At 38.6% G+C, this 72,089-nt stretch overlaps 2 protein-coding genes across 2 annotated transcripts; both read left to right on the top strand.

Moving 5' to 3' along the window:
• The first annotated feature begins 30,390 nt into the window (after nt 1-30,390).
• On the top strand, nt 30,391-56,426 carry LOC149152120 (beta-mannosyltransferase-like protein). Its single transcript, XM_089438709.1, has 2 exons — nt 30,391-31,702; nt 56,129-56,426. The coding sequence occupies exons 1-2, from the start codon at nt 31,523-31,525 to the stop codon at nt 56,300-56,302; spliced, it is 354 nt and encodes a 117-aa protein (XP_089294835.1). The 5' UTR covers nt 30,391-31,522; the 3' UTR covers nt 56,303-56,426.
• LOC149152121 (uncharacterized) lies at nt 47,158-50,261 on the top strand. The gene is made up of 2 exons (XM_089438708.1): nt 47,158-49,295; nt 49,424-50,261. Exon 1 carries the CDS (start codon nt 48,461-48,463, stop codon nt 49,001-49,003), a length of 543 nt encoding a protein of 180 aa, XP_089294834.1. The 5' UTR covers nt 47,158-48,460; the 3' UTR covers nt 49,004-49,295; nt 49,424-50,261.
• Nucleotides 56,427-72,089: the final 15,663 nt, after the last annotated feature.

Genomic DNA, 72,089 nt, shown 5'->3' on the forward strand with positions numbered 1-72,089 from the left:
GCTCCCTTGCCCTTGCTGTGGGAGCTTCTACAGCCTCCCATACGCACCCCTATCCATATCAAAGGAGCGTCCAGGGGTTTGATGCACTAAAACTTTAGTTGGTCTCAGGGGCTGGTTACTTGAGTGGTTGGGATGGCTCCTGGGAGTTTTGTTGCTAATGTGGAAGGTCTGTGTGATGTGTTCTATCGGTTCCACTTCCTTAACTGACACATAGGGAGTCAAATCATATCATAGTAAATTCTCGTCACATGTTTACCCTGGTTGGCATGTTACTTGGGTAGATGTGGGAGGAGGGTGTTACATACAACTTTTCCTAAAACATTCAAAGATACTAAATTTGAGAGACACAACTAGATTGTGCTCTTTACTTATGATCCAACTTTGTCCAATTTTTTGTTGGCATTCCCATAGGTATACTTCCCTGATCCACAATGACCCATTGATTTATGTCTACCAAAATATCTTCCATCTCGATTTTAGCTTAAAACTTTTCCCATTAAATTCTTTATCCTTATTTTTGAACTACTCACCATTATTTTCCAGCATAAGAATGACCATTGCAAAAAATCCCACTACAATAAAGTTTATCACAAACCCTTAGCCACAAAGGCATCCCCATGAAGCCCATAACCACTCTAATGTTAAATGTAAGTTTTAAACCTTATATAATAATGAAATGCATGCACGAATTCCTAATAAATAGAAAAGTAACCTATGGTTAGCACAAATTACACATGTATTTACACTACAAACCCAAATCTGAAAAATTAGCAAATCATTTAGAGTCACAAATCTATTTTTTAGGATTATTCAAGTTCATTATTTACAATAAAATATAGATGATCCCACGACATACAAAACCCCTAATCCATTAATCTATATTAGATTACAACCTTATTTCCTTAACTAGAATTAGAGAGACATGGGAAAAACCATAAAAAAAAAGCAATAGTTATGTGTTGTAAACCACCAAAAATTAACTCAAAAACAACTCAGTTTCTTTTTGTTCTCTAAGGGATACACCTCCTCTTCCCCCCCACAATGGCCCCACTGTGACCCCCTTGTTGTGCATGATACATGCAACTTGCACGTGGGGCTATTCATGAAAATAATAGATCACATACCCAACAAAATCAATGTTACAAGTTGGCCTTATTTCTCATAGATTACAACCCCTTACAACATGGTCATTGGAAATCTTCTACCAAGGCTAAAAGAATTCTCTCATATGACTTTCCCCTTAAGTAAAGTGACCAAGGGTGGAGCCAAAGCCCAATTTACCCAGTATAAGTCACAACAAAGGGCATTCTGGGATGTAAAACACTGCCTCTGCTTGACACTAGTCCTCTTTGTACCAGACCTACAACAAATATTTGAGATTGAGATAGATGCCTTCGATTATGCTATCGATGTATTCCTCACTCAACATGGACATATGGTGGCCCATCATAGTGAAATTGTATTTGATGTTGTTCATAGACATCCCACCCATGACAATGATATGTACAAACATGTCGAAAGTGGAAGAATTATATTTTGTGAAAGGAAATGAACATCCACACTGATCAAAATTCACTATAATTCATGTAGACGCATGGAAATTTACTAAATTAATATCATTGGAAGTGATCCATGTACTTGCAACATCCAGACACATGGAAAGTTATGGAATACTATCATTAGAAGTGGTACATGTACTTGCAACAATTCCACTTGAATGTAAGGTATAAGAAGGGAAACACAAACCATATTACAAACCACCTCAGTCAACGCCTAATTGTGTTGTTAACCATAGTTCTTAACTCATATGGGCACAAGACCTCTAGGTGTCCCAAACTATATGATAACTACCCTAACTTCCCCCAATTATATGATAGCTACCCCGACTTCATTGCTACATATTAGACACTAGGCGTAGGTAAACAAGTTCTATACTTTCACCTCTAGGATTCCCTTTTATGTTATATAGGCGATCTTTGTGTTCCTTCAAATGAACATGAAAATCTAATTTTGGAGGCACATCAAAATGGAATGCTATGCAATTTGGTGTGGAGAAGACAATAATAGTACTTCATAATTATTTTTGTTGGGAAAAACTATAGTAGGATGTCAATAGGTATATTCGATTGTGCATTGTTTGTGCCATTACCACACCTCCTATTAAGGAGCACAAGCTATACTCTCCTCTACCTACCCCTAACAAGCTCTAGGAGTCAATCTCCATGGATTAGGAGTTAGATTTACCCTCCCTAAAGCATGGTAACAATTATATCTTTGTGGTTGTTTATTGGTTCTCTAAGATGGTTATTTTGGCACCTAGTAAAAAGAGTGGCATAGATAAATCCATTGCTAAGTTCTTATTTGATTATTTTGGGTTGCCCCATGCCATTATTTCAAATAGGGATGGTATGTTCCTTAATACCTCTAGTCTATCCTTTGATCTCTAATGGATGTCAAGTTGATCAAATTGATTGCCCTCAACCCCCAAGTAGATGGACAAGGAGGCATGGGCATTAATATTATTGTGCATATCCTATGCATATATAAAATGCATATATAAATCCAAGCATTCATATAGTACATGAGATGAAATTGTCCCATATGTTCAAGATAGCTATAACATAGTCTTCCACATCTATATTGGCCACAACCCCTTTTAGGTGTGCCTCGAGTTACAATCATTGGCCCCCATTGATGTAGCATTTCCCGTTGCATCTTCACAAGAAGTGTCCTCCCATGCTAAATCCATGGAAAATAGAGTAACCAATTTTTTTTAACAAATCCAACTTCTCAAATAACAAGTTCATGATATCTTATAAAAATCTAATTATAATTATAAGTGATGAGATGACCAACATTGGGTTCCGCAAAAGTTTTAGCTTCGTGATAAGGTGTGGTTTCATTTATAGAAAAAGAACCAAATATATCCCCATGGGAAACTCAAAACACTTCAATATGGTCCTTACACCATCACAAAGACTATGGGTGAAAATTCCTTTGAATTGAACATTACCTCTTTCCTTAATTTGCACCTAGATTATAATGTGGAGCTACTTCCACCACATTCTCCATGTCTAACGGATACGTTGGAGGTGGCTAACCATTTGTTCCTTATAGAGCTCAATCATAATTACTTTGAGTAATATATAGTGGATTGGATCATAGACACTAAGACAAAGGGCACATGCCAGCAAATCATACAACTCTATCGAGTTTTCAAGGTAGGATAACTTCTTCACCAAGGCAAATGGCTCACTAGGAGTCAAATCCAACAAAAGTTTCTTCTCACATGAGGGAACTTGATGCAATGGGAACCATTTCTTCCTAAGAAGGTAGGACTAATATAGGTTCACATTGATGGCTACCCACCTCTTCCATTGACTCAATACGGTTCTCCATCTTGGAAATTTTCGAGTCATAAACTTTTGGGTCCATTTTGAAGCCTTAAATGATGTTCTCTAGCGATTCAAGGGCCAAGGTTTTTCATGGATTTCCTAGGCCTACAAACAATTGTACTTCTTCAATGAGCTAATGTGTGCCCCAAATAGAGATTGTAGGCAAAAGTTGCACCTCCAAGAAGTTGATGCATCAATAAACCATCTTGGGATTTGTAACACCCTCCTCCCACATCTACCAAAATAACTGGGGTAAACGTGTGATGAGAGGCTACTATAATTGGATTCAACCTCCTATGTTACCTTAAGGAAATGGAATTGATGGAAACACAACATACAAACCTTCCACATCAGCTACAGGACCCCTAAGAACCATCCCAACATTTCAAGTAGCTAACCTCTGGGTCCCACTAAAGTTTTTAACCACTTGATATCTAGACGCTCTCATGCTATAGGCCTGCTAATGTCCAGGAGGCTCTGGATTCTCTCGTGACAAGGCATTATAGCATCCAGGGACTATTTTGCTCAGTGTTGTTCCGTCATCCCTGATATTTGAGCCACTTTTTCAGGCCCATATCCCACGTCACTGCCCAGAATTGAATGACACCTTTAGAACAATAAGATAACAAGGAAACAATGATGCAAAAGCAAATACTTGAACAAGTCCTTAATTGGACCCCTACTAACCATGACAAGCATTTCGTCAAACATATCACAAATATGTAATCTACATATGTAAACAATAGATTTAAGCATAGGGATCTCATACTTATTTGAGAATCGCTTAGAACCATTTTTCACTCATATCATTTGTTGCATTATAATCTATTAGGTCATAGATACATTGCCCATTCATTTACAAGTAAAAACATGATGAGATCCATACATAGTCACTGTCATAAAACACATACCTAACTAGCATAATAGCAGTAGAAATACCAATGAAATCACAACCATATGATCCACATATAAATCAGTATAATACTCATAGAAATACAAGGAGAAATAACCTCATATTAATGATACAAAATCCAAACCCGAGATGGGACTACCACGTTCCACCTGACCATAGAATGGCTAAGCCAAATCTCTCTTCATCCATTCACCCCCATGTGATATTCCAAGCATGAATGTGGGACTCAAACCAAAGAACCAACCAGGGCATCCTGAGGCTAAACCACCTCACCATCATCAATAGAAACCAGGCTTTACTGTGATCCATCCCAGATCACTAGGCCAACATAATAAACATGTCATAACAACCTTTACCATGATCTCCACTCGATCACTAGGCCAAACAAGCATGGGTGCCACCAAATTTCTCCACCTACACCGTCAAGACTTTTCCTGTCTCCTAGTCTCTCAGACTTTACCTCAATCCAATCTCAAATCACTAGGCCCTAAACCGAGACCCACTTTCTTGGTTTTACCGCATATCCCAACCCGAGATTACTAGGCCCAATGGAGAGAAAACCGCCTCTTGGCTTTACCGTATATCATGTCATTCACCGGCAAGGATTCCTAGGCCCACCGAGGAAACACAATATCCAGCTTTACTGTAACACACAGTCTTGTTTAGGGGTTACTAGGCCATGTGTTTTATCATTCAAAGATCCACCTCACTCAGCTTCGAATCCATCCAACAATACAGTTCAACCAAAACATGAGAACCCCATCACAACATGGCTAACCGGAAATGGTAAGGCTAGGCTGAAAACACTGTCACACTTGGCAAAACCCATGCCATAACAACAAAAGAACCACATGCAATACCATGCATGCCAAATATAAAAAGGAAAATACACATGCAAATCGATACCTACAAGGAATCCTATTGTAGTTGTTTGATCCTGCTCTTCCTTGCTTGATCTTTGCTTCCTCTTTCCTTCTTTGCCTTTCTTGATCCAATGCCAAAATACTCCAAGAAAACTCTAAGTGTCCAAGAGTGAGAGAGAGAGAGAATAATGAGAAAGCTCCAAAACTGAACTGACAAAATGTTACCAACTGATCCTCAGAAGCTTTCTTATTAACGAGGCGTCTATTTTCTTCATTTTCCATTATTTTCCTTCATTTTACTCCTCACATGCAACCTGTGACCTTTCACCTTCCTTTTGACCTAATTTCCATTATTTTCGTAAATAAATGGGCCAAAAATACCATTTTTCCTTTCCAAAGCCTTAGCCATTGCCTTTGCCAATTTCCTTAGCCATGATAAATCAATGAACACCCACACTAGGATGTTGTGTACAACATTCAACTTGGAATAAGTGTCCCATCAACTGTGGTTATCATTTTTGCCTTTGTTAACTTTTATTACATGGAATTTTCACTAGGGTTGTTACAGGATTCATAATCATTTGTTGCTTTGTCTCTTATGTTTAGGGTTATTTCCTCTTAGGGTTTAGTACTTTATGTTAAAATATAATATTATACCTCTAGTAATGACATCTTGCGAATAACCATAGCCAACACTTCTCTCTTCAAAGACAAGCTAGCACCATTTTAGTGGTTTGTACTGATTTACATTTTATAGTTTTTTCCTATTCCTTTCATTAATAGAATATGGTTTTCAATGTATCACTATGCTTCTACCATATTTCTATGTGTCTATTTCCATTCATATTCCCACCTTTCATTTCATTCTCTATACAATCTAGATCAAGTGTGAGCACTTCTAATCCTATTATTGAACTTAGAAAAATGTCCAAAAATATTTATAGTCTAATTGTGTCTATTTCCATTCATATTCCCACCTTTCATTTCATTCTCTATACAATCTAGATCAAGTGTGAGTACTTCCAATCCTATTATTGAACTTAGAAAAATATCCAAAAATATTTATAGTCTAACTTAATTCAAAATACCAAAATGGGATTAGTTTGATGGGATTGTTGATTTATTTTTTAACCCATGTGGTTCGTGTTTTGTACGTTAATGTGTAGAAAACTTACAACAACTACAAAGGAGACTGAATGACCAAGAAAGAGACTCGAATAGTTAAAGAAAAGGGAGTACAAAGTGATAAATGAAATTGAAACCACTAGATGGCACATGAATACAAGAAGTTTGAATGGGTAACAAATGAGACAAACCCCCCATGCGAGACAAAGGGTTATTTGGATAAAGAAGTTGATTGGAATAATGGAATCAAAGCTATTAAAGGAGTTAGAACTAACAATGAAAATGAATCCCCACGTGGCAAAAAAGATAGTTGAGTGAAGAAAGTGAACAATTAAGAAAGGAACTAGAAGCCAAGTGAAGAAATCAAAATGATTAACCTCCCCCCCTCTGTTATATAAATAAGATAAACCCAATAGAGAATAGGTATTTTTGCTTCATCGATTTTGTAAACATTTTTAAGGAATTGATGAATGAGTAGGCATTGTCGGCCAAGCCATTTAGAGAAAAACTTCTCTTTTGAAACTTATGATTTATGGAACTATTTCTACTAGTTTACTAAGTTTTTGAAATGGTGGGAGCATTTGCTTTTACATTGTATACTCTTCTCATGTATGAGAAATTTGTTTTATTTTGTCGTCTCTTAGATTTTCTATCTACAACCATAAGCATTGCATTGTACTTAATCGTTCATTTTCAAACTTTTCTATGATGCAACTAGTTATTTGAAATTTTGCTTTTATTTTCTTATTAACTAAAGGCATAAAGCAATAATATCTTAGATGCTATGTTTATCTCAATGGTTTTGTTAGTTTACCATGGGCATAATTCTTCACATTGCAATTATACTAGTTGCATCTCATTTGTTGCATTCCCAAAATCTTTAATAGTGGATAAAGCTACAACCAATAAAGCCACTCAAAACCATTCAAAGGTTGTTATGCCATAAACCAAATGGATTCCCTATTCCAAATAGTATAAGGTATATTTGGAACCTCTTGTAACACCCCTTTTTAAACCCCGAATTTTATAATTGTAATTTTTTTCCTCCATAATTTTATTTCGAAAAAGGAAACACAATTACATTTTGTAGATACTCATGAGCATTCGATATAAGCGACCTTTACGACTCTATAGCAAGAAACTAAAAATAAAAATCAAAACATAAGGGGTAAGATTAAGTAATGTAAAAATCACTTATATTCCCTTTCTTTCCTTTCTATATATGGACCTTTTGCCATTCCCCTGAGTTGGGGCCAACTAGTACCATATCCATTTAACTCATGATTATCTCTGGTATTTTTTCTTTACCTGACTCTAAGTTTTCTGAGGCATGAAATCACTTTGTGCCTACAGTCCCATCCTCCTTATTGGTGAGCACTAGTATTGCAGCAATAATGATGCAACTCCTGGGGCTTCCTACTTTACTTTTATCAACCCAGTAGTTCGTAACAAACTTGGAAGTGACGGTGCTGTATGCACACAAGTACTAGTTCTTACTGCAAGCTGTCACTTGGTCAACTGGTGCAAGATCACTAGGAGCTCAAGCCAACTTCTATGATTTCTAGAAGAATTTTTATGTGTGATTAAAGAAAGGAAAGCTCACTCTACAGAGGCTACTCTATTTGCAGAAAGGAAAAGAAGACTGAAATGTAAAGTAAACCTATCAAATCCTAATTAACCAACTAACCCTACTTTTGCAGAAAGAGAGATGAAAAACCATAAAATGAATGCCATTACCTACTTAGGAAGTAAAGAACATCTATTCAAGCTATTTCTAGAAGGAAATGAGGAAAAAACATCTTTTTGGGTTTTTATGTATTTTATGTGAAATTGTCATGCATGTACTTTATTTGTTTGTGGATGTGGCAATGATTAGGTGGCGATGGAGGGCGACTTTGGAGTTTGCAGAGGTGTAGGAAGGTGTGGATGGGTCCTAGGAGGCCTCTGGTAACCTTCTGGAGGCTTTCCCTGCAATTGGACTTCAAAAAGTCACCTATAGGAATTTCTACAGGAGGCTGCAAGGGATCTACAGGAGGTCTACCGGAGGATCTACAGGAGGATGTCGAGATCTATTTTAGAGGTTCTGAAAGTGGGAAAATGGTTGGAAAGGGTAGATTAGGGCTAGAAGGATGTGTTAAGGTGTTCGAGGTTCACCAGGGAGGATTAGGAAAGAGAGAGGTGGTTGGATTTGTTCAAGGAAAGGGAGGAAAGTTTATGAGAAAAGTGCAGAAAATTAGGACAGAATTATGAGGGGTTGTGAATGACCTGTGGAACATGTAGCAAAGAGAGATGGTGATAGATGATTTATTGACTTATTATGAGCAGAGATGTACTACAAGAGAGCTACAAATCAAACACTGAAACTAAGCAAGCAAAGAACTAACTACACTCAAAAAACATAACTCTATCTCATGTTGACCTAAATTCTGATCTAGGAAAATAAAATGTTGAACAATGCTATATGGAAAGGAAAGCATGGATGGAGATTTATTGCAGAAATAGAAATGAGCATGACAAAATACATCTGAAGCAAAGCATGATCCTCTAAATCAAACTACCACACTAGAAATTGCACGGAGAAGGCAAATCTGTGTTTTTGTGGCAACAAGCGGGTCTTGACCTCAGTTCATAGTCCCAAAGGGAGGAAAGGGGGTCAAGACTCTGTTGATGGCCCTTTTGTATCTTTCTCTTATCATTATTTAACCTACTTCAACAAACTGAAATGGAAGCAGCTATGTAAATCACCAAAAGCAACCTATTCTAACCAAAGAAGAAATCTATCTAACAGCAACTGATTCATAAACTGCAATAAAACATATAAATACAAAACAAGAGGTGTTGGGCAGCTTGGGTTGGGCCCTAACCCAAGAGCTTCAGCCCTCTGAGATAACTCAGTGTGGGCATAGAAAAGATTTCATCTTCATTATCAAAATAATAGTCACATTACATGAAACTGTCCACAAAAGTAAGATCGAAATGCGCTGAGAAGAGCTACAACAAAAGTGCGAAAATTTGACTAACATCCAACAACCTACCTCTCTATTTATACAACTGGAGCTCCCAACTGCTCTCCTAAAATTAGGGAGGCTTGGCTCCCAGGACTTGAGATAGACAGCAGTTAACCTTCACTTGCTCGGCTACCCCTTTGATGTAGTGATGTAGTTGCTTGTGCTCTGAGCTTTCTGAAGGAGGATTCAAAGTAGGGAGTCATAAATGAGGGGGACACCCTCCTACAAATCCTCTCCCTTGTCTTCCTTGAATATTAGTTGCCAAATGCTCATTAAACCTTTGACTTTGTCTCAAAATTGACCAAAAATCTGCATAAAGCACACATTATACTTCATGGCATAATGACTAACACAACTCACTCTATTAGCATAAATATAATAAAAAACATGCAATAAACTAATGAGAATGATGGATTAAGCTAAGTTAGGAGGCAAAATGAGCCCATATAATTACCCTTTTATGGGGCTCATCATCACCCCCTACTGAATGTGTTGCTCATCCTCTAAGCAACTAGTTTATCTCCTCATCTTTGATGGCCCTGATGGTCTCCCTGACATCCCATGCTTCTGATGTGAGATCCTCTTCCTTATCATGGAATCCTGCCTTTCTGTCCACCTCTTCCCACTGTTGTCGCTCTTCTTCCTCTTTTGTGCCCTCTAGCAGTCCTAGCAGCAGTGGGGGACTTAGTTTGAGGCCAATCCAATTGACCCTCAAACTCTGCATAGAGTGCTTGTACAGTGGCACTCTCCTCAATGCTTCTTTCATCCTGGTCGGGGAGTGATACTCCCTGATCTGCAAGCTATGTGGCAGTGTATTCCACCTCCTCATACAGGCATGAATACAGTCATCTCCAAGTAATCTTTCCATGTCCTCAAAATGTGCAATAGCCTAAGCCTGATCATTGATATACTTAGGGGCACTTTGAGGATCATTTGCAAGTAGTTGGTGGGTGATAATGAGAGCCATAGGGTCTGATGGCTCTGCTCTAATCATTAGGGGTTCATTTTGTTCTCTTGCCATCAACTTCTTGATTTTTGTTGCCCTTTTCTCCTCATGATTCATCCATGATGCCATGGCCATCAGCTGCAAGTCCCCTAGCCTAGCATTGGGGTCCCATAGGTTCATATCAGTTAGGGCCATGTTATGCAAATAGAACTATGCTATCTTTGCCTTGTCTTCTGTTGAACTATGGTCACATAGGTCCATGAACTGTCTATAATCCTGAAAAGGCGTGGTGCCTCTCTGTGCCAGAGTCTTGATCTGGAACTGTAGCCACTGGTCTTTGAGGTATACTCCATATGATTTTGTTGGTTGTCTGCATTGTAGTACCTCCATAGACCAGCTGGCCATGCATGCCAATTGTGTTTCCTTTTCTTGCAGTTGTTTTCTTAACATTTCATTTTCTGCTTCCAAGTGAGATCTTCTTATTGCTTCTGTATGTCTTATAGTGGCCAACTCTCTACCCATTTCTCTAAGCTTTCTCTCCATGTGGCCAATGTCTTCCACCCCTTTGGACTTGGCGATTTGCATCCATCTATGGCTCCTTATCCTTTCTTTTTCCAGTTCAAAGAAAAGTGGGACTGAAAATTTTTGTGGAATAATTTTCCCCCCTTCAAGAAGGTTGTAATAAGAGCCCAAACTAGGCTGGAGATCAGGTTCTTGTGTCTCTGTTGTTTCATCCTTCCCCTTGGTCTGCTCTTCTGCCCTTTTCTCAAGTTTCTTGGTCTCATGTAGCTTTGTTAGGGTCTCCTGTAGAGCAGTATGTACCTCCTGTAGGATTGTTTTTTAGTCCTGTAGTTTTATTCTTTCCTTCCAAGTGGAAGATCTAGGACTTCCTCTTTCATAAGTGATGGGGGTTTTGGAGGGAGATTCTTCGCTTTCGTCAGTAGGGCAATCTTCAATTATGATAGGCTCTTTTGAGGATGGTTGTGGCTTCCCTGTTTTTATTCTTGTGCTTTTTCGAGCCCTGAAATACATTGATGGTTGCCTTTTCCTCTTTTGTTTGGGTTTAACTGGGGTGCTGAGGGTAGCAAGAACAACTGTTGCCTCCCTTTCTAGTGTCTCAGGAGACACTTCTGTCTTCTTTGCCCCTTTTTCCTCTTCTTTTTTCTTCTCTGCCTCTGCTAGCTTTGTTTCCTCTAGCTTTGTTTTGGTTTCCTTCTCATCTTGTTTAGTTTCTTCCTTCTCTGCTTTAGTCTTTTTCTTCTCTATTTTAGTCATTTTCTTCTATGTTTTAGCCTCTTCCTTCTCTGTCCTAGTCTCTTCCTTCCCTGTTTTGGTTTCTTCCTCATCTTCCCCTTTTTTCTCTTCCCCCTCACTTTCAGAAGGACCGAGGTCATATGTGAGGGCCTTTATATCATCTTCTCTTGTCATATTTATGAAGGTTTCCTAGGCTTTGGGGATTGTGAAGGTGTGGAGGGCTTCTTCCACCAACAGTTTAATTAGTCTATGGTGAGATAATTGATCTGGACCTCCTGCCTTCAACTTAATGCTAGAGTCTCTAAGGGACTGTAGGAGAAAATAGGGAATGCTGAGTTTTTGAGGTGTGGGAGTGTCCATGCCATATCTCAACTCATGAAGAAGTCTAAAATGGTAGCCATAAACTATGTTATACCTCCCTTCACATGAAATGTACTTGATGATTTGGTAACTGACCTCATCCCAAGGGTAAGGTATGCTTGTTCCTCTGATGCCATTTTTGTCTTCTATAGGATGTTCATCTGGTTGGAAGAAGGTTTTCTTGGCAACTTGACCTAGTGGCTTTTCATCTTTGCTCCAGGGTATTCCAAGTGGAAGACTGGTAACCCTACTGATAAGTTCTGGGGTGATTTCCATGGTGAGGCCTCTGAAAGTAATAGTGGCATGGGTCTTTGAGTGGGGAACCAAAGAAAGGGCAAACTCCTAAGCCACTTCTTCATCAAACCCTCTAAATTTTTCGAAAAATGGCATCCAATTAGCTCTGGTGAAAATGGCTACTACCTCGGGATGTTCATGGAGCCCAACTGAATTTATGGGCTCCTTCCTCATGAATCCCCCTGTCATTTTTCTTGCACCCTTTTGGAACACCTCAGGTGGAGAAGGAGACAAGAATTTTTGCAGAAACAGGAAATACAGAAAAACTGTGTTTTTTAAGAAACAAGCAGAATTTTTTAATGAAATTCCTCTTCTTTTCAGGCTTAATTCTTCCTTAAAATTGCATCACTCCTTGCACATATGAATATCCAAGGTGGGTTTGTACAAAGCCTACCTCTTCAAGTCCGAATTTGAGCGAAAACCCCATGTTTTCTCCTGTAAAACTGCTTACTGCCCCTCCTGTAGAAATGGCTATAGGTTCTCCTGTAGAACCTGTTACTGCTCCTGTAGAACCCGATAATGCTCCTGTAGAATGCCAATAGGAGGAGGAGGATTGAAAATGACAGAGAATGATGGTTTCGAGGCTATGGAGGTGGTATGGAGCTTGCTGCAGCTACGAGGATGATGATGAAATAGAAGCAAAGGTGGTGGAGGAGTTCGAGGGAGAGTACTTATGTCTATTTTGAGATATTTCCGGTGATGATGTGAGTTGGCAAAAAGGATACGTTGCCATTATTCGAACTGTTGGTCCCCACTACCGTGTCATCATGACTCCTCATGACTTCTACCTGCAATCACTTCCCATCATTTGCATCGAAGTTTATACACCCGCCACTACCTGTCTTTTGGATTTTCTGTGAGTTGACTAGGCACATGTGTGGTGGGATCTTCGGATGAGCGCAGTCGAATTGCATGTGGGTGGCCAATTAACTGTCCACCTTTTTGGTTTAACCCTAACCATCTCTTTCGTTCATGCAATTTTTGAATTATATAGATGCAATAGAGGAGAGGGTTAGACACTTGCCTGTAGGTCGAATGTTCGTGCTGCGATGTTGCTTGGCTCTGTTGCTGCTGCATGCTCGGATTTCAGTGTTGCATGCTTGTATACCTTCTGCTATATGCTTTTTGCTTCTTGATATGTGGCTCGTTTGTTTTGTACAGGTACCCTTTAGCTGAATCTTGCTTCGAACATCCTCTGCATTCCTGTGGTTGCACCTATTTCTCTGTTGGAGCTTGATTTTAAGGGGATCAATTGCTACAGGAAATCCTACAGTAGCTCCTGTAGCTGCTTTTCCCTCTAAATTTTTTAGCTGATTCTTGAGCTGGGAATTGTGAGGATGCTACTAAAGATACTGATGACAATGGAGAGGTATTTGGTAAGCTGCAGGTGAGTTGTGGAGGTGTTGTTCTTTTTATTTCATTATTTTTTAAAACTGGTTTCTATGTTTTTGCTGCAGGAAGGAAAGAGATCAATGGAAATGAAGTGGTGCAGGAAGGAAAGAGATCAATGGAAATGAGGTGGTGCAGGTGTGGGATGGAGGGTTAGGATGGTGGATAGCTATAGGATGGCCTACATGCTCTCCAGGAAAATCCCCAGCTCCTCAAACTGTTTTTAAAAGCTATTTCGGGCTCTCTGTGATTTCTACAGGAGCCTCCTGTAGAACACACAGGGCCTCCTATAGGATACACAGTCTTCAGAAAAAACACAAAGAGGTGGAAAAAAAGGTTAGAAATGATGGAGAAGAGGATAGAGGATGAGTAATAGGCTTTGTGGCATTTCCTCTTGCTTCCTGTGGTCCACCTGTAACCTGCAATGCATTTTAAAAGTCAATTTTCTCTTCCTTTTTTTCTCTGTTTTTTTTTTGAAAAGACAACTAGGGCGCCTCTAGGAGGTTTTCACCCTACTTGCCTGCCCTGGGCACCTCCAAGGGAGATTTTCACCCAGGGATCTTATTCTCTCTCTTTTTTTGTTTTTTTCATCACTGGATCGCCTCAAAAGAGCTTTTCAAACCAATGATGGGACTCAAGCACCTCATAGAGGTTTTCATTTGAGTCCTTTTTTTTTTTTTTTTAGTGAGTGGGTGGAGTGGAGGCTGAGACTTGCTCCACTACCAACATTGTCTTATTCATATCTTCAATGAACTCTCGCTTGGAGAGGGGCTTCTTGTAAAATTTCAACCTATGTCTATTGACAAGCATGGGGATGGCTTCCTTATCAATGGTTTTGATCAGAACTGAACCATTGTCATTACATTTTTCTATAGTGTAGGGTCCCAGCCATCTTATCCTTAGCTTGCCCTTGAAATCTTTATATGTTGAGTCATAGAGCAGTGCCCAATCTCTTTCTTGGAATTTCTTCTCCTTGATATTTTTTGTCATGCCATATCTTCCTTTGAAGCTGGACTACCTCTATGTGGAGAAGGGCTTGCAATCTTTGTTCATCCAATCCATTGAGCTGGAGTAACCTTTCCCTTTGTGCATGGCTGAGGTCTAGGTCTAGCTGAGCTACCATCCTTAGTGTATTATATTCAAATTCTATTGACAGCAAAGCCTTCTTCCCATAGACCAGTTCATAGGGTGTGAACCCAGTGGTGGTCTTCCATGTGGTGTTGTAGGCCCAGGTGGCCTCAACCAATCTATCTGCCCAATCTTTTCTGTTGTTGCTCACTACCTTGGTCAGAATTCCTTCCAAAGCTCTGTTAGTGACTTCCACCTGCCCATTGGCTTGTGGATGGTAAGGGGTGGAAGTCATGTGCTTGATTTTATGATGTGTGAGCAGGTCTTCAATCAAATTGGAAGTGAACTGACTGCCTTGATCTGTAACTAGTTCTCTGGGATACCCGAACTTGTAAAATATGTTTTCTCTTAAAAACTCAGCTACTTTTTCTTCTGTTGTTGCCTTGATTGCTTTTGTCTTTGCCCATTTTGTCAGATAATCGGTGCACACAATGATATATTGCTTATGTTTTAAAGGAGGGCTGATAGGACCCACAAAGTCCATGCCCCACTTCTCAAATGGTTCAAAAGTCACATGAGGTTGCATGGGCATTTCATCCTTTGGAGTAGGTTTCCCCATCCTTTGGCACTGATCACATTGGCTGGTATATCTCCTCACATCTTGATGAAGAGTGGGCCAATAGTAACCTGCTTGCAAGATTTTGAAGGCAATCCTCTTTGCTGCAAAATGGCCTCCACAAGGCCCGTCATGACAGGTCAAGAGAATATAAAAAACTTCCTCCTCCTTGACACATCTTCTCAAGATCTGATCTGGGCCAATTTTGAAGAGATTGCCCCTAATCCAGGTGAAAATGACGCTTTTCCTCACGATCTTGCTCTTTTCTTTTAAGGAAAAGTATGGTGGGAACTGTGTTGAAACCAAGTAATTTGCTATATCAACAAACCATGGAGAGAGTACTGAGATAGCAAATAGGTGCTCATCTGGCATTTGATCATCCACCATTCCTTCCTCACCTACAGGCAGATTTATTCTAGACAAAAAGTCAGCAACAACATTTTCTTTACCAGGCTTATCAACAATGGTTAAATCAAACTGCTGCAATAAAAGCAACCACCTAATAATGCGAGCATTTACATCTGGTTTGTTCATTAAATACCTAATTGCAGCATGATCAGTGTGTACAAAGGTTTGATAGCCTGTGATGTAATGTCTGAATTTATTTAAGGAGTGCACTACAGCTAGGAGTTCCTTCTCGGTTACCGTGTAGTTTAACTCTGCCTTTGACAAATTTTTACTTATAAAGTATATGGCATAAGGTAACTTTTCATCAAATTGCCCTAAGGCTGCTCCTATTGCTTTGTTTGAGGCATCTGTGTGAATGTGGAAAGGTAGGGCCCAGTTTGGGCCTCTCAAAATTGGGGTAGTCACAAGTTTGTTTTTCAAGGTATCTAGGGCTTCTTGACAGGTTTCAGTCCATATGAACTCGACATCTTTTCCCAAAAGACCAAACAATGGAGAGGCTAACTTACTGAAATCTTTAATGAATCTTCTGTAATATCCCGCTAAGCCTAGGAAACTTCGGACATCTCTCACCTTTTGAGGAGGTGGGACCCTTTGGATGATGGCAATTTTTTTGGGGTCCACCTGCAATCCTTGTTGATATATTGCATGACTTAGCACGGTCCCTTCAGTGATCAAGAATTCACATTTTTCTGGACTGAGGGACAGGTTCATTTCAATACACTTGTCTGAAACTTTTCCCGAGTTAGATAAAGCTTCCTGAAAGTTAGAACCATAACGAGTAAAATAATCCATCTATATTTCCACTGCATCATGAACCAGTTCAGAGAATATACTCAATATTGGTCTCTGGAAAGTGGCGAGAGCATTGCACAAACCGAAAGGAAGGACCCGATATGAAAAAGTACCCCAAGGACAAGTGAAGTTGGTCTTATCTTGGTCTTCTGGGCTGATTTGAATTTGATTGTACCTATTAAACCCATCTAGGAAGGATAACAAATTTTTCCCCGCCAGACCATCTAACACTTGATCTATGAAAGGCAAAGGAAAATGGTCCTTTTTAGTGGCCTTGTTCAGTTCTCGATAATCGACACAGATCCTCCACTTACCATTTTTCTTTGGCACTAGCACCAAAGGAGAGACCCATTCACTGTCAGAGATGGGGTAGATGAATCGTGCAGCCAGTAACTTTTGCAATTCTTCCTTGACAATGTCTTTAAGGGCTGGATTCATCCTCCTTTGAGGCTGCTTGACTGGTTTGCAATCTTCTTTAATGTAAATGTGATGAGTACAAACTGAAGGGTGCACTCCCTTCATCTCCTTATAGCTCCAGGTGAAGGCGTCTAAACGTTTTCTCAATAAGCTACATAGTTCCTTCTCCTGGGAGGTGGATAAGGATGAGTTGATTTTCAAGGTTCTTTCTAGGCCGAACTCTATATTCTTAACACGGAGAGGGGTTGGGTCAGCCCCACAGAGATTAGTTAAGGGATTTTCTTGGGTTTCTTTCACTAGATCTTCTAATGGCAAAATACTGGGGGGTGGATTCTGAATTAAATTTTCAATGATATCATCCTCATCCTGCCATTTCTCCCCATGGCAGTTTCTACTGCACACAGTGGTGCAGAATAGACTTCATCCTCATCCTCCTCCTCCAACCAGAGAGGTAGATCATATTCTACCTGAGGTTGGGAAAGAGGGTATAGGATTAGTTGTTTAGACATATGCCCGTTCTTGATTGTCATGTTCCCAACTCGACAGCTAATGTAGGCATCTGCAACAGCCAACCAGGGTCTTCCCAGGATGAGAGGATACCCAATGAACTTTGCCTTCGACTGGAGAACTAAGAAATCGGTAGGGTACTCCCAAGAATTAAGGGAGACCATCACATCCTCCACAATCCCTTCAGGGGTCACGGTGGAGCGGTCTGCTAGCTGCAGTACTGTCGTGGTCTGTCTCAAGGAGGCTTGGAGGTTGAGCTTGAGCATGGTGTCCTTTGTCATCACATTAATGGCAGCCTCCAGATCAATCAGGATATGGGGGATCATGGTGCCATTGATGTGGACATCAACTACTGGGCTTCCAGGGTCTAGATATTTCGGACAGATTATCTGCCCCAACATTAGGTCGGACAGTTGTGCTATGACATTGATAGTTGGGGCATCTCACTTGCGCCTGCTTGGATGCTGAAGCACTTCTCTTTGATCATCTTATTTTATATGGGCACATCCTTTATGGCTTGGAGAAGTGGTATATTTACACATAACTGTTTCAATTCTCCCAGAAGTTTAGTTTCTTCTGGAGTGGGTTGTGTTGTTCCAGATAATCTCTCAGGAAAGGGTGGAATTGCTTTCGGTTCACTTTCCTCTTTATCTTCCTCAACCTCCTGAGGGGGAGGTTGGCTATCTGGGAGAACCTTCCCAAATCATAGATTAATCTCCTGAATCTCCACAGCATAGGTTGGGCATGATGGTTACCCACTATATACTTGTTGAGCCTGTCTGTTGTTCGGGTTCAGGTTCGGTTGAGTAGGCATTTGGGGTTGCCTTGGTGGAGAAGGAGGCAATGGTTGTGGTTGAGCAGGTGGTGGAGGCAAAAGAGTGGGAGGAGAGTTGTATTAGGGCCTCCACCCCTGATGAGATGCATTCCACTGAGGTTGTGGTTGAGCATAGGAGTGAAATGAATGAGCGATTAATTGGGCATGATATTGATATGGATATGACCAAGGAAGAGGTGTGGACCAGGAAGGATGAGCAGGGGGGCCCTAAGAAGGTATGGAAGTGGCTTGATTGGGGTTGTAGTATGCTTGAGATGTCCCTTGCATTCCCTGTTGGTATGGTCTAGGTCCATGCGGTCTCCTTTGCTTCATGAAATAGAGTGGTTCAATGGCTCCTTCGGCCCCTTGGTATACAACTTTAAGTCCGGGCAAGGAAGGACACTTATCTGTAGAATGATCTTCTTCACAGGCTAAACAAACCTCTATAGAGTTCAATGGAAATTCGTTCCTAGGATGCCTTGTGGTGCACCTAGGACAAAAAATGGCCAAAGCCCTCTCTGCTTCCTCTTGTTTCCTTTTGATATGCAAGGTATCCATTTGCATGGCAAGAGTCTACATCATCTCACTCTTGAAGTCTTCCAACATGTTTCAAAGTTCACCTTTAAGGGATGAACTGGATGAGGAGGTACTGGTTGTGGGTTGACTCCCCCTACCCATCTTCCTGGTTGCCCTAGAATGGTTTCTAAAAATAATCTTTATGTTTTCATAAGGTAGTTGGTAGTTTTCTCCCCCAGCCAGTAAATGGAGGGTGTCTAGAAGGTCTTCTAGAATTCCTCTAAGCAGGACCAACTTCAGAGATTCAGGGTCAAGTGTGCACCTGGCCCTTTTATAACTAAGCTGGAACCTTTCTTCATAATCTTCCAAGGATTCATCACTTCCCATGGTCATTCGGAAGATTTCTTCCTTGGTATCTTTTGACCTACAATAGTCTCGATATTTGTTATTAAAGGCTTGCTGCATCTGAGCCCAAGTTGTGATGCTATTGCCAGGTAACCCCATGAACCAGCGCAATGTTGCATCCTTGAGGGTAGAAGGAAACAGTTTCAACTTCTGCTCATCTTCTACATAGTCATAGGTTCGACAGATAACAACAAACTCAAATAGGAAGGTGTCAGGATCTTCTGTAGTCAATCCATGGAAGTGAGGTAGGGTTGAAGGGCTTATGTTCTTCATTTTAGTGTCCCCATTGGTCTCTCGGATGGGAAAGGTACCCTCTACTCTTTCTCCATTCCCCCTAGCATTTCTGTTTTCAGCCATTGTCTCAGGAGGGATGTTTTCTTCCTCTTCTTCTCCTATAGGTTCTTCAAATATCTCTGGTTGTTCACCTAAAGGTTCTTCTAGATCACTGCCACCAAAGAAGAGAGAAGGGTGGCTTTGTGATGTGGTGGGGGTGTTGGGTAGGAATTTCCCTAAATTATCTCTGTTCCTACAAGGCATGAAAGGAAATCTCTTTTTGGGTGATTTTTTTTTTTTTTGCTTGTACTTGCAAAACTGAAATTGATTGAACAAACAAATTGCAACTACTGAAATGAACTTGCTGAAAGGAATTTGCAGAATTGAAATGAAAGCAAGGAAATGACTAATCTACCTTTGCTGAAATGGAAATTGCAGAATTGAAAGGACTAATCTACTTTTGCTGAAATGGAAATTGCAGAATTGAAATGACTAATCTACTTTTGCTGAAATGGAAATTGCAGAATTGAAATGAAAGCAAGGAAATGCAGAAATTGAAAGAAACAACTACTCTACTTTTGCTAAAATGAACTACTTAGCAGAATGTTGCAGTAGAAAATAGAAGAAAAGCAGTAATCACAAAATACTTTGATGCTTCCCCGACAACGACGCCAAAAAGTGGTGAGCACCAGTATTGCAACAATAATGTTGCAACTCCTGGGGCTTCCTACTTTACTTTTATTAACCCGGTAGTTCATAACAAACTTGGAAGCGATGGTGTTGTATGCACAAGTACTAGTTCTTACTACAGGCTGTCACTTGGTTATCTGGCGCAAGATCACTAGGAGCTCAAGCCAACTTCTATGATTTCCAGAAGAAGCTTTATGTGTGGCGAAAGAAAGGAAAGCTCACTCTACAGAGGCTACTCTATTTGCAGAAAGGAAAAGAAGGTTGAAATGTAAAGTAAACCTAACAAACCCTAATTAACCAACTAACCCTACTTTTGCAGAAAGAGAGATGAAAAACCATAAAATGAATGCTATTACCTACTTAGGAAGTAAAGAACATCTATTCAAGCTATTTCTAGAAGGAAATGAGGAAAAAACATCTTTTTGGGTTTTTATGTATTTTATGTGAAATTGTCATGCATGTACTTTATTTGTTTGTGGATGCGGCAGCAATTAGGTGGCGATAGAGGGCGATTTTGGAGTTTGTAGAGGTATAAGAAGGTGTGGATGGGTCCTAGGAGGCATCTGGTAACCTTCTGGAGGCTTTCCATGCAATCAGACTTCAAAAAGTCACCTACAGGAATTTCTACAGGAGGCTGCAGGGGATCTATAGGAGGTTTACAGGGGGATCTACAGGAGGATGCCAAGAGCTATTTCAGAGGTTCCGAAGGTGGGAAAATGGTTGGAAAGGGTATCTAAGGGCTAGAAGGATGTGTTAAGGTGTCTAAGGTTCATTAGGGAGGATTAGGAAAGAGAGAGGTGGTTGGATTTTTTTAAAGAAAGGGAGGAAAGTTTATGAGAAAAGTGCAGAAAATTAGGGCAGATTTATGAGGGGCTGTGAATGATCTATGGAACATGTAGCAAAAAGAGATGGTGATGGATGATTTATTGACTTATTATGAGCAGAGATGTACTACGAGAGAGCTGCAAATCAAACACTGAAACTAAGCAAGCAAAGAACTAGCTACACCCAAAAAACAGAACTGTATCTCATGTTGACCTAAATTCTGATCTAGGAAAATAAAATGTTGAACAATGCTATATGGAAAGGAAAGCATGAATGGAGATTTATTGTAGAAACAGGAATGAGCATGACAAAATAGATCTGAAGCAAAGCATGATCCTCTAAATCAAACTACAAAACTAGAAATTGCACGTAGAAGGAAAATCTGTGTTTTTGTGGCAGCAAGCGGGTCTTGACCTCAGTTCATGGTCCCAAAGGGAGGAAAGGATGTCAAGACTCTATTGATGGCCCTTTTTTATCTTTCTCTTATCACTATTTAACCTACTTCAGCAAACTGAAATGGAAGCAGCTATGTAAATCACCAAAAGCAACCTATTCTAACCAAGGAAGAAATCTATCTAACAACAATTGATTCATAAACTGCAACAAAACATATAAATACAAAACAAGAGGTGTTGGGAAGCTTGGGTTGGGCCCTAACCCAAGAGATTCATCCCTCTGAGGTAACTCAGTGCGGGCTCAGAAAAGATTTCATCTTCATTATCAAAATAATAGTCACATTACATGAAACTGTCCACAAAAGTAAGCTCGAAATGAGCTGAGCAAGAGCTGCAACAAAAGTGCGAAAATTTGACTAACATCCAACAACATACTGAGGCCCTAAGCCTCTCTATTTATACAACTGGAGCTCCCAACAGCTCTCCTAAAATCAGGGAGGCTTGGCTCCCAGGACTTGAGATAGACAACAATTAACCTTCACTTGCTCGGTTGCCCCTTTGATGCATTGATGTGGCTTCTTGTGCTGCGAGATTTCTAAAGGAGGATTTGAAGTAGGGAGTCATAAATGAGGGGGAAACCCTCCTACAAATCCTCTCCCTTGTCTTCCTCGAATATTGGCTGCCAAATGCTCATTAAACCTTTGACTTTGTCTCAAAATTGACCAAAACTCTGCATAAAGTACACATTAGACTTCATGGCATAATGACTAACCCAACTCACTCTATTAGCATAAATATAATAAAAAACATGCAATAAACTAATGAGAATGGTGGATCCAGCTAAGTTAGGAGGCAAAATGAGCCCATATAATTACCCATTTATGGGGCTCATAACTTATGTGTCACTTTTACCATGTGTTCAAATTCCTGGATTGCTAGTAAATCTTCCCCATTTTCCTTGGGGGTAGCATTGCCATTTTGAACTTGTGTACCCCCTTCTTCTTGGTTTGAAGGGTTATCTATGATTTTCCCTTCTTCTTCCTATGATTGGTAGGGGTCGAGAGGTTGCCACCCTTTTCTTTTACGAGTTGGCCCCTTTTTCGGTTTTGGGTGCTTTTATGCCTGAAGGGCATGCGTCCTGCAAGTGTCCAATTTAATAGCATAATCGACATCTGAATGTCGTATTTTCATAATTCAGTAGTTGGGTACACTATAAACTTTGACGTTTCATTTTGAATTCAATCAGGTATCCCTTTGCTAAGATCTATTTCCACATAGATTTAAGCAAAGGAAAATAACCCTTCCTCTCTCCTCTCAGTGTCCATCTTTTTGAAAGATCCCAAAGTGTTTATGATTTCCTTGAGAACCTTGTGGTGCCGCAAAGGGAAGGGAAGATTTGGTACCTCACCCATACTGGCTTCTTTGAGACCACCATTGTTGTGGCAATGAATTCTAGAAACAAAGGGGTAATGAAGAGCCCTACATTTCCCCAAAACCAGGGCCCTTATTTCAATACTCTCTCCTATTCCTCATGAGTATCAAACTGGACAATGAATAAGCCTTCTGAACAAAGGTATATGTCGCAGTGGAGGTCCAAGTTGTGAACACCCATTGATGCAGAGCATCAAATCTTGGCCAAAAACCATTAAATCTACAGATTACCGCCCTAGATTGAAGAACATAAATGAGTTATTTTACCTCTTTTAGGTGTAGTGCCTCCATAGCAAACACTTGTTGTTGTTGTTCAACAATGTAAGGTCCAGGGTTGAAATGTGGCATATTTGGAGGGTTATGGCCTTTACCCCACAATGCTTCCTTGTAGGAGGTTGATCCTCCCAGGTTCCTAGATCTCGAGGCACCACTACGCAACCACAATAACAAGATGATAATAGGTTTTGGACAATACCATAATCCTTTAATTGAGCGGAATCTTATAGCTATATCCCTTCACAAAGAAGTTGTTTCACAACTACACGAACCCTTAATCGATTCTTAATAAGCTATTTTAGATCATCCCTCAGGACAGATATAGAGACCGAAACTTGGATCGTGTTTCCTTCGAGGGCCTTTACAAAAATATGGAAATTCACCTTTTAAAGAGGATCTTCAAAATCCCCCAACGATCTAGGCAGAAATGGATCATGTGTCTTTACATCTTGATTTGCACATATCTGGGTAGAATGAGGCTATAAGGGAAGGCTACTTCCCTTAGCAAACCCATGCACAATCTTCCTGCTAGTGTTTGGCATAGAAAACACGACAACACAGTCCACTGGTGCCTCCCTTGCCATTATTCAAAATAAGTTGCACATTATGCATGTTTTCCTGCCTTTAACGAACAAGGTTTGTTCTTTTTTCCCATTCTAAGTATAGATTGTAGCCCTTACATTCCAAGACTCAATGCTTTGCTAGTACATTTTGTCAAACACTTATCTTGGTCTTAGTCCACAGGTGTATATCTCATTCATGCAAATCATCAAACACTTCACGAGCATCCTTTGCATTCTCACGTTTATCTCTCCTATTAGCAGGCGTGTACACCAGAGTCCACCCGAAACCATTGGCACAACATCAAAGCTGACGAACTTGTACTGGTAGCTAGGCAGGGTTATGGGGAGATTCAAGGTCAAAAACTTCGCGAGTATCCATTGCATTCCCGCGTTTGGCATCCCTATTAACTAGCATGTGCTCCAAAGTCCACCCGATACTAGTGGCACAACATTGGAGCCAATGAACTTGCGTTGTTAGCTAGGTGGGTTCATGAGGAGATTTAGGGCAAAAAATGATACACTTAATGCCATTAATCTATCGGGAAACGACCTCTATCTAAAGGATTTCTAGAAGCTTGAGTCTGCCATTCCCGGAGTGGGTTTTGAAGTGTACTCTTGACAATCCAAAGGAGTGAAGTCGCTGATGTTGCACTGAGAGAACATTCGACTCAAGGGATGGATGCAAGCGCATAAACCTAGAATCATGGATGCCATATTCTAACAACAATCCCTCCCATTAAGACTTATAATGCTAGAAATGACCAACATGAATATCTTGATAAAATTTATTCATTGCAATATGCATTTTATTTTTAATATATTGCTGAAAGATGAACACGAGAGAAGACTACATCGATCTTATTGCCCGAAGGAAGATGTGAGGGGAATTGGGAAGTTTCTTGCTTATACTAAATTTAATGTCTAGTTTTTTCCCATGTTCCAGATTTCAAAGTTGGTAATTGAAGCACCAACTGCCAAAAAATATGAGAAAGAATGGGAGTCGTATAGAACTACTCCAAATGTATGGGAAATGTATCTATTTGGAGCCTTCAAAATTAACCACACAGTCCTAGACAAGGACCCAAAATTCTCATATAGGTAGGTTGTGGTTCAATAACAAGGGGACGAGTAGAGTATGCATGTTGTTGTAGACAAAGAACAAAGGAGATTGTTGTTGCAATGTGAGTGTGGTTAGGAGTAGAGAGATAGAGAAGTGTGAATTTTTTAACTAGAGACAACTTGTGAAAAGAGAACAAAACCTAAAATTTATAACTTATATTGATTAAAGTTTAACACTCCATGAGAGATTCAACTAAGTTAGATCCATAATCTACTTCAATAATGATTTGTTTATTCATGCATTGCTTGTGTGCTTCCTAGAAAACATGCAACTATGTTATTGGAGGAGTTATTCACTAATCAAATCCCAAGTTAAACCCTTTGAAGTATCTCTCGCTGTTGAGGGTGCTTGTCCTTGTTTATTTAACATAGATGTACGTTCTATTATAAGAAGTGACACTTCACATAGTGAGGTGTATAATCCATAGTTTAAACAAAGCTGACACCACACCTTTGCACTTTCTTAATTGCCATATTCTGATTTGTTCCATACTTGAACATTTCTCTCTTATTTTGTGAAACCGTGTAAGAATCACTTGCGTGTTTAATGATGCTACGAGGTTTGTTCCTAAAATTGTTTCTACATTTGGTAAGAAAGTTAACCATACTTTATTAGGTAGGAAATCTATTGTTATACTTCCTCACCATGTAGATTTCCCTATCATTTGCCCCATCATTCATCTTTCATTACAACAGATAAACGAGTTTCATTGTAACAAAAGCGTTAGCATATTAATTAGCATTAAGTAGTATCTCACTGCCTATGACAAGTAGCAATGCATGAAATATGATGATAGTTGCAACAATGGAAGTTATGCATTAATGTTATCTCCACACAAGGAATAACAATCCCTACTAAAATTTATGTAAACAACCATTAATGACAAAACATTCAAATAATAACTTAAGTAAGATACCTAAAGCAAAGATCTTGATTGTATTGCATGTCTATGTATGTTTTGGTTGCTATGTATGATTAGACTTTCAATCATGAGATAGTTATTTTTTCATGCATATAATATCCATGTCATTAATATAAAAAAATAAGCAAAGAAAAGTTATTATTATCCAAACATAGGTACTTTGGCAAGGAATTCTTGAGAAAGAGGGTCATTGATGTTATCACATCATCACATCATACCACAAGTAAAGGAGACCCATAGATTATCAATTCAAAACAAAGATCAAAGCAGTGGGTCATATGCATTTAAATAACATACAAACAATAGAGATACTCAAGCAAACTAATCAAATAAATTGAAGTTACTGGTGGTGTTGATCACATCAAAAACTTAAATCAGACAGATTAGAAGATGTGATTGTTGAGGCTTTTTGTTGTTGTTGTTGGAAAGTCCTTAATCCTCGGGGCTTGGGGTTTGTTTAGAGCTGAACATAGAGTTGGATCAAGAAGGTAGGCTCATGTTTAAGGAGCTTTTGAAGGCATTCTCCTTATCATACATGGGGTCTTGTGCCAACATTCAAGAAGCTACTAGAGATGCTCCATATCATATCGTAATTTGCATGTATGTATATTGATATATGATAACAAATTGGTAGACATCAATGCTACATCAAACTAAGATAATTGGTGTAATGATACAATAACATTAAACAAAACATCTTTCATATTATCCTTATCCAAAAGAGGGATTCAGTTTGGAAGACCATCAAAACAACTTGAAATTCAATGGCCTATGGCAGATGGTTCTCTTGCAAGGTAACCCACTAGGTCAAAGAAGCAAGCAAATATTGGTTAGCAATAAACTCTACCTTGGTCCATCCATTCTAAGCAGAAAAACACAAACTAAAACAAATACTTTACAATTTTTGCACCCACATTATAACAATGCGGATTTTGCAATTCCATGTATGTGAGTCTTTATGCCCAAAAGACCCCCCTCCTCTAAATTGCACGAAACAAAAGCTTTTTTAGGTTTGAGAAGAAAATTCTAGATGGTATTTTTTTTCCTTTTTTTTTTTATGGAGTAAATATTGTATTTCCTTCTAAACTTGAATATACATGGACATGTTGGATACATTAGATCACTCTTTCACTAGGAATACTGGACAATAACTAAAAGTGCACTCTTTGCAGAGAAGCATAGGAAATCATAATATTCAAAAAGACTAAATAGATGATACATGTACTAAAAGATGGGTTAGATTGGCCGTTAGGATGAATCATGAAATCATAATGCAAAATAAATTGGAGCATAGCAAAAGACTAAGATGAGAGATTAGAGTCAGTGGCGACAACTTGAATGGGGTCTTCATTGTTGCTAAGGGTTCTACCTATCAAGGGAGGAATGCTAAGATGCTACTCAATGCAATCGAAGCACTAATCCATGTCCCTCATGTGAATATGTATATGCTCTAGGGGCGTAGGATGTATGACCAATGCTTGAAACAATCCATTCGAATTATACCAAAGAGAAACTTCAAATGCTAATATAGGTTGATGGCGTACATGCATTGGTTAAATGACCTTGTGTGTGTGTCCAACATTCAACACCCAATCAACCAATTCAATGAGAACCTCTGTGTCTGAAAACCGTTGCCGTTGGGAGGCCCCTTCACATTCCATTTGAGCTAGCTCTTCCTAGATGGTCCTTAAGGTGAGATCTCTACACTAGGTAGTTGATTCCTCTAGTGGATGGTGGGCACATGTGTGTCCTCAAAAAGCTCTCTTGTGGTAGTAAGATGCCCCTTAGTGGACGCATGCTTGTTGACGGGGCTTGGAAAAAGGCTAGACAATGACATAAAAACGAATTGTCGGCGAGGTGAGCGAACAAGTGACAAGCTTAGGGAGGTGTGCCATGTAAAGAGGAGAAGAGCCATAATAACAAAGAGTCAGATGAATCCAAACATCATAGGAGGGGAAGATAATCAACATACCACACCAGAATGTTAGTGTAAGGGAGAACATGGAAGAAAATGCTAAGCCTGGCAAGGAAGATGGAAAAAGGAAACCAAAGCTCGCAAATGATAGACTAGAGGAGGAGCACAGAGCCTCAAGAGTAGACTGAGAAGTGCAAGGAGAGAGACTAGCAAAAATGTAGGCCAGAGGTGTAACAATTAAAGAAGCAAAACCACAAACATAAATCAAGCAAATAGATAAGTGCAAATCAGAGACAATCAGGACGAATCCTGTTGAAGAGGTCCAAAGCCCACAAGGTCTGTTCACTGGCATGCAAAAGGAACCCATATTGTGAGCCACAACAACAAAACTATGCCAATAAACCAGGAGGCCGACTGGAATGCACTGTCGAGTCTCTAGTTGAGGAGGGGAGACTAGCTATTCCTGAAACAACCAAATGAGTCCTAAATTGGAAAGACATGGGCATGCCTAGGCTCATAGAAGTGGGTTGGCCAGAGCCCCTGGTTCATGTTGATAAGAGCCAGGAGGAAAGTTGCAGAATAGGGGAATGCATACTGAGTTGCTCCAAATGAAAGTATTGCCACTAGGGGGAGATCTATGAATTGAAACAATCACCGCACGAGCAAAAACATGATAGAACTGGTGAGATGACGAAAATTCAATACTATGATAATGTTTAGACTTGGGATTGATGATCTTATAACTAGCTTGCTTGAGGCGAGATCTCGAGGGCACAATTGTCATAAAAGCTCATTATGAAAATGTGGTACCACATCCCTTAATCGCTTCACCAGATGGAATGGTGGCAATGAGTCCCTTGTAATAGTGACATCCCATTGAGACAGTTCTAAATGCTATTTAATAAAAATAATCAAGTCCTTTAATGGGATTTAAACATCCAACTTTGTTTAAACAACCTTGTAATAATTTTTTTAATTCATTTCTTCCCCTACCAAAAAATTAATACAACAGAGGCATAAAAAAGCATATGTTTTCGCAACTCACAACAATTATGTGAAGTTACATTTACTCACGGTTTCACATAACTTTGCAAAGTACCCACCATGTGGTAATGCGCTTGTACACCTCCACGCCTATTTGTTGATGATTTGGTTACCAGGTTGGAAGAGCCTGACTGCCACATGGAAGTTAAAAACTCTTGGAGTGGACAAATGATGTAGAAGTGCGGTGCAAGCTTTATTTCCACGATCCTTGTCTTTCCAGATGGAGGCGTTGGAGAGGGCAGATTCAGGAGAAATCGTTTGGGCGTGCTACCGTTCTCTGATAATGCGAAAGAGTGCTGTAGGAATGCCGTTTGAAGTTCTCGCATCTTCCCGAAGTCGACGCGACCTTGGCTTTTGACACACGTGGCATGGCGGGTCGGGATTTTCAGATTAGACGAAGGAAAGAGGAAAGTTTAGGGTTCGAATCTTCGTAGGCAATGTCGTTGCACATCAAGGCCATGGTGGATAAGTTCGTAAAGGAGCTAAAAGAAGCTTTGGACGCTAATATTCAGGACAGGATTATGAAGGAGAGGGAGATGCAGAGTTACATTGAGGAACGAGAACATGAAGTCGCTGAAAGAGAGGCTGCCTGGAAAGCTGAACTTTCCCGTAGGGAGGTAAATATCTTCATTTAATTGTAAATCTCTTTCAGTCTTGGATATCTTACCTTCGCAATGAGTCCAAACACTTATTCCTTTTTTTTGATGAAATAAAACAATAGAAACCAACTTCTAAATAAAAAGTATACAACGAATAAATACGTATGATACAGTCTTATTGCAGAGATCAATACAAGATCCTTTGCAATAATGCCTTTACAACTTGCTCTGTCTCTTATAGTCCATTGTTGGTTAGGGTTTCACCCTAAATTTTTAGGGGAATTATTCTAACTAGAAACCATTGCCAATCTTAGAAAGGTCGTAAATATAAAACAAAATAAATAATTATTTCTTATTTTTTCTTTTCTAAGTTTGAAGATTCTAGACGTTTCTTTATAATATAATTGGCAATTTCTTTCACAATCCTATATAACTTTGGGCTAGAATTCGTTAGATCCTACATCAATTTTGTTTGCCAATGCTTTTGGCTTACTGAATTCTTTATAAGACCTAGCTTCTCTTTTTTCTAAAGTTTGTGAGCTGGAATTCCATTTATTAGACATCTATTAATTTCTTCTTCTCCTTCTCGTCGTAGTAAGCGCCACAGAATGATTTTCTGCCGAATGCATGTCTTAGTGTAATATAACTATGTATTAAAGAAAGAGGCTTGGGGCATAAACAGACGTAAGCAGTCCCTCTGGTCATCATGGCTTGTCGAAGGTCCTTGAGATACCTCTATAATCTCCTTTCCCAGACTTTCAACAGAGACATTTTATCCCCCTAAATATTCCTTAAGTTTCTCTACGCCTCTAATGCGTCTTCTCCTTCCTCTACCTCAACTAGTTTTCCTAGTTATGTCCTAATGTTGAGTGAGGGCCTCAAACCTATTAGGGTTTTTCAGCTTTGCTTAGCTTAGCTCATGCTTTTTTCCTTCTTTTAGTGTCATTGATATCTCTTCTACTTCGATTTTATTTTAGCATTTAGGAGTGTTCTAGAACTCCCCTGGTCTTGTGGCGAGTGTATTCTTTTGGCCTATTCCTTAGTCATTTGTGGAAATCAATAAAATTATGTTGTTTTCTCTTTATTTAATATAAATTCCACACCACTGTTGTTTGCATATTCTAGTATTCTTGCAAGTTGCACGTTCTTACCTAGCACGGTTTTGATTTCCAAGAGTCATGAGTCATGTGTATTTTAAGCTTAGCTACTCGTCTATCTAGGAACTCACACCCTTACTTCTTATAAGCCAAACGCAAAGCCAATGGAAGGATTTGGTCGAATGAAGTAAGGGAACGGGAAAGAAAACATCTTCTCTTCATCGCGCGCTAACCGAGCAGGCGAACAACACGGACACTATCTTGAAATTCTACCTACAAGGACATCATGGTGATCTAAATCACCCCGACGAACCTAACCCCATGAAGCAGCCCTGTTCTTAGACCACTTACACAGAATCGGTCACCACAAACAGAAACCATAGAGTATGCGGTCCAATTCAGTGTAGCAAAAGATCCAGATACCAAAACCGCGGACGCAAGGATGGATAGGTACGGTCAAGTTGGTTCGAACAGGACGGTATAGGCCGGTACAGGGAGGGCTTCAACTAATGCATCTGCTGCCGTTTCTGCTTCTAAGGAGGATAGGGATGAGCTTGATACCCAGTCTTCAGGCACCCGCTTCCGATGGATCATATTCTGTAGTTTGAAGGCACGTCGTAGCCCGAGATTGAGGAATTTCCGGACCCACTCGTCTATCTAGGAGTCACTGGAGACTTTCGGAGTTAGCCGATCAGGAATTGTCTCCTTCTTGAGGATGTGAAAGTTTCTGATTTCGACGGCAAAGAATTCTTAGTATTCTGAGGATCCCGATTCTGAACTTTTTGATGGTGTGTCAATTTGGTGTAGTTGGTGTAGTTTGAGCGGTTGTGAGGAAAAATTGTTACCATCCTCACTTGGGTTCAAATCCCACTTTTTGACATGTTTGTTCTGAGTGAGCCCATTGTTGATGAGATATATAATCTATTCAATGTATTTATGAGTTGTTGACCTAGTCTTGTGCCCTGAAAAATTTAAGATTTACTCCAGGTACTATCCTTAAAACAAGGGGCAAATGCCCAAATGGTTTTTCGCAAGATATGTTGCCCTTAGGATATGCTGGCCTCAGTTTCCGTCTCAATTCTGAATTAGGAAATAATCCAAGCTATTTAGTTCCCTCTCTGAATCATTGAATTTCTGGAGTTGAGACCTTCTCATTAATATTGGAAAAGAAAGTCCGGACTGACCTATAAAACCCATTTCTTGTATCAATCCCGTTGCGGGTCGGGATTTTCAGATTAGACGAAGGAAAGAGGAAAGTTCAGGGTTCGAATCTTCTTAAGCAATGTCGCTGCGCATCAAGGCCGTGGTGGATAAGTTCGTAAAAGAGCTGAAAGAAGCTCTGGACGCTGATATTCAGGACAGGATTATGAAGGAGAGGGAGATGCAGAGTTACATTGAGGAACGAGAACGTGAAGTCGCTGAAAGAGAGGCCGCCTGGAAAGCTGAACTTTCCCGCAGGGAGGTAAATATCTTCATTTAATTGTAAATCTCTTTCAGTCTTGGATATCCTACCTTGGCAATGAGTCCAAACACTTTTTTTTGATGAAATAAAACAATAGAAACCAACTTCTAAATAAAAAGTATACAACGAATAAATACGTATGATACAGTCTTATTGCAGAGATCGACACAAGATGCTTTGCAATAATGCCTTTACAACTTGCTCCGTCTCTTATGGTCCATTGTTGGTTAGGGTTTCACCCTAAATTCTTAGGCGAATTATTCTAACTAGAAACCTTTGTCAATCTTTAGAATGGTCGTAAATATAAAAAGAAAATCATCATTTCTTATTTTTTCTTTTCTAAGTTTGAAGATTCCAGACATTTCTTTATAATATAATTGTCAATTTCTTTCACAATCCTATATAACTTTGGGCTAGAATTTGTTAGATCCTACATCAATTTTGTTTGCCAATGCTTCCGGTTTACTGAATTCTTTATAAGACCTAGCTTCTCTTTTTTCTAAAGTTTGTGACCTCGAATTTCATTTATTAGACATCTATTAATTTCTTCTTCTCCTCCTTCTTGTCATAGTAAGCGCCGCAGAATAATTTTCTGCCAAATGCATGTCTTAGTGTACTATAACTATGTATTAAAGAGGCTTGGGGCATAAACAGACGTAAGCAGTCCCTTTGGTCATCATGGCTTGTCGAAGGTCCTTGAGATACCTCTATAATCTCTTTTCCCAGACTTTCAACAGAGACATTTTATCACCCTAAGTATTCTTTAAGTTTCTCTATGCCTCTAATGCGTCTTCTCCTTCCTCTGCCTCGACTGTTTTTCCCAGTTATGCCCTAATGTTGAGCCAGGGCCTCGAACCTGTCCCTTTGGTCATCATGGCTTGTCGAAGGTCCTTGAGATACCTCTATAATCTCTTTTCCCAGACTTTCAACAGAGACATTTTATCACCCTAAGTATTCTTTAAGTTTCTCTATCCCTCTAATGCGTCTTCTCCTTCCTCTGCCTCGACTGTTTTTCCCAGTTATGCCCTAATGTTGAGCCAGGGCCTCGAACCTATTAGGGTTTTTCAGCTTTGCTTAGCTTAGCTCATGCTTTTTTCCTTCTTTTAGTGTCGTTGATATCTCTTCTACTTCGATTATATTTTAGCATTTAGGAGTGTTCTAGAACTCCCAGTCTTGTGGCGAGTGTATTCTTTTGGCCTATTCCTTAGTCATTTGTGGACATCAATAAAATTATGTTGTTTTCTCTTTATTTAATATAAATTCCACACAACTGTTGTTTGCATATTTTAGTATTCTTGCAACTGTTGTTTGCATATTCTAGTATTCTTGCAAGTTGCATGTTCTTACCTAGCACTGTTTTGATTCCCAGAGTCATGTGTATTTTAAGCTTAGCTGTCAATTTGGTGTAATTTGAGTGGTTGTGAGGAAAAATTGTTACCCTCCTCACCTGGGTTCAAATCCCACTTTCTGACATGTTTGTTCTAAGTGAACCCATTGTTGATGAACTATATATAATCTATTCAATGTATTCATGAGTTGTTGACCTGGTCTTGTGCCCTGAGGAATTTAGGATTTACTCCAGGTACCATCCTTAAAACAAGGGGAAAATGCCTAAATGGTTTTTCCCAAGATATATTACCGGGATTTTTTTTCAGCTCAGTTGATTTCTATAATGTCTTCTTGACAGGTTCAAAATTGTTTTTATTGTCGCAAACTTAACAGTTTCATACTTAGTAGTTGCTGCACTTTTATTTGGCATCTTTGTATGGCTTCATTTGCACTTGTTTTGGAGTGACAACGCTTTAACTGGGCAGCGTGCTCTGCCTACCTTTACACAGATTACCCTTAGAATATGCTGGCCTCAGTTTCCGTCTCAATTCTAAATTAGGAAATAATCCAAGCTATTTAGTTCCCTCTCTGAATCATTGAATTTCTGCAGTTGAGACCTTTTCATTAATATTGGAAAAGAAAGTCCGGACTGACCTATAAAACCCATTTCTTGTATCAATCCCGAGATACTGTCTCTTGGAAATATCATCTAGAATTTAATTAATCTATGGATGTACCCAAGGGTAATCTACAACATCTATCTAAAACATCAATGATTATAAGGTAATCTACAACATCTACCTAAATGCCAATAACTATAGGGTAATCTAAATTGATTATGGAAGTTAAAAGATAGAACTTTTCGAACATGTAAACTTTAAGGAACTATATTGCTGTTGTAAGTGTAGAAACCTCGCTGAATCTTTAGAATCCTCAAAATGTTAACTATGAAGATTTGGTTAAAATTTTCTAAATATCTAATGATTTCATATATTTTATAAAAATAGGACAATTTTTCAAGTAAAACAAGTTCATAATATAGAAGTTTGGGCGAATACTCATTTTAAATTCGTCAATATATTTTGGCAAAAAAATGGTAAAAATAAAAAATGGCAAATATTCAACCCTAGAATTTTCTTTGATCTTAAATTTAAGGATTGCGATTATACAATTTATATGATGATCAAGGGAAAGTTCGGAGCACAAGAAATTTATATTAAATTGATAAGGCAACCTAGTGCATCTCTCACTTTCATGATATGATCTAACAAAATTACAGATATGCATTTATTGTGAAGCTTTTGTATGGGTGAGTAAATCTTAACTTTGTTTTATGTTGTAAAATGAGAACTGTAGATAACAGTAATACTTTAGTTCTTGCTGAACGATTGACAACAAGAGTGAAGCCTCGCAGTGTAAATGATTTGTCAAGATCTAATATCTCTTTAAATTGCTTGGGATATATATATATTTTTTTGTTCTGTATTTTATACTAATTACCTATTTGATCTTTATTTCAATTATGGAAGATATAAAGTTTTTATTGTGGTAAGCAATTTCTCAAATGATATTATTGAGAATAATAAACGGAAAAGTAGGAAGAGATGCAAGAATTTGACGACGGAATGCAGTTGTTGGTCATTTAGAGATTAGGCTGTCTTTTGCAGTTTGGTAATCTCTTTTTAGAGACTGGCTGGCCTTGATCAAATTCACAATGCAATATATTTTCTTCCTTGTTACATTTCATTATTTGACTTGAATGGTTCCTAAAAACATTTGAATTTTGGCTCGAGGAAATTTCCCCTATCCTATGGGGACAACAGCGGTACGTAGAGAAATGCAAGAATTTGACAATGTATTGCAGTTCTTGGTTCTTTAGAGATTAGGCTGTCTTTAGCAGATTGGTATTCACTTTATAAACTGACTGGCTCACCTTGACCAGATTTTATCTAACTTATGCAATTTGCAATGCAAGATATTTTCTTCCTTGTTACATTTCATGATTTGAGTTGATTGGTTCCTAAAGACTATTTGAATTTTGGCTTGAAGAGAATTTTCCCTAACCTATGGGGACAACAGCAGTACGTTGACTGTATATCAATAGAATTTCAGTCAAAAGTTGTATAAATTTTGTGACAGCTCTTTAATACGACAAGTCTATCTCGACTAACGTTATTAGAACTGGACTGGTTATCAAATTGGTAGACCCCCCAGACTGGGAACCGGTCAGAACCAGACCAAAACTGGCAAAAAAACTGGACCAAAAAACTGGTCAACGAAAAACACATAAAATACTCGAATTTTAAAGAAAAACATATATATTCATGTTCATCCATATAAATCTAAACAATTTATACACAAATAAGCAAAGGATTTTATTTATATAGCATGTAAGGTTGCACATAACCAAAATAGCACCCAGTGCAATCCATCTCCGAACCAAAAATACATCAACAAACAGGCCCTAGATGGCCTTTATCATCCACACCTCCATACCATCAAAATCTTTGCCTATATTGGGATATTCGTTATCAATATCACCCTCTAAGCATTAAAATAAGATAGAAAAAGCTTAGCATGTCATGTCAAGATTTTGTTACCGATGGGTACATTTTTAGTAGTATCATGATAGAGGAGTTCAACAATCAATGCCACTAACATCAAGGTACATCGAGGGGTTGGTTCTCTTGATTAAATGTTAGTTCCATACCCTCGTACACGACAAAATCCAATGGAAACATTGCAATCCCCCCAACCTTGAAATACTAAAAAACTGTTAAGTCTGCTGGATTTTGAGTGGGATGTAAAATTCTACTTTCTCCATATGAAATCCAATGTGTTTGGAATCAATCTCAAACATCCTAAGTCAATTAATGGTAGCACTAAAATTTAAGTAAAAGGATGAAATTGAAAGATAACATTACCATTAATTGCATGGCATTAGTAGGGCATTATGGTCAAATATTATGCTTCTCCCTTCTTTCGGTATCTTGACCAGAGATGCCTAGTCCTCTTCATTATGTTAGTTTTCTAAACCCAATATCTAATGTTTAATTCCTAGCAAAAACTTATTGAATAAACACACAACTAGGTTTCTAAAAAAATATTCAGCAAAAGAAGATATAATGATCTCAATCACAATGATACAAACATATTTTTGTTGAACAAGTTTTTCATTAACAAATCCAATCTTACGTGGGCTCCAGTCTTGGGATAATGGCCCACTTGAGAAAATACAGATACAATAACTTGGATATGATCCAACAGTTTTGCCTTTGATTGTTGCTAGTTCTTTCCTATAAATCTAGATCTCCAGCCTCTTTGCACTCCCTCGGACCCAACACATCACTTATTGAGATGCCTCTCTCAATGTTGTGCTATTGTTGTGTGTCTTTGTCCTCTCCTTAACCTTGCATTTATAACATTACATTGAGCTAAATCCCTAACCCTAATCCCAATCTCAAAGTGATTGACAACTGAGATTAAATCTCGCCTCACTTGAGATCAATGTCTAAGATTAAAACAAAATCATTAAAGTGAATTACTTTACTTTTCCTAAGTTTTTATTAGCTCAATAAGCCAACATATGAATATGTGTTTTTTCCTAAGTTAGACTTAGGCTAAGTTATATCAACAACTTGCTCAACCTAGAGTAAGTGTTCAAAGGAGAATGTGGGCAACTTCTGCACACATAAACACAAGGTGTGTGCAAAAGTACCTTTTTGAGCTACAACTTTCAACACTCCCTCTTAGTGAAGAAGGTACTTCTGGAAGAATCTACTCCACTTGGATTTGTCTCCAATCCCATCACATCATCCACTGTTGTAGCTACTCCCTTTGGACTGGAAGACTTCCCTACTACCTGCTTTGGAATCTGATCTGAAACCTTGTTTCTCCCAACCATGCTCCTAGGAGGCTGCACATGAGCATCCATCAGTGTTAGCCCATACCAACTGGTTCTCACAGATCTAGAAGAGGCCTCCTGCCCATCTTCTAGATTAGAAAAATTGAGTCCTCGATCTCAACTCAGTCTTTAAAGCCTCTCGCTCATTCGTTGTCAACTAACATCGATCCTCGATTCGAGATCCCCTTGGATCTGCTTATAGGTTGGCCTTGCAAGTTGTACAACTTACCCTTCTTGACACCAAGCCTGACTATTGTGTCTATCCTGGGTAGCTCCCTCTGAACATATGAATACTTGTTCTTTTTGGAACTCAACATCATGCCCTTCGTCCTCTAGATTTGAGAGAGAGCAAGTTTGTCTTCAGTTCTAGGACATATAACACCTCTCCCACCTCCAAAGATCCTCTAGATTCTAGTTGGAATAACACTATTCCAACCCTTTTCACTGCATGTATGGTACTCGTAGTGACTTTCACATGCATGTCTGAATCTGTCTTTGAAATACTAAGGAACACTTCCCTCATTACTGTCATATGGCGAGATTCTCCACTATCCATGAACCATGCATCACTGTCCACAAACCAGGCACTTCTAATACTAGTGCCAGAAAGACAGGCAACCACTAATGAGAAATCCTCCTCAAATTTTGCTGCAAACTCTTCAATCTCTGCTGATGCTGCAACTTGTGCTCTCCCTTTGTCTTTCTTTCTGTTTGGGCACCGGCTCAAACTCTTCAATCTCTGCTGATGCTGCAACTTGTGCTCTCCCTTTGTCTTTCTTTCTGTTTGGGCACCGGCTCACATAATGGCCTGACTTGTGACATGCAGAGCACTTGACTTTGCTCATGTCTTTCTTTCCATCGTTAGAGGATTCTCCCTCTCCTTTGTTCAGTTTGGCATCTCCTCTGTGCTTTCTTACATGACCTGAAAGGGCTTCCTCATCCCTTTCATCTTTTATGTAGTTGCCATGTAGAGCATCCTCATGAGTCTCCTCCTAGGTGAAGTCATCCCACAACCTATCCCAAGTTGGGAGATTCTCCCGTGCCACAACTCCTTTAACGAAGGCACCTGACTGCTATGTGAACCTATTCAAAGCTGTCCTTACTAGTTTTGAGTCTGACACTTTCTCCCCTACTACAATAAGCTCGTCTCCTAAGTCACTTGACACGGGGATTCGAGATTCGTAGTATCGGATTCGGACACATTGACCCCCCGGAACAGGACACGTAGGATTCGTTATATATATATATATATATTTCTTACACAAATTTTAATTAATGATACAAATTTATTGATTTCAAACATAGATCTTCATCTATAACATGCATAGTACATACAAAATTCAAATACATGTAAGTGGTCACATAAATCATGATTCATAATTCATAAATGAAAGACAACTTACAACTACAAGATAGTAAGATAAACACATTGACAACTGTAGTTTTCTCATTAAGTCATCAAATCAAAATGTGTTACATAGGTAGTGCTGGTGCAATGCCAATGGAAAATAGAAATAGAAAACTCTGATGATATTGGGGGAGGAGGGGCATCTCCAATGGAGACATTTTTGCCCTTCCTTTGCCCCCTAACTGCTGCCTTTGATTGAGCCATGAATACTGTAAAAGAAATAGACAAAATATGCACAAATTTGTAAACAAAAAATCATATACAAACTGCTGTAATAGAATAAGAAATGTAAAAAAATGGAGCTGAAATGCACTTAACTGGTGCTTGAATCTCCTTGCCGAATGCTATACTCCCTTAGCTCCTTGCTCCAAACCCTTCTCTCCTTGCAAGCAGCGCAAACAATGCAGACCCAAATGATAAACAACGTGAATGAAATGAAGAAATGCGGCCTTTTTAAACCCGCGACAGTCACTTTTTTGGGATTCGTTGGCCAAAATCGGGATTCGTTGGCCAAAATTGGGATTTGTTTAGGATTCGATTTTTGGGCGAATCGTACCAGACACGCAGGATTCCGGTTCGCCGGGCTATATGGACGAATCCGGTTACTTAGCTCATCTCATACTTGAGATATTTGGTTGAGATAAGGAAAAATTGTCTCAGTCTTGGACATCTTGGTGTTCCTATGTTTCTCTCTCAACACCACTTTTCGGTAATGGTTCACTTTGTGGTCTAATTTGGGCAACGCGTCCCACATTTCTCTAGCAGTTTTTTTTCCCAAATATATGAGGAATAATGTGATCCTTCACTCCGTCTAAGTTAATCCTCCTAGCTTTCACGTCCTTCTTATTATGGGTGGCCATAAGTGTTGCATCGGTAGGATGAATATGAGTTTGTGCTACAAAATCCCATATCTCGTTCTGCTTTACCATCGACACAATTCTCTCCTTTTAGATGTTGTAGTTAGACAACCCATCCAAACGATCATCAAACTTGAGACTGGTAACTATCTTTGCCTAAATGATCAAACCTTGCCAAAATCAACTTGTTCTTGATGAAGAAGAAAATTGCAGTCCTCATGTGAGTTTTTTTTTTTTAATTTTTTATTGTGCCCCTTAAAAAAATTTCAGCCCTTTAATTTTTTTCTTCTTCGGTCGTTCGACCAATTTACTTTGGCCCCCAAGTTTTTTTTCTTGTATGATCATGGCCAAACCCGACCTCGACGATCCAATACGAACTTGGCACCTGCGATTCCAAGATTGATTTTATTTTTTTCTTCAAAGTTCCAACTTTGATACACTGTTAGTTTTCTAAACCTAACACCCGGTATTTAATTCTTAGCAAAAACTTACTGAATAAACATAGCTAGGTTCCTAACAAAATATTTAGCAGAAGTAAATATAGGGATCTCAATCATAATGATGTAAACATATTTCTGCCCAACAAGTTTTTAATTAACAATTCCAAACTTACGCGGGCTCTTGTCCTGGGATAATGGCCCACCTTAGAAAATATAGATACAATAACTTGGATTTGATCCAACAAATTCGCCTTAGATCGTTGCTCATTCTTCCTTGCAAATATAGATCTCTTGCCTCTCTACACTCCCTTAGACCCAACACACTGCTCATTGAGACGCCTCCTCTCAATCTTGTGTTGTTGTTGTGTGTCTTTCTCCTCTCCTTACCTTGCTTTTATAACTTTACATTGAGTTAAATCCCTAACCCTGACCCTAATTCCAAAGTGTTAATTTTTGGTATGTTCTATATATGCTTAAGAGCAATTTACTTCAATTTCTTTATGAGACCAATACCAATATCTAGTTTAGCAATCACATCAACATGATAGTAAAATGCAGATAGAACATAAACATAAACAGTAGAAGACAAGCCAAGACAAGAGGACACAAGATGTGGCACCAGCTAGGGACAAACCCCAATGTGGGGAAACCCTTGATCAATTCTTCTTATATTCTTCAATAGTTCAGCAGAGAGAGAGATAGTACAAATTACAATTCTGATAATTTATGACAGCAGCAGATAAGCCTTGACCAGAAAAGTCAATGCTGGTCAAACAGGGTAGAATTCTTCCTCTAAGTAGCTCGGTCAAGCCCAGTCAACTTCGGCCTTCAACAGTAAGCTCAATCAGCCCAAACATTGCTCATAATTTTGTTTACATTCCGCAGTTGATCATTGTTCTGGTTAGGGCACTTGTTCCAGCCCTAAACTCCCTTGACAATGTTCAAATAGTCCCTAAGAGAGCTACGACATACCCTTGAGGAGTTCAAATACCATCAATCTAGCATCCCTCCACAAAACACTGCTGCAACATTGTTTGCACTGTTGTTCGCTGCACTCCTGGTTAGGGCATGTCTTGCAGCCCTAGTTCCGCCACACAGTCAGCAAACAAGCCCTTGTAGGGTTGCAGTCCACCTTGGGGACCCTCTTATCATGCCATGTTGCCTCCTAAAAGTGTTGTCCACCCATGACAGCGCTTAACACAACCTCTAGTTGTGTGCTATGGCCTGTGGCCTAGCACAACAACTTGTTGTAGCTTTCGACCTTCACAAGTGTTACCCAAACGATCCCAAACAACAACAATTATATTCCTCATGAACTCGACCTAGCCGTCTGCACCTGCCAGCACCCAACCGCATACATATCTAGCCCTACGCTGACCTGTCTTCAACGAATTACTTCTCCTTGTGGCTGTGGTTTCCCTGCCTAGCAAACACACCTAAACTAGAGCTTGGTTCATGCCCTAGAACAACCTTATTCACCACGCTGTCACCTACAGGACACAGAAATTCCCATGCTGTCCTTCTAGGCTCCTTCACGCTATCTTAGGGCTCCTTCTTGGTTGCGGCTAGGGCTTGAGATCTTTCTTTCCACCATGCCCTCCTTTTGAGAAGACATACCCAAACAAGTGGAGAGAGAGACCATGAGATGAGATGATCAAATAATGACTTGAGGTCTCCTTTTATATGCAACACTGAGGATGAGATGGGGGTTAAAATGCTTGTTTTGCTTGCTGGTCGACCTTGACAATTTGTCAATAATACAAATAAATTCATATCTTCATTTTACATTTTAGAATTGGATGATCTTTAGATCAATCCTACACCTCTCGGAGAGAGGAATCCGAGAAAAATATCAGCTGTCATAAATAAGGTGACCCATATGGAGTTTGGCCCTAGTTGTCAATTTTAACACAAAGTGATTGATGTCTGAGATTAGATTTGGCCTTACTTGAGATCAATGGTTAAGATTAAAACAAAATCGCTAAAGTAAATTACTTTACTTTTCCTAAGTTTCTATTAGCTCAATAAGCCAACATACTAATATGTGCTTTTGCCTAAGTTAGGCTAAGTTACATTAACAACTTGCTCAACCTAGAGCAAGTGTTATAAGGAGAATGTGGGCAACTTCTGCATGCCTAGACACAATGCTTGTGCAAAAGTACCTGCTTGAGCTACAAATTTCAACACATCAGAGAGATATTTAGACATAGATCTTAGATCCTACATACACCGCCTCACTCGGAGACGATTCAAATGATCACAGCATACTTTTATGTTGATCCAACTAATCGGAGCAACAAGCGACGCACTGAGTTCTAGGGTATTTCAGATAGTAGAGCAGTGAGACCTCGGGTGTCCACTCAACCCCCCTTTGGGAGGCCATCGGTACCCTCGAGACTGTTGCGGAGGTGCCGAAGTTCAAACAACACATCAGTTCAGACACACCCAAAGCGTCAGAGGGTTTACTACCAAATGGTTCCCAAACAGGGCTTCCCTCCAGTGGGTTCTTCCCTAGCCTCAACGGAATTGCTAGAGACTTATCTAGAGCTTCTTTCCTTTGGCCTTGGATGTTAGGAGTTTCCATCGCGCCTATGTGTTGAAAAGTGTAGCTTGGGAGGTATTCCACAAGCCCAGATGGGGTTTGTGAAAATTTTGGTCACAAAAAGGCTTTTGTTAGCAAAATATCCAAGTGAAGGGGTTTTAGACCCAGTTGGGGTTTAAAATTCAAAAAGAAAAATTAAAGGGAAATTAAAATTGGTTTCCCAAGTCTAAAAGGAAGATCGAAACCCTAAGGTCTAGAGGGGTCCTAAGAAGGCTTGGGAAGTCTATATAAAGAAGGCCTTAGCATAAGGCTAGATATCGAGTGTAGAAACTCATTTGATCATGGAGGATACAAGAGATGTAGTCCTCATGAAGAGGCTGAACTAGAAGGCTTGGGAGGTCAGCTAGGGAGGCTGAGTTTACCATCTTCTCAAGGGAAAATCACACCAAGAAGGGATCGATCTGTTTCAGTAAGAAGGCTGAGTTTGAAGGAGCAGTCGAGTTCAGCAAAGGAGGTCGAATTTGAAGGAGATCCCTGTGGGTGTCTGTCTTGTTTTAGATCAATGTTGAAGGGAAAGGAGGGCCGAAGGACCGGGCAGGTACAATGTACGACCGAGAGGAGCTGAGAGAGCATGTGACAGCTAGATGGTCAGAGTATCTTGTTGAGGGTAGATTGGTTGTTGATGAATTGACACCAAACCCCAGTTCTGTATTCTTGTACTAGTGGATATTTGAGGGCCATTATCCATGGTACGGGAGCCCTAGACTGTTGTATTATATGTTGATTAATATAACGAAGTTGGGTTGAAAACAGTAAAAAGTTGTCTATATTTTGTGCACGTGTGATTTACTGCTGTTTATATTCCACTGTGCAAATAAAATAATGTGGGGCCATTGCCAAATGCAAGATGAATAGTGTTACAACAAAATCTATCACCCACAACAATGTGAAGTCCCAATCACCAAGGTGTTAGTTTTGTGCAACTTTAGGAAAGCATCCACTGTCGCCCAGTGGTTCTTTTCTCTTTTGGTTGGCTGTTTTCCAACTCAGTGGGGGCTCAAGGTTAAAAATGAAGAGTAAATGGTTGTAGTAATAGTATGTGGTTGTGGAAATGGAAAGGCGGTTATGGAAAGGAAATGAAAGGGAAAGGAGGGGAACAAGGAATGGGTTGATGTAAGACTAGTGCCTATCAATTTTAAGGACTAATGGAGTAATGCAACATTAAATGAAAGAACTAGTGTATTACAATCAACTACATTGAGGTAGGCTATATGGGTGAAAGGGTTAGTTTACTGTGTTCAACCTTTTGTATAAAAGAACTTATTTGATACATTCATCACTTGGGTGTGTATTTAAGGTAAAATAAACTAGTTTGATGCAATTTACCTAAGATGTTTGCTGAAAATAAATGGGCTAAGGGTGCCACTCATCAATACAAATATGAAAGAACTGTTTTATGGCTAAAATTTTCTTTCAAATCTGCAACTTAGTTTGATAGAAAATGGAAAACAAGTACAAAAAGAGAACAACAAATAAACAGGAGGGAGAACCTCACATTGCCTATTCCAAAGTGAATATTGAGTGCATTATTAAGCGCTCACATAAGTATGATAACAAGAAGATTCTATAACATATAAACACCAATTGAAAAGCATAGCATAACCACACAACAAAGTAGATCAATACCTCAATGCTTCATTAGTCTTCAAAGGTTTGGTACACAAGAGAAACTCAACATCATCTCCAAGCTCCTACATTTCCTTCATTCCTTCCTTTTCACTCTCTAACACCATATTCTTCAATTGCCAATTACCCAATTACAAATGAAAATGGAGAGAAACTTCTTTTTATATAGTGAGTTAAATCTCTACAATAAAATATGTTATTTTTCCAACTAACTCCAAGACAAGTCAAAAAAATATTTAAATAATGGAGCAGTTAGATCTCCCCTAAATCCATGGTTAACCATGTTACAACACGTGGAAAATAGCCAATTCGCCCTCGTCCAAAAATAGGTGTATGCACCAAAAATTGCTCATGAAACAGATGCGCCATCAAAAATAGGCACTAAACCATGTCAAATGTCCACATGAAATGCACCCTCCAAGAATGTGCATGTGTGCAACCACTTCACTTGTGTGAGTTCGTAGGTAACCATTACCATGGATGAATGTGCTAGATGCCATCTTCTAGATTTGTGCCCTCCAATAAAGTTCTCCAAAAGTAGAAAAGAGACCGCAACCTCAACACATTTGCACAAAGGTTAATGCTGAAATATAACCATTGTCCTCCTCTCAATCAGTCACCAACCAATTAAATCACCATGCACGTGTGCCAATAAGGGGTGCACTTTAAGAGACATGATAATGCTGATTTGAGTCTGCTGGGTACATTTATTGCAACGATTTGAGTGGCAGATTCAAAAAGCATGTGTAGAAGGGTGAAGTTGGTCCAGCAGCATTAATTTATTTTCTAAGTTATTGAAGCTTGCTCATTGGGTTTTATCATTGTTAGGAGTAAGCATATGAGAAGCAGATTTCTTTGGCATCCAATCTAGCAAATTTTCAACCAAAGAAAATTTATTATTTGGGATTCATGTAATTTAGCTTACATCCTAAAGGTTTTGAATTATGACATCTTGCATTCTCCTGATTCATTTTTTTTTCCATGATGCATATCTTTGTTGGAAATAATAATAAGGGGGGGAGGGTGAATCAGTATTAGTAAGTCAATAACTTTTTCATTTCAGATTCATATATGCTACTTCAGTTAAGGGAACCTGCGTGTATACGCAACTGCGTTTAATGCAACTAGCATATATCTAGTAAACTTATGATTCAGTTAATCCTTAATATGTTGATCTTCATTAACGATATAAACAGTAACCAGGCGCAGTAAAAACAGTACAGATCATCACACATAAGAAACACACATGAACACCTTGATATAAGGTGGAAACCCAATGTGGGTGAAAACCACCTGCTGCAATCGTCTCTATCTTCTTTTAATACTAAGAAACTTCTTTTACAATTTTGCACTAGTGCAGGCTTATACCAGTGCGCAGGCTTCTACCTGTAGAAGGCTACAACCTGCTCTCGTTCTCCAGTTACTCTTGGAAGGGAGCTACAACCCCCCTAGCTTTTGTACTAGATGATATGTGTACTAGTACGTAGGTGCCGACCTACAGAAGGCTACAACCTTCTTTTTTCTTTCAAGGACCAAGTTTCATAAATTTTTAGACTGAATCCATCAATAACATCAATCAAACATCTGCATCAATCAATCTCCTTTGCATACAAAACTGAATCAATCAATCTCTGAATCACCCAACAATCGAATCACTAAAACCCTGTCATCAAGCCACAGTCACCAGAACATAGAGTAGAACCCAGAACTCTACAACAACCACGAGAACCAACAACAACCTTAAATATCAAATCTCATAATGTATACGCTACTTGGCTGTGTCAAACCAGCGTGTATACGCGCTTTCACCAAAGGGAACCAGCGTACAGATCTGAAAATAATAACTTATACCTTCACTGCAATTCTCAACTTCAGATATACCCAGAACATCAGATATAATGGATAAGACATGCGTTAGTATTCAGATTTGAACTATTCATGATCATACCATATAATGATAATGCATTTTACTCTTCATGATCAACCTTCATTCCCCACATAGGTGCATCCCTTGCAAAGCATCACGTACCCATAACCTGCATACTAGATTTCACACTTTGTCAGATATTGCTCACTTGCTCTTTGGCCTAATGATCTTCTTCTCCTCTTATAGGTTTAGGCCTCTCTCAATACCATGGACCAAAACCACTTAGGACCAATACCTTGGACCAAATACCTGGGGTCAATACCTTAGACCAAATATCATGGACCGAATACCATAGACAAAAACTTAGTCTTCCAACATGTACACGCTTTCCCTTCTGTGAAACTGCGTGTGTACGACATACGCGCCTTTTGTTCTGCTAACTTGCGTGTATACGCTTCTTTGTCACAGTGAACCTGCGTATACCTCTCTGATCACTAATTCTTTGCTATTTACCTGCTGCACCATGATCTGTCATTTGAGTGAGTTGCCATCAAGGACAACACATGTATCATACTTGTATCATAATGCCAACAATCTTTAAATTCCATGTGAGGAATATACATGTTTTGGTACTCGAGGTACTGCGCAGACAATAAGGCTCAAAGCCATTACACGATATACTCATTATGAGCTCAACATGTCACATGCAGAAATTGAACTCGGGTCGGGAGTATAGCAACATTTCTCCCGACAGCCAGAGCTACACCCAATTGACATTCTCTTGATTCACTTGTAATAATCAGTGTATATAATATTGTTGAGATATCGCTGATTTTCGTAAATATCGTGATATTTTCGGGGAGATGAAATATCGTCGAGAAATAATTGCGATATTTTGTCTCCCCGAAAATATCACGATATTTTCGAAATATCGGCGATAGCTTGGGGAAATATCGCGTTACGACTTAAAATATCGACGGGAGACAGTAAAAATTGCCGCCGCGGCTATAAAAGTCCAATTTTGTTTTTTTTTTCAATCATTTTCATTTCTGATTGCTGGAGAAGGAAGGGGAGAGCTATGTGCTTGCTGCCAAGGAGGGTTTGAGTGTTGAATAGTTATTATTGCCACAAACAACGAAGATTTTGTTGATCTAAGCTTGAAGAACAGTGAGACAATTTCATTTCTTCCAGTAACAGGTATGTTCAAATAAACCCCTATTTTAATGAATTTTTTGATAGTTTTAGGATTATTCTTGCTTGCCTATTTGCCTACAATCATTTTGCTTGTTTTTTTTCCATTTGCTATGATTTTCATGCCCATGAGCAAATGCAAGGGTTTTAACTTTTCTCCATATTTGGAGAGCAAACTCCATTTTTTTTTAAACTTTCAAATAGGCCCTCTTATTGTCATTTATGGTTTTTCATTGAATTCACATTGCAAATAATGTAGCAAAAAAATTATTTTGTAAAATGATGTGGTTATTACCTATTAAGTTATTAATTCCAATTTTTTTTTGGTGCCCTAGGTTTGAGTTAGCTCACTACAAAATTCAAATATGCCAAAAGCCTTGGACCCATTTTGGGGGTATGGGGACGCTGATGGTGGGACAAATCGGGCATATCTTACATGCAAATTGTGTGGGACCAGGATGGCAGGAGGGGTTACACGACTGAAATACCATCTGACTAGACTCACTGGACATGATGTTGGGATTTGTACAGTTTCTAGTTCGGAGCTTATACAAAAAGCTCTTGAGGCAATTGATGAAAAAGACAGAAAGAAGGAAGAGACAAAAAGAAACAAAGCTGAATGTGCAGGTAGATCTTTCGGGATATCTTCTCCTGATTTTGATGTTGAGGGTAGTGTGAGGGGCTCCACAGTTGGCACATCATCACCTGCTACTACTAGTGCGAGGTCATCATTTTTTGTTCCACGAACAGGACATGGATCACAACCTGGCATAAAATCGCTTGTTAAAAAAAGGAGAAGCAAGAAGCAGATAGAGTCATGGGGAGGTGTCTTTTCTGGAGCGACTTACCTCTCAACATCACCAAAACCAATCCATTTTGGCAGCCAATGTGTGATGCTATTGCTGTTGTGGGCCCAGGGTACAAAAATGCTACATATGAGGAGTTGCGGGGGCCAATTCTTCAAGTAGAAAAGCAGGACATCAACTCTAGATTGGCGGAGTTGAAAAAAACATGGGAAGTTACTGGATGCACAGTGATGTCTGATGGTTGGACAGATAGGAAAGGTAGGACCCTTTTAAATTTCTTGGTACATTGTCCTAAAGGTACCATGTTTATTAAATCGGTGGATGCATCAGAACATATCAAAGATGCAACAACGATATGTGAGTTGTTAGATGGGTTCATTCGGGAGATTGGTGTGCAGAATGTGGTGCAAGTCATAACAGACAATGTAGCTAATTATGTGTCTGTCGGCAAGATGCTTATGGAGAGGCATCACACATTGTTCTGGACTCCGTGTGCAACACATTGTCTTGATTTGTTGCTTGAGGATACGAGGAAACACTCCTTCATCAAGGAGGCGGTTGATATGGCTAGGAGCGTCCCGAAGCTTATTTATAACCATGCTTTTGTTCTTAGCCTCATGAGGAAGTTCACTAGAAACTAGGAGTTGCGGCGTCCTGCAATCACACGTTTTGCCACAAACTTTATTACTCTTCAGTCTTTGCTTCGATGTCAGTTCGAGTTAAAGCAAATGTTTGTGTTTGATGACTGGCGTAATTGTAGGTATAGTAGGAGACAGGACGGGAAAGCCATTGCAAAAATGGTATACTCTGAGACGTTTTGGCATGGAGTAGAAGAAGCATGCTTAGTTAGCGAACCTATAGTAAAGGTTCTCAGATTGGTAGATGGGGAGAAGCCTGCAATGGCTTATTTGTATGAGGCCATGGATAGGGCCAAGGAGGCCATTCGTTTTTATTATGCAGACAAGGGTTCTACTGGCCTTGATAGGCATATGATGTTATGGGATGTGATTGATAGTCGGTGGACAGGGATGCTTCATCGACCCATTCATGCAGCAACACTCTTCCTCAACCCCGCATTTTCATACAAATGCGGCTTTGATTTTGATGGCAAGGTGATGGAAGGGCTCCATTCCTGTATTCATAGGATGGTACCTGATCTTGAGCTTCGTAGCAAAATCAATCGCGAGATACAGTATTATCGGGATTGTGTTGGCCTATTTGGCTTTGATGATGCTATTAGGGAAAGGACCCTCTTCATGCCACGTAAGTGACAAGTCATCACTCATTAGAAATTAGAATTTTCAATTTAGAATTTCCTTACTTATAATTCTATTTTTTTTAAATTCAATTATGTAACTTTTATTTGAAAATTTAATTATGTTTTAAGTTTTTGAATTTTTTATTTCTTTATTTTGTTGTAGATATTTGGTGGCGAAGCTATGGTGCAAGGGCACCAAATTTGCAGAAATTGGCCATAAGAATCTTGAGTCAAACATGTAGCTCTTCAGGGTGTGAGTGCAATTGGAGTGTATTTGAGAAAATACACGCAAAAAAGCGCAACAAGTATAACTTTGAGCTCTAGCCTTCAGTTGAGCAATTACACTTATTGTAATTTTTAATTTTTAATTTATGACCTTCAAGTGTCAAGAGTCAAGAGTCAAGACTCATTAGTTTTTTTGACACTCTTATAGGTTGGAGTTCGCACGCCTCAATGATTTAGTGTATGTGCATTACAACATCCGACTTCGAGTGAGGCAAATAGAAGCACCAATGGATCCAGATGCCATTTCCTTAGACAATATTGATGTATTGTCTCAGTGGAGGGTGGAGTTTGAGGAGCCCATCTTGGAGGAGTCACCTTCATGGTTAGAGCCAGATGATCCATTAGAATAGGGGCAGCAAGAGGAGGAGGACTCGGAGGAGGAGGAGGAGGAGGACATTGTGGGAGCATCAGCATCAACACCATCTGCTATAGATATAGGAGAGCATAGCTCCATACCTAGCACTCATTATTTGACATTAGGTGCAGAGGCAGGGTCAGGGCCTTCTACTACTAGGGGCAGGCCTGGCAAACAGCCCATCATGTTTTCCTGTAAAAGAGGGAGAGGGTAGTGATTTCAGATAGATAGCTGCTAGTTTTATTTGTTATGCTACATATAACTCATGATGATGAGATGCTTTTATCTATGTGATGTTGTTTTGTATTGGTTCTCCACATTTGAGTCCTTGAATGGACAATTATCAGGGATCAGCAGGATTTGGTATCGCCTTTCATGTATCATTTCTATTTGATATCATATATATCAGTGCTTTCTTCATATTTATGTGCCAATGTGTTTATTTCATGTTGTTATTGCTTTATATGTTTAAAAATTTGAAAAAAATGAATATATTATGCATTTTTTATGTTTGCCGATATTTGCCGATATTTTCCCTGATATTGCCGATAAGATATTTTCTGGATCCTCGCCGATATTTTGCCGATACCGATATTTTCAACACTGGTAATAATGGAAGCTGGAATTGCATTAAAAGCAGTTGCAGGTGTGCAAGTTGATCTGATATTGAAGAGTTTGTGGCTATCCAACTGTGCAACAGATGCAGTCATCAGAGCTGGACTTGATGCAAAGCTGATGCCATACGATTTTTTGAGGGCTAATGGTGATTTTTCCATGTGAAGAGCTATTACAGCAAGCTGTTGATATAGGGCAGGGTGCAGTTAGAGCTATCTGCAAAAAGGTTGAGATGCTGGTTAGTATTGAAAAGTTAAGATGACTGTCATAATTAGTTTACCAGCACCAGAACTCATGCATATGTTGAAGAGTCTGGGAGAGGGCTTATTATGGGTGCAAGTATCAAAGTAAAACCTCGAATGAAGCTTACAATTTCATTTGAAGAGAACTTCTATCTGCTCCTGCTGAAGAGGATATGTCTGAAAGAAAGATTCTAAACTACTTGATGATGGGTGGAGTGTCCACCCAAAACGTTGGATGGATTACAAATCCATTACACAGGTTATTCTGAAAATTTCCAACATGATGATCAACTGTGAAAATCCTCACTCTCTTACTTGAAGATGGATATCAATGTTAAGATATTCTATTCTACTTATAGTTGGATATCAATGTTTTGAAACCCAGTTGAGGTCAAGAAATCGGAACATTCTATGATGAAGATAAAGAAGCTACAGCGGCTCCTAGAGCATTGAACTGTCCATTATATTTATAGTCTAAAAATTTCCAAAGTAAATTGTGACCTTGGATTAAAAACCAATCTCTGATAGGATGATGAAGGTGCTGTTGAAGAAGGGCACACTTGTTGAGGGTGTGTTTAGGATATGTTCCTCTCAGTGACCTTTCTGACCTTTCTTCATGCAGAGCGGGGGTGTACTCCTGGGCTATTACTAGCATCAACTCAAGAGTTAATTAGGGAATTACACTCCTATTCCTGGCAGTAGGCAGGGTGCATTACTTGGGAGTTACACATGCATTAAGATTGCCTGTGATCAGCTCGAGGAGCATTCCTTTTAGCTATTTTTGTTCTTATTGTCAGGATTTACACCAGCAGAGAAAGCACAGCACTCAACAGAAGTTGAGGTGCTATTTGGGACTGCTTCAGTTCTGCTTTTGCAACTCTTCCTAATCAACATGCATATGAGTTGATGGAGGGTGCTGTATGAGCAAAATTTGTGCTTGCTTATCTACCATAACACTTTCTGTTCATGTATGTTACCATCTCTGTTTTCTACATTATAAGATCAACATTCACAGGTGAGGCTGGGTACTTTCTTCATTCATGACTGTGGACTTAAACGTATTCTTAGCAGATGGATTCTCCACTCTCATAATACTCTTGACAAATGAATGGCAGACCTCTTGCAGGAGTCACAATCACCTATTCTTGGCACAGATGAGGAGTTATGTGAAGGGGGAAGGGCATTCTACCTGGGGTGGTTCTATCGGGAATTATTCCCATCTTGCCGCATTCTTTTCTTACCAGATGAGGCACTGATTTGAAGGAGAATCTATCTATTCAATGGGTATTCGGAGTGGTGAAATGGTTGGCCATTTTTTGGAGCCTTCGCATTCTCATTCTTCTCCCATCTGATCTCCATTTCCCCTTTTTTAGCATTCATTTTCTGGCTAGAAGACAAACACACACATTCAAGAGTCCTGGAGATCTGTCACCTTTGGCACAAACATGCTCTCCCATTGTAATGAGATCTGAGATTGAGGTCATGTTTTGAACTCATCTCAATCTTTAGGAATGAATTTGAATCTTTGTTGTGAATCAGATATTGCTGCTCTTCCCTGTTTAGTCAAGAAAGAATTTAAATCTTTATGGCAGTGGAATAATGTGTGTGTATGAAATTTCAGTCCTTTGATTGCTTTCATGGTTTCTTTGTCATAATTTAGCTTGTTGAATGAGCTAATTGTGTTAAAATCTTTAGCCCTAGATGACTGTTATCATTATAATCTCAAGGCAAACAATTCAAACTGAATTTATTTTACTGCTGAATCTAATATCTGAACATAGCATCAATTACACAATAGCTGGAAAAGTAAATGGGGGAAGCATAAACAAAATACACAAAAACACAGATGAGTTTTCCTTCAACTCAGCTTCTCATTCCTTAGATCAAATCTTACGAGGTAACCTCCACAGGCTCTTAAACCAGCAGCTGTACAGTCAGACAAATCACCCAAAATCCTTGTCTGTATGGCCTGGAGCACATGTCTGCTGTATGGACCTGTATGGCTGCTTTAAGGCTTGATAATATGATATATGGTTCTGCTGTATGGCCTTCTCACTGACTTCTGGTTCCTCTCCTGCTCGCTAGATCTGTTCCACTGTAAGTTACCTCTTCTATCTTGTTTTATTTATGATTTACTAAAAACCCTAATCTGCCAAAACCCTGATCTCATCCTGAGATGTATGACCCAGTTTAAATCTAACTCATTAATGTATTAATTACACTTCATTAGACTCCTTAGGCTATGTCAACTGTAAAACATAATATATTTCACTTTTTCTTTAGTGAATTATAAAATAGTATTAATTACCCACTTTTCAAAGTGGTCACTTTTGACATGTCTCGAACCACTCACTGCACATTCACACTGAAATATGTGCAATAAGTTCCTGTCTGAGCATGCTTCTCAACAGATCATATATGACATATTCACTTGATTGTTTTTCTTGCTTCTTCGACCGCATTTCCCCCTACAAGGCATTGGATCTGATTGAACCAGTTTTATGTTGAAAGTTTATCTTAATCAATTGATAATATGCCATCTTCAGGGCATGAAATATTGCTGTTCTGTGTATACCTTGCAGATCTGAACCGAACAGCAAGGAGATTGCAGGTGCGAGGCACTTTTTCCTGATTATCTGAAGTTCAGCCTTCATAATTTTAGCGAATCTCCTCTTGGATGACAAATATCAACATGCAAGAGAGAGGAAGTGTGATTACATGACTATGCACTCTGTTTAAGTCTTTCATTTGACCCTGTTGAAAGCAAGATCCTCAAGGCAGTTTTGAGTGATAACATGTCCCAGTGGTACCCTAATAAATGCAGTTGCCAATAGTCACATGGTGATGGCACGTAATACTAAATAGAGTGGTTTTCCACATTGTATGACTGCAAAATTCAGAGTAAAAGTTGCCGTCGGGGATGACAAAGTACACATGGTCAAGGATCAAGAAAATGGTTATAAAGATGCATATGGGATAATTCAGGAGGTATATGATGTAATGTACTGTACTAGCAGTGTTCCACGGCGACACGTCCCCTAGGGTACCCCACACACATGGGACGGGGGGACGTCTGGGGAAACGTTTCCCCACGTCCCCCTTTTGGGGAAACGCGGGGGGGATGTGTCCCCAATGTGGGTGACGCGACTCCCCAAAAGGGGGTCGCCTAGGCGTCCCCCCTCAATATGGGCTATGCGTCCCCCGCTTAATTTGCTTTTAAACAATGATTTATGACAAGGAAAACCTAGTATTTGAGCATATTTCTCTACTAATGCTATGCAATTCATGGTAATGTTAAATTCTTAAGTAAAAGTGACATTCTCCTTTATCTTTCATTTTCATTGTTAAATTCTTAAGTAAAAGTGACATTCTCTTTTATCTTTCATTTTCATCATTTTACTTAAATTTTTAACATTACCATGAAATGACTCAGGATGTTTGAGAGTGGTTCTGACCTCATTGGATTTCATATGCAGAAAGTAGAAATTTTAGATTTCACTCAAAATCCAGCAGACTTAACAGTTTTTCAGGAATTCAGGATTCGATGGATTGCAATGTTTCCATTGCATTTTGTCATGTACAAGGGTATGGAATTAGTATTTAATCAAGAGAACCAAGCCCTCTTTCTACTTTAGAGTGACTTTTAGACTCATCACTCCACTGTTTTTGAGTTTTAGTTATATCAATTTACTATTCCAGTATTCAGATTTCAGTATCTATTATAGTCTATTTTGCTTAGTACTAATTAGATTCTAGAATGATGAATGATGAATTCTAATTTTAAATCAATTTAGAATCTAAAATGATGAATGATGAATTTAATTTTTAAATCAATGTAGATTCTAGAATGGTGAATAATGAATAATGAATATTGATTGGAGTATTTCATTATTGAATCTTGTGGTCTATGGATGAATCATGTATGTATTAGTAAGGATGATGAGTATGGATCAATGTATTTCATTATTTAATTCAATTATGTATGTGTCATTGTAATTATGCTTTCATTATTGAATATGAATTTGATATATATATATATTAAAAAGGAAAAAAATATATATACCCCGACGCCCCCCCGTCCCCCCTAAATTTCTCTAAAATTTGAGGGTACTTCCACACGTCCCCCTTGTGCGTCTCCCCGCACCCGCGTCTCCCTGTCCCGGAGTCTTGGTGGAACATTATGTACTAGGACTGTCGAAGAATTTATTTTTAGGAAGCTACATGGTAAACCGTAAAACAACACTTCAAGCTACAAGCTTTCAACTGTGACAATAGGTCAACAATCCTTAGTGTTTGAAGTGTGAACATATCAATAGTCAACTTTGGCATGAGAGGATTGTCCACCTCAACAACCAAAGCCTAATTTTTTTAAGAATTTGAATATGGTTCATGGTTTGCCTCTTTTTCGGCAAGAAACATGTGTGCGAAGTGTATGTTATGCAAACAACATGAGGAAATATTTTCTAGAAGATGTGCATAGAGAACAACTAAGTAGGTAGAGTTGGCATATAGGGATTGGTGTGATCTTATGAAATCTCCATCGATGGGAGGTGCAAATATTTCATGACATTTATTGATGATTTTTTAAGGAACATTTGAGTGCACTTTCTTGAGAACGAGCCAAGGGAATTTCAAATGTTCAATGAATTTAAGGCCATTGTTGGAAGGCAAAAGTGGAAACAATATCAAGTGGCAGTGGCCGTGGAAGTGAAATATCAAAGCTCTCAAGAGTCAAAACAGATAGTGTAGGTGAATATAAGTTTAAAGGGCTTTACAGCTACTATAGGTCTCAGGGCATGTCAACTATGTTGCTCATATACTCAGGGAAATGGTGTTGTAGAGACATGACAAGGTGGAGATGGGAAGGAGCATGCTAAAGGGCAAGAATTTGAGAAATGATATTTGGGTTGAACTCATGGATACATTTGTATATCTACTGAATACAAGTCCAACAGAAATGCTAAGAAATGTTACACTTGAACAAGCATGGTGTGGTGGGAAACCACAAGTGAGTCATCTTAGAGTTCTTGGACAGAATGTTTGATAACAGAGTTGCACAAGATATTAATGCTATTTTGGAACCTGAAATGTTAGGAAACCACGTATCAAAATTTCAGATCTGCAACTGCTGAAACAAAGGATTGAAGGTTCAAGACTGTAGACACTGCATATCAGAGGATTAGATCAAACAGGCAACTAACCAGATAGTGGACATGATAATGCTGATTTGAGTATTCTGGGTACATTTATTGCAACTATTTGAGGGGTGGATTTCCTTTTCAGATTCTAAGTGATGATGATGATGTTTTACTAGTGAATACTATAGATATCATTAGTGTATGATTGGCCATAGACTACAACATGGTGATTTGTTGTAGATTTTGTTTTTTTGGGCTTTAAGTGTTTTGTACTGAGGATTTATTAGTTCATTTCCTTGTTTGGCAAAACTATTAGTCAGACTGTAAACACAATATTATTAACAAATTACAAATCCTTTTTCATTATGAACTAATTTCTTTCAGCATTTGCAAACTAAAAAATGCCTACTCATAAGTACATTTATGAGTGCAATATCCTCTTGTTTTCTGTTATTGTTCATGGTGCAAACAAAGTAAATTTCTTGAATGGTGGATGTTTACAGGCTGAAATTGCTAGACAAGAAGCAAGGTTGAAAATAGAAAGGGAAAACCTAGAAAAAGAGAAAAGTGTTCTTATGGGTACTGCATCAAGTCAAGATAATCAGGATGGTGCCTTGGAAATTACTGTAAGTGGAGAAAAATATCGCTGCCTTCGATTCTCTAAAGCTAAAAAGTGAGGTTCTAAAGCTTTACAAGAATCAGGTGTAAGTATTGTGTTGTGAAGTTTATAAATTTGTCTTGTTACATCCTATTGAAACGGTGTATTTCAATTTTTATTTATATATTCTTTGCCTTTGTCAACTGAAGTTTCCTTTTTCCTTTTGTCTATCCAAATGCAAATAAGTCTGATGGTGTTTTCTAGTTGGAAGGCTGAATTGCTTTCTCTGTAACGAAATTTCAAAATTGAATATGGTAGTGCTCATTTTAAGAGCTCAAACACCAATTCTTTTGCCCCGGATTTTGTCTTTTCTTTTGCTTATATGTTGCAACTCACAACTTGCCTCACCTCATTGCAATTTCTTCAGAGGACATGTCCCTATCATTTGATGTAAATTCCTATGATATATGTGCTTGTAGATATAATCAATTTTCTTTTACAGTGATGGCAGGAATCGATTTTGGATACCACTGGATCAAACACAGAATGTAAGCTTTGTAGAGCTAATTTCAGTATGGTGTTTATGTAATAAATGTAATCAAAAGCTTTTGACATTAGTGAGCCTAAAATCTATCATATATAATCATCTTTATCATTGTGTCCAAGGAAAATATAAAACAACATTTGTGATCTGCGAGCATAAGTAACATACACAACATACTATAGAGTTTGCATCTGTTGAAACTTGATACACATCTTTAATAATTAGACATTGAATAACCCAGCTTGTGGATGCTTTTGGTTATTTTGTTTAAGAAATGCGTTATGTATGATCATTCTCAATCCTCTCAGAGCATATACAAACTATGTACACACTGCATAAGGACTATACTGGCAAATCAATGTTAACATCTTTTTATAGGAAACTCAAACCTCTCTAATAATTGAGGTTGCATAAATCAATTTATGTTTTGTGTTCTGTTTTTTCCATAAGAGGTAAGATAAGACTAGACAGATAATTTTACCCATGTCCACAAATGATGGAAAAAGTGGGTCAGTGGGACCAACTGGTAACAATATATTTTGGGACTGCCAAGGCTACTGCTGAAAACTAAATAATACAGATACCAGCAGGAAAGTACAATTTGATAACAAAAAGAGAAATTACTATTCATCATTAGGTAATACATTAGAATTAGAGGAGATAGAAGAAGCTTCTGCTGCCACCTCAGTTGCTGAGGTGCAATTGCACTACCTGACAATGTCATTGGGGGAGTACTCAGGGCTGAGACGGCCTGGCTGTGTGATCCTCAGAGGAAATTGAAGCACTTAGTGGAAGTTCTAACATTTGAGTTGCCAAGAAGAAGCTAGTAATACAAGTTTCATGCCAGATGACTAATGAGGGCTGGTTTGCCAATTGGCACTGGAAACTGGCGATCATCTGTGGCCAGCTTTGTATATGATCATTTCCAATCCCCTCTGAGCACATGCAAATAAGTAGACAGACTTATTGCAAATGCTTATGGACTAGAAGTGGATTTTTTTGGATAGATTCAGCCATATCCTAGCCTAGGATGTTGCAAATGCAGCTAAGACCAGGTCATCCCCTTGTGCGTTATGCCCATATCTGCTTTTGGTTGTTTGGTGTAAGCAATATCTACAGATGTGTTAATGTGTAAACTGGCACATTCTTCCACTGAAATTTATTTCTATTACGTCAGAGGAAGACAAGATACAAGTCACTTCTGTCCAGCCATAGTTAAGCGTTACACTCAAATTTAAAACTGGATTGTGAGATAGCCCTTTGGCTAAACAGTGCTATACAAAATCAAAACAGAGTTGATAATTGTATCAAACAACAAAAACAACAAAATCAAACCCACTTGGGTCTGGTTGCTCATGGCAGAGTTGTCCATGCTCCAAAGTCCAGATTTTTGGATAGGTCATAAAGCCTAGACTTTTTAATTGATCTGCAACTGCTACTTGGACTCTGCCATACTCTATATTCATATTTGAGGGCCGTTAAGGTTTCTAACTTTCTAAGTCAATGCAATATACAACTTAATGAACTGGGCTGTGGCTGTCTAGGGTCTTACTCTAGTGTCTTCAGCCATCTTACTCTGTCCTTGTCATCTAGAAGAAGAAGCTTGCTGTTATCACAAAAAATGAACTGTTAATTTTGTAATTGATGAATGCAAACATGAAAGAAGAGAAGAAATGTTTGTATTTAAAAAAATCGTTCATATTAGAAGGCTTTGTGTAATGTAAAATAAACGCAAGTGTAATATCGAATATTATATTTGCAACTTGTAGAGAAGGGAAAGCAGAGCACCACATAATCAACTGGGGATTTCTTAGATGGTTAAACCATTTTGCAAGCACCATAGTTTTAAAAATTGGCTCTGTCTGAACTGGAACTGGTCAAACTGGCCGGTTGGATAGGGCCAGGCGTCAAACCAGCCACCAACATGGACTGGTGGACTGGTTTGGTACCAAACTGGTACAAATCAGTCCAAATTGGTACAAACCAATCCAAACTGGTCTGAACTGGTCAGTTCCATCTTGAACTGATCATGTAGTAAAAATCCAACTCCTAAACCCTAAATGAAAAACCTAACTCCTTAACCCTAGAAATTTTGGCAATCAATGGTAATCTTTCCTTTTTACCCTTTTACTTAAAATTTTAACATTACCATTAATTGTTTCAGGATGTTTGACAGTGTTTATGGAAAATGTAGAATTTCATATCCAACTCAACATTCAATAGACTTAACAGTTTTCAGGATTTTAGGATAGGTAGGATTGCAACATTTTTATTGAATACTATCATGTGCGAGGATATAGAATAGACATATAATCAAGAGCACCAAGCCCCTTATTTACCTTGATGTTGGTGGTATTGATTGTTGAACTCCTCTGCCATGGCCTTAACAAAAATGCACCCTTCACTCTAACCAAAATCATTATTAATGATGTTAAACTTTTTCTACCATATTATAAGATTGAGGAGAAGAACCCTTCACTCAAACCAAAATCATTGGTTAATCATGTTAAACTTTTTCTAGCATATTATAAGGTTGAGGAATCCAAGGAGTTTGAAGACTCTGAGCTAGATGATATTTATGTAGCTCCTACTCATGATCCCATTTTTAGTAGCGGTGACGAGTTTGATGAGTGATCATGTTGATCAATGATTTTTAGCAGGCTAGTGGCCCAATAGCTTATAACATGGTTTTTGGACTCTAGGGGCCATTCAGAGCCTCATTTATTATGTATTTTATTGGTGATATGTATTGCACTCGGTGCCATTTTGATATCTTCACCCTTACATGGTATAGACATATAATCAAGAGCACCAAGCCCCTTATGTACCTTGATGTTGGTGGTATTGATTGTTGAACTCCTCTGCCATGGCCTTAACAAAAATGCACCCTTCACTCTAACCAAAATGATTATTAACAATGTTAAACTTTTTCTACCATATTACAAGGTTGAGGAGATGAACCCTTCACTCAAACCAAAATCATTGGCTAATCATGTTAAACTTTTTCTAGCATATTATAAGGTTGAGGAGATGAACCCTTCACTCAAACCAAAATCATTGGTTAATCATGTTAAACTTTTTCTAGCATATTATAAGGTTGAGGAGTCCAAGGAGTTTAAAGACTCTGAGCTAGATGATGTTTATGTAGCTCCCACTGATGATCCCATTTTTAGTAGCGGTGACGAGTTTGATGAGTGATCATGTTGATCAATGATTTGTAGCAGGCCAGTGGCCCAATAGCTTATAACATGGTTTTTGGACTCTAGGGGCCATTCAGAGCCTTATTGATTATGTATTTTATTGCTGATATGTATTGCACTCGGTGCCGTTTTGATATCTTCACCCTTACATGGTATACAAATGAGCAAAGTTTGTGTATTTTGTCTCCAAGGGTTTAGAAGCTTAAAAATATTTATTTATTAAAAAACTAATTATCTTAGGTATTTGTTTAATACCTAGTTCATTGAATCTGGTATAATTCGAGTGGTTCAATTTCGGTTAGAAAACTGATTTGATAGGTGGTCAGTTTGAAGACCGGTTCTGAGTAGGCTATGTTTGCAATCATATTGTGATTTATCTGAAGGAAGAAATGGCAGAGAGGGGGCTTTAGCCTTGAGGAGAGTGTTTTCTCTTGGATTCTCCCTAGAGGAAAAGTCCCAACCTATCCAAGGGGAAAACCTAAGGACACAATAGGTAAGCTGCCCACTTTCACGTAGCCAACCTTGCCCCTCACTTCCAGGTTTCAGAAGATGGTTTCCTTCTTAATAGGGGAATTCCCTGGACTAAATCCTAAGCCTATCGTTTTAGTACAAGTGAGTGAAGGTGGTTAGGATTTGATTATATGGATGGGGTTGACCAAAAGATTTATTGATTCAAATGCCTCGAATCGTAGTGTTCAATATGTACGAGTAAAGAGATTAATCCTTAAACATTGTTTCCAAGGCCATGCAAATGCAAGTACTTGTAAAATGAAGGTGTCCTCAGCAAGACACAAAAGAAAAGAGAAAACGGATTCTAGTCAAAAGGTGTGCCTTGTGTTACAACTTTCAAATATACCAACATGGTTCGAACTATAGTACTTGGCCCATTCTCTTAGAGCACCAACCAAGGAGAATAGACCGTACCCTTGGCCATATCATGGTATTTGAAGGTAATCTTCTTGGATGTTTTTTTTCTTTTTTTCGGTGCACTACAATAGTTCAACAGTGGTATGGATGATTTTGGGATACCTAGGGAGACTTTCAATATACTCAAGGCATGTGGAAGTAATGTCCATGTTCAAGTCTCATTGATGCAATATTTTCTCGAATGGGTACTGTTACTTGACCTGTTAGCAAGGGTACATTATACATATACTTTTCAGTCCAACATTCATCACCATTGTAAGCCCAAGGCCACAAGTCAAAAGGCATGTAAAAACCCTGTGAGGCCTTGCATTAGGCATCCTAGACCTGTGTCTTTGTCATTGAGTCTATATTCAATTGTTTGGTTGGACCATGCCCTATTCCTTGAAGTTCCACTTAAGGTCTTTTTTGTCCCTAACTGAATTGGAGGCTGTAAGTGAACTCTTTTGTGGACTCATGGTTTTATGGGAGGCTGCATTTGTATGGGTGATCACCGGTGTATGGGCCAGTCCAACCTGCGTCAAGGTGCACCTCTGTCATTCCACATGGTTAGAGTCTATCAAGTTTGTATGCGACCTTGGCCTTGGTGCAATATTCCCATGACAACTCTCAGAGCATAGCAATCTCTTTTGACAACATTTATGTTTCCCAAGGTAGTTTACTGTTTCCAATGCAAAGTGGTCTCGATGGTCAAAAAGTCAACCTAGTCTTAGATTGTAGAGTTTGATGAGAGGATTCATGCCACAATTTTTTTTTAGATCCGAGCATCCGGTGGCTAGCTACAACTTGGTCAAACTTGGTCAAAAGGTCAAAACAGGTTTCTAGGTAATAGAACAAGGGTGGCATTGGGTTGTTCGTGACATGGATTATGTCAAAAATGGTCTACTCAATGAGAGGAACGAAGCTCATGTTTCAGATTTTGTAAATACTCGAGGGAATTAGAGATCATCCACTTGGGTGTGATGATGTGGCTGGATGAGATTTTAGGAGGCTTAACAGGGAAATTTCAATAAAGAAATATACACTTCAAATTTTTGTTTGCTTTTCAGCAATAATAATTAGAATTAAAAATTCAGAAAAAATACATTTAGTAACATATTTCAACCATAATAAATCTCAGAAAATGACTTATTAAACTAGTGGACAACAATCATATAAATTGTAAAATTATTTGAAGAAGATCATGCTAAGCTATCTCACAGGAAATTACATCTAATTCATGAGAAGCAATCAAAATCTTTAGATTTTATTCACTGACAAGCCCAAATTGAAATTTCAAAATAAATTAAGCACTGAAAATGCAAATGTAAAAAAATCAGATTTAAGCATGTGAAAATGACAACACTAATATTTTTAAAATTCCTAAAAATTTCCAAGTTAATTTCTTGAAAATGACTTGAACACTAGAGATATTTAACTTGAAATTAACCAAAACTAATTTAAGTAAGAAACTAAGATTCTAATAAAAGATTTACTTTAGTTGTAAGAATAACTTCGGCGTAAATCACATGTAGACAGACTTTTGTCGACGTGTTTCGAACCAACCAGTGTGGTTCATCGTCAGGACAAGTTTTTTTTTTCGTTTTGAACCAACCAATGTGGTTCATCGTCAGAACAAGTTAAATTAGTAAAAATAAGTTAGTAAAAATAAATTAGTAAAAATAAGTTAATTTTTAGTAAAAATAAGTTAATTTTCTAAAATTAGTAAAAATAAGTTAATTTTCTAAAATTTGTCTGTAAAGGGTGTTAACTTGTTTTTTCCAAAAGATAAACATAAAAATAAAGGGATTAATTTTTTTTTTTGGTATTTTAGGTTTAGAGAATAATTGAAAGAATGGTTCTTTGTTTCCTTGAGGTTGAATTGGAGTTTTCCTTTCCCTTCTCTATCTTTTGGATGTTTGTTCTTGTTGAAGTTCATGACCACCTTAAAGGCATGGCTAAGGTACTCGAAGCTTGAGGTTCCTTCGCCTATGCTTTCATAGAAGGGTTAGCTCTAAAATTAGTAAGCAAACTATCAATAACTTTGAAATTGAAATAAAGATAAAAGAGAAAGGAAATCATAATGGACAATTTACATCAATATTTTAACATAACTCGATAAAATAAAGTAAATGTAGTGCAAAACACATCCTTTCAAAACTTCGCCTCGAAATGGGTTAGAGAGTCTTCATTTTATAGGAGGCCTGTCATCCATCAACTACAATGTGCTCAAATAATACAGTGTGCTCAATAATGTGTTCCCTTGTGCGTTTGTTGGCGTCTCCTCGAAATGGATCATGAGTGTCCCCATTAAAGTCACTGTGTTAGGAGCATGGAAGTGTGCACACTACTCTTGAGAATACATCCCGTGTAATACTGTAAATAAGGTAATGGCCCATTAATGGAGCAAGGACGCAAATAATAAACAATATTACTACAAGTACACATGATAATTTTTTGCAATCAAAGGTGTTCATCGATCTCATTACTTCTAATGAGCCTCTAGAATGCCAAGTCTGCTAATAACTCCAACTCGTGTCTTCTATAAATCACTAATAACTATTTGATCTCTTGGTTCTTAATCATCCTGGGTTTCCAAGGGTTGCTGCTCAATTACTTCTAACATTATCAAGCTTTTATTTAGTTTTTGATTGAAGCTTCAAATCAACATGGGCAAGCAACAATTACTTAATTTTAGATTTAACATTGGGACATAAACATCCTGCCATGCAAAAAAAATCTTCTTCAGATAAGAAGCCAATAATGGGGGTCTATCTATTCCACCAAAGTTGACCAGGATTGACACCTGGCCCTACTTGCTTTTGCAAACATAAAGACACACAAGCACAAGCACAAGCACAAATGTTTCATTGAGAGACTTGAACCCTGGTGGGGATGATAACAACATTCCACTTTCGGCAATTCAAATTTCAAATGAAACTTAAGTTTCTTGAGCTTATGAGCTCAACAACCATTAATTGCAATTCAAAGCTTTTGTTCATACATAAAATACATATAGTCATCTTAGCTCCAATGACATTTTTCTCATCCTGTTTTTAGAGAAAATAAATTCTTACCCTATGAATCAAAGTTTATTACACTGAAGAATGTGTTAGATAGTGTACCTCGAATCGTCTTCTACTGGGTTGGAGCACGTTTGGTAGATCCAGGTGTCTTCTGTTACAGCAGCATTACACAAATTCATACAGCATAATGATCTGTAGATGAGGACACAGCAATAGACAGATAAGTGAGGGTGCATCACTAAATTTAGTATTTTGGCAGTGAGGGTGCGTGCATGCATGCATGCACCAGCTATACATAGAATAGTATAAGTATATCCTTAGTTTACAGTTTTGTGATAAGGTCCTGGAATTAGATGAGGCAGTTCTGTTTTATTTTTAACAGTCTTTCTAAATTTGTATTTTTTTTTTCATCTGTTTTAGGGGGTGCTTATCTTACTTGAAGTGCACTCTCTTGCATGAAGATCCTGAAATCTAAGCAATAGATCTATTTTTGTAAATCCTAGGAATTCCCTCAGTTCCATAAGAGAAATGGTTAGGATATGAATCTGTTTTAGAGCGTTTTAGTTTATTTATTCCACAGAAAATTATCCAGCAGTAATGGAATAGCAGTAACAGAGGTTCGTGAAAGTGATCTATGTGTTACATTGTCTGTATTTTCAATTGTTTGATAATAGATTTTAGTGAGATTCAGATTGCAGTTTTGATTACCCTTTAAATTCGAACTGTTAATTAACTTTAGGAATAGAATATCTTTACCATATGTTAGAAAAAATCATCAAATTGTCTCTAAGCTATAGAGTGTTTGGGTCTTTTAACCTTTCCTCATATCTTATACTTTAGCATGAAGATGTGGGCCTTCTATTTAGCTTATTTTCTTTCATATGTGTATGGAAAAGTGAAGCGAACTGCCCACAAATCCTTCAATCCTAAAGTGCACTTTTATGACTTTGCAAGTGTGTTATTTGATGAAATCTATTAATTAACATGGTCAATATACTTGCTTTGCCTGCCAATCAAATGTCAACAAGAGGTCTTTGGTTAAAAATATATTAGGGATTACGGAAGCAATTTGGCAATTTATTGTTCTTTGAACTTTTCATTAAAGGCATGGAGATACCTCTCCTCATGCTGTTGTAAACTTTACACTTGTTAGGTTAGAGGATGTAAAACATTTTTGTGTCAATACTTGCCCATAATGCATTTAATTGAGTCTACCCAGCGACATGGGATGGGCTCAAAGAAACTAGAAATGCTTCAATTATCTACATATTCCTCATTTGTATTGAAACAAATATCATCCTGAAATCATAGCTTGAGCCTAGTTATTGAAATTTTCATTGGTGAAGTCACAACATGGTAGCACAACCATTGCCAAGTGTCACGAGCTGGTTCCCACTAAGGTTACCAATACGGAAAGGACTCTCCAAACAAGGAAATTTCCAAAGAGGTCTTATTATTTGTAATTTTGTCTTCAATAAAATGAAATGGCAAGTTCCCATCGTTGGATAGAGTCCTATGCAAGTTTTATGAGGCTATGTGGGAGACAACCAGCGATCAAGGAAGAATATTTGAGTTTACCAAATAGGGTTTTAATCAAATTGAATCGAAAGACACTACAAGACACAATATTGGTGGTTGGTGTTCCATCACTACTTTAAATCTTTCTTACCAATCCTTGGAAAGGCTCCTTCTCTCTGTGTTCAAAGGTTTGTTGCCTCATGTATTGCATGTCATAACAAATATGCTTTGCTCAAGGGAGATTTAACTTGGACATTGTCATTGTTGCTTGGAAGACAATGGATTGGGCTATAGAGAAATCAACCAAGACTCTTTTCTTATAAATATATTTCAAAAAATCACATGATGGAATTGATTAGGGAACTTCCTGGACATGCTGTGGTTGGGATTTAGTTTGTGCCTAAACAACATGGTTGCTACTCTATTTTCATATTCTCTTTCTTTTGTTCTGTGATTTGTTGTCTCATTGATTGTGATACGTTGCTTCATTAGGGAATGTTGCCCTTTGGCTCCTTATATCTATGTTATTGCAACAGATGCTCTTGGTTATCTCCTCGAAGTAAACAATGCTCAAAGACTCATTTATGGCATTAGGATTCTAGGAGGCTTAAGGACAATATGTAATATTTTTTTCAATGATTACCTTCCCTAGACTTGTTAAGATCAAAATTTGGAAGAATCCACCCTCGCTTGTGTTGAAGAATCTAGGGCAAAGTAGTGTAGTGTGATTCTTCGTTACTTGATAACAATTTGTGGAGTATTTTTACTTTTCCTTATTAGCTTAATCTTCTTCTTCTTCTTATTAATGCATGTGTATGTACTTCATCAAACTGCTACCAAAACATAAGAACAAGAACACAAGATGTTGGCTCTCTGCCAGGGCCAAAACCTCTCCTCTTGAGAAGAAAACCCTTTAGTGAATTTCTCTTATTGAAGCTTCTATTGATCAATGCCAAACCCTAGACCCCTGACAAGAAGATCCTCCAAGCACAAGTCAAGTGCTTTCCTCTTTCTACACTTTGTACCCCAACACTTCTTCTGGCGCTTTGTTCTTTGGCACTTCGTCCTCCTTCCGGCACTTCGTTCTCTTACTATGATTCTTGTTTAGAGATAGACCTTCTTTGAGTGAGTATTTTAGATGAGCTGTTCCTCTTCTATCCCTTGCTCAAGTATACTTCAACTTTGACCAACCGAAATCCTTCTTGAGTGTACCATTGTTCTGCTGCCCTAGTTTTTTATGTGTGGAGAGTATCCTTAGTGAAGTAGGGTATTTCTTCCTTCGCTAGAGAGAGGGACTTACTCGCTTGACTTGGGAGGCCTTGTAGGCCTAGTGACTAGCCCAAATATCAACGAATCTTGCCCTGAAATCTTGCTGCTGCTAAAACCGCAGTCTGTCTTCCTTATCGTCACACGTGTGACTATTTCTTGGCCCTAGAAATAGTCACTAACCCTCACTGAGTTTCCTTCTTACGTCGCTGCACTTTTGGAGACCCTTTAGACTTCCCTTACCTTCCTTCTTGGCTTGTCTCTTCGTGGATTTCAGAGCTTGCGTTCTCTTCTTTATGAGGGAGTGGACAACCTCTATATATCGAGGACTGTCCCTCCTCTAGGCCGACATGTAGGCCAACTAGAGGAGTAGATTTCAGATGGTTTCCTTGGTGGAATTGCATGCTTGAAGGAGCTTCTTAATGGTGCCTTAGTATAGGAGGAGACTTGACTTTGCTTGGAGGTATTCTCTTGACTTTAATACATATTTATACAAGGTGTAACATGCCCGTAAGGTCTTCAACCTTTTCTTTTGACTATTTGACTTACCTATAGCAAGAAACTCATTGGCATATATTATAAAAAGAATATTTATTTTCTTGAATAAATACAAACATCAAAAGTACATTTATGAAAACCGAACTTCGTTACATTTCTTTCAACAACATGCTTATACAATGTTTGTCCAACATTAGGTGTTGTGGTAAACAATCATAAAGCTGAATTTTGGATTGGACCTGATGATCCCTTTGTTGGGACCCCTCTAGATTGGAATCATAAACAGGCTCGGGATATTTTTATATGTCATGGTATCTCCATTGGGATTGGTATCTCTTTAGTTGCTATGTTTGAATGGTCCATGGTCATATTATGTGTCAAACTACAATATTAGCAATATAAAGCTCTTCCTTTTGTTGGAAAAATGACTATCATCTCTATAATTCTATAGGCCAATCATGTTTACTCTGCTTCTTGTTGGATTCCTAGTAAATGTCACTTTAGAAGACTGGGATATTGCTAAGATATTTTTGTCAGTCGCCATGAATGCTGGCTAAAGAGGCCTCCTTATGGTCCCTTGGCAGTTTTGCATTCTTCCTAAATCTTAAGGGAGGGCTTGGCCTTATTGATATTGCTATGTAGGGTAAGATATTGTTACAAATTTATTCATTGTTTGACTTCAATGCAAAATAGGAATTTCACCTCACTAGGAAGTTTCCTAGATCTAGTCCCTGTGAACTTCAGCCTTAGGGCTAATCTGAAATATCAATTTACAGCTGCAAACAACAGATGATATTTCATCTCACTTCAACACAACACACTAAGCAACCTAAGGAAATAAATACCAAACATATGCCAACAAGTTTTATTCTTAAGGGCACATTTTCCCAAGCATAAACCAGAGTTATGACGGTAAATTTACTATATTATTGTCAAATGTGTGTTAAATCACTTAACACTTTCAGCCACATGTTATGTCAAATTTGCATGAACAAGTGTTGGAAATTATGAAATCAAGAAGACAATGCTGAAAATCATATCTACAATTTACATGTGTTGGACCGCTAAGACTTCATATATACATGATAGAAATGAAGTACATGTACATACAACTTATCACATTATAGAAATGAAGTACATGTACATACTCATGGCTTATCACGCGGCAGTGCAATTATTCACTCTCTCCAAAACCTTAGCTAGGAAAAACCATGCAAACCATAGCCACCACAACAAGCTTAGCATCAACACTGGAAAGTACTCGGTTTCAGCAAGTAGCTTGTATTGCACAAGTTTTCCACATTAGCATGTTTGTCGTCTTTAGGGTTTGCAAACCCTAGCCATGTTTGATCACACAAGTACATGGCAAGACAACTCTAGTGCTAACCACTAAATCTACATGTCCATCCTTGGGTTCTCAACTCTTGTATCGATGCAAGCACCAAGATCTCCATGGAACATCGAGGATTACAATAATTGAGTCTTCTTCCAAGTAAGGCCTCACACGAAGCTCATTAAGCTCATTTATCCATGATCTTGTGCCAACCTTACATCCTAAAAGAATAAGGCATCAAAATCATGCAAGGAGTTAGCTTGACTCTCCATGTCTTCTACTAGGGTAAAAACTCTAGTGCTACAACAAGAACCATAATAACCATCACCATTTTCAACATCATGTTCTCTAGGGTTTACACAGTGCAAATGTTGATCATCACAAGAGTAGAGTTTAACATCACATAGGAGAAATCTCTCCATGAAATTCCAAGATCTCTCTCTCTTAACTTCTACGATTTTCTCATGAACCCTATCCCCAAGACAAGTACACAGCTAGAATATAATGATGATGAACATATACAAGAGTTTTGTCCTCCCTTATATATACAAGTAGGTGAGGGAGGCCAACATAAATTAAGGACACGTGTCCATACAAGTAGCCAAGAAGGAAACCCCATATGGAGTTCTTTGCAATACAATGATGCACATGTGACAAACTAGGGTTTATCCAATCCCCAAAATGAAATTTCCTCAAGTAATGATCTTGGGATCAATGCCCCTCTTCCAAGATGGTGCACCCTCCAACAAGATGTTAGTCCAACTCTCCATCTTTCATGGTGGTTGGCTACCCAACTATCCTCATGCATGATGCTCCCATTCTAAGTGGCCCCAAAGCGTCAATGCTCTAACAGGTGTTTGGGTTCATCACTAACTTCCATAAAATATGCTCCTCAACTTGAGTGCCCTTAAGTTGTGTCCAACCTCCAAGGTATATATTACATGATCACACTCTCCAAGGGATAAGTGCCCCCTCCAAGTGCCCAATGCTCATCCTAAGTAGGTGTCTCCCTTGATAGAACATCAAACTCCTTCATTGTGTGCACGTAATGGGTTTGTCATCATGTGATTAGGGTAACAACTTCCTAGGTAAGGGCGCCATGCCAACACTCTAGCTAAGATCAAGCGTCCACCCAAATTGAGCCATTCTTATGTCCATGAGGCATTGCCAAAGGTCCAGGAGGCATAACTCTTGAAATGTTGGATGTTTCATAAACTTACGCACAATTTACTTCCAAAAAATTTATACAACAAAGTGTGCACCCAATCAGTTAGTCATCATGTGATTAGGGCAACAACTTCCTAGCTACAGGTGCCATGCCAACATTCTAGCCAAGATCAAGCGTCCATCCAAATTGAGCCATCTCTATGTATGTGAGGAATTGCCAAGGGGCTAGGAGACATAATGCTCGAAATGTTGAACACTTTATAAACCTAAATAATTTACTTCCAAAAAATTTATGCAACAAGGTGAAAAAACTTTTGGAGTAACCTCAAAAGCACTCCCTCTTTATGAGAAAGTGTATTTTGCCACACCCATCAACTCCATTTGAAATTACAACATGTAACTCTAGGTGCCTCCACAAAGTTGGAAGAATTCTCCTCCATCTTGACATAACATCAAACATACTTACAAGACCCACACCCACCAATATTCACAAAAGTGTGCCTTTCTCCAAGCAATCAATCAAGCAATCCACAACTCAACCTTTGGATGGTGAACATACATGGAGAATACAAGAATGTCACTTGGTTTATATAAGCAAACCTAATTATTCCCTCTACCCCTCTATGAGGGGCTCTAGAAGAACAATGACCATATGTGAAATTGAAGGAACATAACCCTAGACCTTTGCTTCTTGTTGAACTCTGGAATCACTTTATAATGAGGAAGACATCCACACTCACCTATCAAACTCTAGCATCCCTAAAGTCGTTATCACACACTGAAAATCTTTTGGCACCACATCAACAACTGATTAGGACCATTAAAACATAATGGCATCCCCAACATGACCACGCCAAGTGGATTAGATTTATCAAAAGCACAAGATAAAATATGCATACTTGTAACTCATCAAACCATAAATACTAGCCCATGGGAAGAGCAACAATAATTTGTCAATGGTTATAACCAAACTACAATCACAAGAATCTCTTTGATGCACCTCAAAACCTTTAACAACTAAAGAAACAACCTCAACAAGATCATGCCCCTCTCAATGCCAGAATCTTGAAGCAAGAGTATCATTACCGTTAATTGCCTTCACTTGAGAGAATCTAGTAACCCACCACTACTCCCATCAATTGCAAGATTGGAATCAATTATTGATTCCATGACCATAGGTTTTGAAACTATATCCAAGTTAGGTCATGCACTCCCTTCTTTAATGCCAAACACTTTAAGACAAGAGTACACATATGAAGAGTATAACATGAAAGATCCACTTTCCAAGATGAAGTACAAAATATAAATGCACAAAATGATCAATTGCTTAACACACTATTAGCTATGGCATCTGTGATCGGTCTCTCCAAAAATGTACAAGATATAAAACCAATACTATCCTAAGGGATAATGCTGAAATCCCCCTTCATCTAGGACAATCATTGAAGCTGAGCACTATTTCTATTCTTGTAAACCCTCGAGACACAACTCAACCAATAATTGTCAATATATGACATAATGAATCAACCCATCCCAAGCTCCAAAGGTCAACAAACAATATAATGGTTTAGCATGCTTATTGTAGGGATTAATCCATTCCAATCACAAGTATCCATTAGAACAAGTAGACCACCTATCATAGTTTTCCTTGGATATCACTTTTTCTCAAATATAGATCACGTACTAGTCATCAAGGAAATAGATCCTCCACTTATCATTGGTGAAAACACATCGGTATCCATTGGAACAAATTGGCTACCTATCACAAGTCCTCTTGGCATCATAATGATTGAAAATTAATCCATGCCATTTGTAAATGAAGTTGTACACATTGGTATCCATTGGAACAAATCAACAACCTATTGCAAGTCCTCTTGGGCATTGCACTTCTCGAAAATAAGTTAATACCAATAAACAATCATATAGATCCACCACTTCTCATAGGTGAAAACATGCTAGCAACCCTTAGAACACACTTATTTTAAAGTCCTTGTAGGTATCACAAATAAATCGATAACAACCATCCATGTAGTGATTTACCACTTTTTGTAGATGAATAATATGCTTTCATCACAAGAGAAACTAGGGTTTCACACCATCAAACCCTTCATAGATGCAAGTGTTCATATTAAGTACACTAGGGTTTCCCAAGCCAATCAACCTAAATAACATCAAGTACCACTACTAGGTACAATGTAGTTGAAATACCAATTCCCTCTTTACCAAAAGAGCTATTTCAACAAAATATCTTTGATGCCATGGGAAAGTAGTTGTCCTTCGATTTTTAATGCAAAACATTCACCTCACAAGGAGGTTTCTTGTATCTAGTCCTTGTGAACTTCATCATTGGGGCTAATTTGAAATGTTAATTTATAATAAGAAACATTATACAAAGTTTCATCTCACTTCAA

This window comes from Pinus tabuliformis, chromosome 9 (genome assembly GCF_031772625.1).
Source record: "Pinus tabuliformis cultivar Carrire ecotype Pingquan chromosome 9, CPIR1, whole genome shotgun sequence".
NCBI lineage: Eukaryota > Viridiplantae > Streptophyta > Pinopsida > Pinales > Pinaceae > Pinus > Pinus tabuliformis.

Coding starts and splice junctions, on each gene's coding strand:
- LOC149152120 (XM_089438709.1), top strand. CDS start 31,523: ATGTCGCTGCGCATCAAGGCCGTGGTGGATAAGTTCGTAAAAGAGCTG. Junction 31,703..56,128: donor CTGAACTTTCCCGCAGGGAG/GTAAATATCTTC, acceptor GGATGTTTACAG/GCTGAAATTGCTAGACAAGA.
- LOC149152121 (XM_089438708.1), top strand. CDS start 48,461: ATGTTTGTGTTTGATGACTGGCGTAATTGTAGGTATAGTAGGAGACAG.